Consider the following 55,415-nt stretch of genomic DNA (forward strand, 5'->3'; position numbering starts at 1 on the left):
ACAATCCCTGAAGTACAAAAACCAGCTAAGGTTGTGTCTCCCGTTGATGTTGTTGTCGTAGCCACGGTTGAGAAGATCGTTGACTTTATTGTTAACGAAATCATAGTCACGGTGGAACCAATGGCCAACAGTGCCGCATCGAAGGCAGACACAATCCCACAACAACAAGAAGCAAGTAAGGATATGTCGCCAGTTGATGTTGTCGTCGTGCCCGCATCGAAGGAAGATGTTGCTCATGCTAAACACCGACAACCGTCAACAACAGTGCCATATGATGATCCGAAAACATCTATTGACGATGGGGCAAGGGAACGCCACAGCAATGGCAACGAGAGATATGATCCTTGCCAATAAAAAATTAGACAAAATTCAGAAAGTCTTTATTCCGAAGAAGAAAAAATACGTTGGACAATCGCGCCTCAACAAATACAAATAGGAGTTGATAAGGATCTTCCTCAACTGCCCTATAGACAAGTAAGTTTGAAGTTTTTATGTTATTGTTTAAACTTATATGTTAACCTTTAATTTATATATATATACCGTTTAATTATTTGCAATATCATTTAAATATTTGTTATATCAGTTAAATAGGTACAATATAATTTAAATGTATCTGTTACCGTTAACCGCAGCACTGTCGTGTGGAAGAAGGACTCTCTCAACACCACACGATCCAAACTATTCACTCTGCTTGAAGGGAACGAGATGGTCTTAGATGATGTGATGGACGCTTTCTTATGCATAATACAAAAATTTGTTAAGCATAGTGCCATATCCTAATAAAAAGCGCACCTCTATCACACGACCACGAGCGTTGTTTATGTCAATGTAGGACGACGTACACGAAACCACTATGGCTATGATCGGAGATGCCTCGCGCAACTTACATGATGTTGAAATTGTCATCCTCCTGATAATCATGAATGGTCACTTCCATGTTGTGGTCCTTGACAATAACAAAGAAGAATACAGGCATTATTCTTCATGCCAAAGCGAGGAGTACAATAAAGATGCGTTAGAAATTGTAAGTTCTTTAATAAATTGTGCTTGATTAATAGTGTTTGGTAAATAATCAGTATTCTAATCTCAACTTGTATACCTCCACAGAGGAGGCTATTCGACATTTGTATCGATATGGAGTTCGGCGAGTCGGCGACCGCAAAGTACCCACTATTTCAAGATATTGAAACCCCACCACAGAAACAAGGAAATGTCGATTGCACCATCTATGTCATGCAGTTTATCGAGCAATTACTCGCCGATAAGAAGCTATGGCTACCGCAGACAGACATCCCTTATCTGAGATTAAAGTATGTTTCCCGCATACTTAAGTAGGGAGGGCAGCTGGCATCACTGACAAAGGGGTTTCTTCGAAAGCGGGTTGATAGAATTCCTTGTTTTTGTTTGTTTTCAAATGTAAACCAGTTTAAATTCAATTCATTATTTTCAAAGAATATGACAAATTTTGTCAATGTAAATTTACTAGTCTCTATACTTATATACTTGACTCTTTTTTTTTAACTTTCAGTTTCATTGTTTAACTTTCAATTTCATTGTTTAAATGTCAGTGTTTCCATTTAAAATAATGTAGTCACTTGTTAAAATAAGTATTGACTGTTTAAACTGACAATGTCTCTATTTAAATACATGTGTTAACTGTTAAGAATAAGAGTTTCTTTGTTTAAAAATCAGCTTATTTACAATGGCTAGTCGGCGATAATTTTATTGCAAGATTTGCTATTGTGACTGGAGCCATGGCAGCGGCTGCAATGTAACTCGTGGACCCCAAAGACTTGCGATTCGATCCTCTTTCGTCTAGGATGCCTAGGTTGCCTTCTCATTATAGGCGGTCACAGATGCAATTCACGATTTCCGTCTGTAGGCTTATCATCGTCGAGTATGGGAAATATAGCTTCCTTATACGCCAGTTTGTAATTGTCGACGCTGAAGTAGCCGCTAATAAATCGATGAACATTGGTGTATGTCTGCATTATTGCAGTACAAGCGTGTTTGCACGAGATGCCATAAACTTGCCACCTGCGACATGAGCATGTTCTGATGGCAAGATCTATAGAGTTGTTGCACTGGTTAATCACTTCATAACTATTATCGACACAACGACCAACACGAAGATTTCAGCTATCCTCAACAAGTATCTCTACTTTCGAATGTATGTTCGGGCATAACTAGGTCTCCCATTTGTTCTCTTGCTCACGGTGGTTGCATAACATGCGCATCATCAACTTGAACATGTACAACGTAGAAAACAAATCTCAAACAAGCTTAAGCAATGACATTGATAGTTAAATATAAACACATTTGGTTAAACAGTATTATAATAAGTTAAACAATGAGGTAGATAGTTAAACACAGACAATAATATTTGAACATTTCTAAAATGTTTTAAAGGATAAGACCAATTCTTAAGTGTAAATCAACATTCGAATACCTTATGGAGTCGACCATTTTTGTCACCGGTAAATGCCGAGCTTCTTTGATCCAAGCATTGAACAACTCTGTCACATTTGAACACATCTCACCCCAACGTTCACCTCTGAATAGATAATTCAACCAATGTGCCATATCCGATTTATTAATCAACCAGTGATGGGCTTCGGGTGATGTGGCTTGCAATTCATTTACAATATCATCGAATTCTTTAGCTATGGATGCCCACGCAATACGAAAGTATATAAACCAGCACTCCTCCCTCAATGCCTTTCCAAGTTTGACGTTGGCTTTCATAAAATTGGCCTCCAAGTGACGAAGATAGTTTGCATGTGGTGAAGAAAGGAAGACTCGCAATAGCGTTTACAAGGCCCTTGGACCTGTCCAACACGAATGTAATTATCTCATGGTAATCTCCTTCCTCGTATAAAGATCACCTAACTTGGATATGAACCAAGTCCAATTGGCATCGGTCTCGTTATGACAATACCGAAGGCGACGTGGAAGAAACCATTGTTTCCATCTTTGCCTGTGGCACCCAGTAGAGTACCCCGATACTTTCCAAGGAGGTGGGTACCATCAACAAACAGCAGAGGCCTGCAAGCCCTCTTGAATCCTACAATACACGCTCTGAAAGAAAAAAAATGCACTTTTAAAATGCTCACTGTCTCTTTCCACAATTGCAATGTTGCCGGGGTTTGTCTCAACCACCTTATCCACATACCAAAGCAACAAATCATAGCTAGAGATGTCGCTACCGTCGAGGACCACCCACCCAAGCATGCTCTTTTCCCAACCAAGCCTGCTTGTATGGAATGTGGACACCATATTCCCGCAACATGTCATTCTAAATGTCGATGACTTTGTACAAGGGCCGGTTTTTGAGTTTCTGAATCACTCGTGAGCTTACCCATTTTTTGGACGCTTTCGGATGTGAGGCCGATCCTAATCCACAACCGTAAGTGTGTGATGGGTTGATTGTCTTATTCTGAAAGTATTTTTATTATATTCTTTCGATGCATGAAGGCGCCATTCACAACCAACGGCAGCGCATTCCACAATCACCCGGTGTTTTTCGTTCTTTATGAATTTGAAGTCAAAATTCCGTTTGATTGCAAAATTTCGAAGTGCGTCTCTGAAATGTTCAACGCCTTCAAAACATTGTCCGATATCCAACGACAACACTTCAGAATGATCTGACGAGGAAGAAAGGCATCCCACACGGTCAGAGTCGCCATAGGGTTGACTGGGTGCGCTCACAAAATCTGAATTCCTGCCAACACTTCAATTTAAACGAAAAATATCAATATTTTAAGAAGAGACAAAATGTATTTAAATGATAAAATCAAAATTTAAACGTTAATGCAAATATTTACATAATGCCAAAAAAATTAAACGAAGAAGATAAAGTTTAAATGAAACCACAATATACTTAAACATAGATTGGAAAAGTTAAACACTAATGAACTTATACAACTAGATAAACATAACAGAGGAGAATCTTACAACGAGAAAAACTTGTTTTCAGTAGGAATTGACAATGGCACATCGTCTGTTTTGACAACAAGATCGACTACAGCGTATTTGAAGATGGAGTACACGTGACACATCCGCTGGAAGTCGATATCGTTTTCTATTGGACAAACTGTTTTATATCCATCAGGTGTGATAAACTTTACCCTCACACGGGAAACATCGAGACCCCATCGCTCACAAATCTCAGCTAACACCGACTCTCAAGAAGTCAACGTCGTGAACATTAGCACTCTTCCCCCCCGCGTTGTATCTAACAATATCACAAAAATCTCCATAATATAATGGCAGAACTCAAATCGAACAAACCAAATGAGGAGAAGAACAACAACAACAACAATAAGATGATATAAACAGCCTTCTAAACTTTGTTTCACAAAAAGTAAGCAAAAAGGCAAACAAAAAAAGTACACAATTATATGCATAAAAGTCAGACATAATGTGATTGGGCGGTATTTTTTCCCACCATTTTCAAGGGTAAAAAAGGTATTTCATAACATGGACCCACTTGAAGTGACCGAAAAGGGGTAATCCCTAGAGACAATCATTACTGCCGCCGGTTATACTTTTCTTCCTCTTTCCAACACTTCAGCTTTTCTTTTCTACCGGGCATCCTTAGTTCGAAGTTCTTCTTCGCTTTCCACCATTGTCTGGAAGAAGTAGTCAGCATTTCATCAGTTTGTAGTGTGAAGTCCTTGCAAGTGATGCACAAGTGGCTGATGGAGGGCGTCCCACAAGCGACCGCTCAAGTGCAAAGCGAGATGCGCTTGGAAGAAAACAAACAACGATAGAAGCCATATTGTCATCGCTCAAAGGAAAGTTCTCACCTTATCATGAGTCTCTGTTTAAATATTAAACTACTATGTTTAACAAATGTGATTTAGTGTTTAATCTATTGGTCCACTGTTTAAAACCTTTTTACATCGTTTAAACACATATGTAAAACCTTTAAATATTATCATTTAACTGTTTAAAAATATATGTTATCGTTTAAATTGCATGCTTTCACTAACATTGTGTTTAAGATGGATTCTTTTCCAAAACCTACGAGAGACACAGAGCCTCCATCAGCAGAGGGAGAAGAAAAAAATTTTTTTGTCATGCTCTTGATGGTGTACCTCATGGGTACAATCCTCTTTCCAAACACGTCTTTCTCAGTTCGGAACTAGATAGTTGACTATATTGATGACCTACCTACCATGGGACGATATGCATAGCGCAAGTAACACACAAGTGGCTGATGGAGGATGTCCCACAAGTCTTTGTTCAAGATTTTATATTTAACAAATATGATTTAGTGTTTGAAATATTGGTCCACTGTTTATGACCTTTTTATATCATTTAAACACATATGTAACCCGTTTAAATAGTATCATTTTACTGTTTAAAAAGATATGTTATTGTTTAAATTGAATACTTTTACTGACATTGTGTTCACTGACAGAGCCTCCATCAAGAGAACACTTTAGCAGCTTGTTCACTGTTTAACTAGTTTCGATATCGTTTAAACACATAAGTAATCCGTTAAATATTTTGCTTTAATTGTTTAATGTTATTGTTTAAATTGAATGCGCCCCCGACGTTGTTTAAATATCATTTTCATTATTTGATTTCTAAATTTATCTGTTGAAAAACATTGTCTCTGTTTAAACAAAATGTTTAAGTAAAACATTAAGAGAGAATGTCTCTGTTTAAATATCAAAAGTTGACACTCAAATAAGTTTGTTTCACTTAAAATAATTTACACATTTACAATGCTCTCTGTTTAAATATCAAAAGTTGACACTCAAATAAGCGTGTTTCATTTAAATATTTAAACATTTACAATGCCTAGTCGGAACTCGAACACTTGCGACTCGATCCTCTTTCGTCTATTAAGATCATCGACACCACGACCAGCATGAAGATTTTGGCTTTCCTCAACAAGTATCTCTACCTTCGAATGCTCACGGCGGTTACATAACATGCACATCAACTTGAACATGTACAACGAAGAATACAAACACTTAAAATATTAAACAAAGACCATGATAATTACATAGGAAAAATTATATTTAAACGAAGAGCGAGATATTTAAACGCAGACAATGATGTTTACACAGTATGGAAAAGATTTTAAAGGATAAGAACAATCCTCAAGTGTTAAATATCAACTCCGTCTTAAAGGATGTGTCACGGTCATCCTCCTCTGGAGAATCCTCCTCAATCAAGCAATAAGTGAAAACTTTCTTATCTTGCTCAAGTCGAAACGCCCGCTTAATTTCTTCCTCGTCATCCTCCGCTGGAGAATCCTCCACATTCAGGCAATTACGGGAGCATTTCGACCTGGGAAAGAAAAAATAGTTCAACTTGTTGATCTCAAAAATGTGGTCTGGCTGAAGCGAAAATCCTGGACACATGAGGAAGAAACTCATCCGAGAAGAAGCAAAGGAGGAGGAGGAGGGGGTGCATAGGGGAAGGGGTCCACAAGCCAGTTAACGCTTCAATTTGAGAAAAAAAAAGGGAAATGCACGGGGGACCGAGCTTTTCTCATTAACGAGGAAGGGGTCTTCCGATATTTATGTTAAATTTAAGAACATTTAATGGTGTCATTAATTCTTGTGCAGGGATACCATAAACTTGCTATCTGTCACCTGCCAAAACTTCAGTTTAAACAGAGAAGATAAATATTTTAAGCAGAGACATAAAGTTCTTAATTGGTAAATTATAAATTTAAACATTAATTCAAATAGTTACATACTGACAATTATATTAAACGAAGAAGACAATGTTTAAATATAAATGTAATATATTTAAACAGAGAAGGGCACAGTTAAACAGTAATGAACTTATACAACTAAATAAACATAAAAGAGAAGAATCTTACAATGAGGAAAACTCAGTTTTTCAGTAGGATTCGACAATGGCACATCGTCTATCTCGACAAGATTGACTACAGTGCATTTGAAGATGGAGTACACGTGACACATCCGCTGGAAGTCGACATCGTTTTCTGTTGAACAAACTGTTTTATATCCATCGGGTGTGATAAACTTCACCTTGACATGGGAAACATCGAGATCCCATCGCTCACATATCTCAGCTGAACTAACACTGATTTCCAAGAAATCAGCCCGTAAAAATTAGCACTTGAATCGAAGAAATTCTCACCTTATCAGGAAACCGGCAAAATTCAAATCGAACAAACCAAATGAGGAGAGGAAGAAGAAGAAGAAGATTTTACAAAAAGCAAACACATGATGTGATTGGGCGGTTTTTTCCCCACCATTTTCAAGGGCAAAAATGAAATTTCATAACATTGACCCATTTGAAGTGAATAGTAGGGGGTAAAAGGGAACTTAAACAATAACGGAAGGGGTGTCCGGGTTTTGGCAAAGTTGGAGGGGCTGTTTAGGAATATTTGAAATTCACGAGGGTAAACAGGAATTTCCCATTATTTATTTTTTAAAAAAATTGCATTTAATTATAAAATTAAAAAATTGATAACTTGATAATTTCAACAAGCTCTAATCAAGAGCAAACTCCATGAAACTTGACCAATGGGAATCTCATATGCTACCAAGTGAGGCAACAAGGTCCCGAACCTGAGTGTTCTAGTTGCCACTGGATAGAGGGGCCAATTAAACTTTTGATCTAGTTACGGAAACTCAACCTTTTTTTTTAAAAAAAAATTATATCCAAATAAATAGGATTTAAGAAAATTAGAAAAAATATGATTTAAAAATATGATAAATACATTTATATTTTTAATATTGATATATTTTTAAAATAAATATTTTATAAAAAATTTAATAAGTTTTAAAATAATAACTTATAAAAAAATTAAGGTTGAAAAAAAGAAAAAAAAACACTTTGATAATTATATAAAAGAAAGGATGAAAGTGAAAAAATGCAATGTTTTTTAGTTTATAAAAATTTCAAGTTAGCATTTAGGTGCTGACTATGGCCCTAGGACCATCTAGACAATTAAAAAAAAAACTATGGCCATTTTGGGAAAAAGCCTATTAAATTTGCTATAAGTTCGCCCCCTAACAATGTACGGAGTGGAAAACAGGATATTTTTAAAAATTTAACAAATTGTATGTATACCTTTTGATTAAAACTAAACTAACATGTACACCCCTTAAAAATTCAATTTCTTTTATTTATATACACCTTATGAGTTACAGTTATGTTAAAAATACATCATTCTATTTTGAATAGGAATAAAAAAGAGGGGTAGATAAATTAAAAAAGGGATAACTTAATTAAAAAAAAAAATACTTTCAATAAGAGTGAAAAAAAAAACAAGAAGTAATAAAGAAAAGCTATTATTCTATTCCAAATAAAAAAAATAAAAAATTTGAAATTCAGTCAAAATTTTTAAATTAAAAAACAGAAAAAGACAAATTAAAAAAAAATTGAATTTAACAAATTGAAATTTCAAGGAAAAAAAGAAGAGAAATAAGAAAATTGATTTTTTTAAAAGAGGAAATAAATTCAAAATAATAATAAAAAACAATCCTAACAGACAGGAATGGGGTAATGAGGGAACGAAGAAGTTAATAAAATTAAATCAAATAAAAATACATATCAATTTATTTATTATCACGTGACAAATTTTGAAGAAAGAAATCATCACATGGAGAATAATAAAGAAGATAGAGAGAGATTTTAAATTTTGAATTTAAAATTCAAAAAATAAAATAAAATAAAATAAAAAAATTTCTGGTAAAGGTGTGAAATAATAAAAAGCTGAGAAGAGGAGAGAAGAGAAGATTGGGAACTGAGGAGGACTAAGGAAAAAGAGACAGACCTTAGGACGTAGAAAGAGAAGAGAAAATTGAAACTGAGGAGAAGGACTAAGGGAAAAAAAGACAGCTTAGAGGTAGAAAGAGAAGAGAAGATTCGAATTGAAAAACAGAGAGAGCTTGGGAGGTAAGAGGGTTCGGAGAAAACGACAAAAAAGGGAGATCGGCAAAAGTGTGGCTGGGGTTTATAAAAAGCTAGTTAAAAAAAAAAAGAAAAAAAGAAAAAAAGAAAGAGGTACATCATTGTATAAAGGAAATATGCATGAGATTGTATAGATGAGTAACGTTGCATGGGCTTATGATGGTTCCATGCAAGGAATACTCTCCATGAATGGAGACACGAACACATGGACATGGACCCCATCCAATGCTTTCCAAGGGTCAGCATGCAACGTAGTTATATATTTCTCTTTAATACATTCATGTTCTCTCTTTTTACTTTTTAAACAATATAAGATTTGATGGTTTTTGATTTTTCTATACTTAATTTCATGTAAAATATAATATTTAGACATATTAAAGTGTTGTGTAGCGGTATACTTGAGTGGTTAGTGGGTTTATCCATAAAGTTTGAGATCTTTTGATCCACCCAAGTTCAAATCCCACTTGGTGCAATTTTTTTACATTTTATTTTTTAATTTAAAAATTACTATTATTTCAAAATTTTAATAAAATAAATCTTATATACAAATTTTGCATTTTTTCACATTTTATTTTTAAATTTAAAAATTACTATTATTTCAAAATCTTAATAAAATAAATCTTATATATAAATTTTAGTAATTTAAAAAAAGTTTGAATTGATCATGAGGCCCTAACATATATACATATATATTATAATGTACCATATATGCTAGAGTGAAACAACAAAAGTTTTTTTATAAACAATAGTTTGGTTGTTTTGTAGTGAGGAGGATCAATTTTACCATATTTTAAAAAAAATACAAACTTGAGATGTATTCTTATTAGTTGAATTATTGAAAATCTCATATATTTTCTATCGGTAATAACAAAATTTTAAATTATACTTTATATTTTTTTAATATGTGTATTCAAATTTTGGTTATATTAGCACATTATTCTTCATTTAAAATAATTATTTTGTTAGATTATTTTTTTACTTTTTATTTTTTTGTTTTGCCTTTAGGCTTCAGCCCCTTTATCATCATGTCCTGATTCCGTCTCTGCTTGGGGCTTTCTCTCCTATTGTTGGACTTGGGGGTGGGGGATTTTACCTTGAATTATTGAATTAATTCAAGAGGATCGATCTTGTGCTTGCTCTGTTAGTCCTTGGCCTTTGTCTTTTCTTTGTTCTTTAGTTTTGCTTCTTCTTCACATTTCTCTTGGTTGTGGCCAATTACAAGAGATGCTCACATGGAGTCGCACTACAAATCCCAAGCTTAAAGAGATGGTGGCTCTTGGAGAAGAAACAAAATGAGGGAGAGGTTAGATAGCTTTTGGGAGAAGACGTAGTTGTTTTTCTCATGAGATGAAGCAAGTCTGTCATTTCCTCTCTCAACAACTCATGCAGTTGAGGAATGAGAGATTCTCTCATTCAACATGTATCAAGAGAGATGACACTCACTACAAGAAAATTACTGTTTACAAATAGTATTTTTCGTTTCTAATCCGTTGCTAATTCACTTTAGCAATGGATTAGAAACGAAATTTATCTGTTTCGAATACCATTGTTTCTAATTTAAATAGAAACGGGAAAGCATTATGTTTCTAATTTTTGAAAAATTAAAACGGAATAAGATGTGTTACTAATCCGTTTCTAAATTACAAAAATAGAAACGGATTCCAAACGGAAAACATTATGTTTCTAATTTTTGAAAAATTAAAATGGAATAAGATGTGTTGCTAATCCGTTTCTAAATTACAAAAATAGAAACGGATTCCAAACGGAATATTTTCTGTTTTATTTTTATTCCCCTATTAGAAACAATAGCGTTTTTGTTCCTAATCCATTTCTAAAGTTTTTTTTTAAATTAAAAAACAATATTCAAACAAATAAATCTGTTTCTAATCCGTTTCTAACATTTAAGTCAATAAAATAAAATAAAAATTATATCCCTAATTTTTTTTAAAAGCCTGCTACATAACTTTTTAACCTAGAACACCAACAAATAAGATAAACTCGTCAATTTATACAAAAAGAAATATTTAAGTATATATGCTCAACACAAAATAATAAGTATACGACAAATACAACTATAAGTCAACATCATGATCATCAGTAAATGGTTGTGAGTCCTGTGTGGTAAACTGCGACTGCTGAAGAATCCTCCTCTCAAAACTCATCATCATGCCCTTCATTTGACCCATCATCTCCGCACGATATTGGTCCCTCTCCTCTTTCATTTCAAGCAAACTTTGTTGAAGCTCCTTGTTATTATCTTGTACTTGGCCAAGCGTCTGTTGAAGCACCTTGTTATTATCTTGTACTTGGTCAAGCGTCTGTTGAAGCCTCTCCTCATGATCTTGGACTTGACTAAGAGTTTGACGCAAATCTCTAACCTCAGCATGTAGTGCCTCAGATGATGAACCTGTGGACAAACTCGAAGATGAATGCGGATAAAAGATACACGCCTGGGACCCTATTCCATAAACCCGACTTTTCTCTCCTCCTCCAATAGCCTCATAGAACAAAGTTGTTTCATCCACAATAGGAAGCTCGTTATGGCCTTCTTGTGTTTGAGATGCTTTCTCCACAAGCTCTAGATAGTGATCCTACATCAATTAACTCAACTCATTAAATATTATTCTCAAAACAACCAAATATAAACTCACAATAACATTGTAGAGAAAGTTTATAATTAAAAACCGCACAAAAAATTGTTTCGCTTACCTTAACAGATTAAGCACGTGCATCAACAAGCCTCGATCGCTAGAATAATACAACAAATTGAATTTTGTTACAATTAGCACTAAACAAATTCTTTATAATTTAAAATCACATTTATATAAATATTAAACAAATTACCAATCTATCCACATGGGAAGCATGAGAAATGGAACCTCCTGTGTGTCGGGATATACCAGATCCAGGTCCTGCAATCTTAGTGAGTCGGTTTGCGGTAGCTTTCTCACACCGAGTTTTAAATTCCGGGGAATTCCATGCCTCGGTCCATGTCTTCCATGCAGAGTCAGATACATGCATTGATTTTTCTTTCCCTTTTCTCAAACTACACATCAATGCTCTATACCGTTCCACATACGTCGCCATGCCATCTTAATAGCAGATAACATTGATTCATCTCACACAAAGAATTTCTGTAGTTTAACATAAACAAACATACATATTATATATAATTATCGATTTAAAAATACTAACCAATGTTTTATATTAAACTACTAATGTTTTGCTAATTATAATTATAGTAAAATACTAAAAATAAGATCTTAATTATGGAAAACGACACTATATAATTAATAATTCAATAAAATTTACTTCCACAAGCAACATCAATTACGTGCTTTGCCAACATCCAAACAATCATGATAATGATTTTCAAATTCACTAACAATTACCAATTAAAGTACTAACTACGCAATAATATTTGAATGATGTAGATGACATAATACTTATGCACAAATAATCTCTAGGTTTCTGAGGATAAATTAACGTTACAATTTATTTATCCTCACAAACAACATAAATTATTTATTTTTACCAACATGTTAAGGATTTACAAATTCAATAAATATTACAAATATAAGCAAACAAATTTATTTTAAATATGATATAAATCTACATGAAATTCATGCCAATAGAAGTCCTTTGTCTCCTTAGAGACATTCTTCCAACTGTATCCATTCTTTCCTTAAAGATGAATGTAATTTTTCGAGCACAGACATATAAGGGATGCAACTTACAAATATACAAAGATAATGAATAAATTAAATACCTCATCATTACCAATTGTACATAAAAATATAGCAATTTTAATACTTACATTCCATTCACTACCTTTATGCGTGGTCTTCTTGACTCATCAATTGTAAGGGGCAAGCAATCCATGGATGATGTCGGGGTATCTCTAGCATGCATAGTAGGCTCGCCATTAGGGGTAACCCCTCCACTAGCATAAGGAGTAGAAGCAGAAGATGATGATGATCCCCCACAAGCATTAGCAATAGATGGAGGTAATGACCGCGACAATATATTAGGTGCAGAAGTAACTAGAGCTGGAGCATCACGTGCTATCAAATGTAAACTATCATAATGTTCACCATGCACAAGCCGGCTCCTCTGATCTTTAGGTGAACCCATATGCCTCAACTGATCGGATGAACCTCTGTAACTTGAACCTCCTTTACAACCCTTCCCTCTCATTTTGCTTGAACAAGTACTGTTATATAAGAAAATATACAAATACATATCAGAAGGAACTAAAAAGAAACTTATGCTATTATTATTATTATTATTCATTTCATATTATTCGTTTCATTACTTTTAGGAGTTTTATAAAATATATTACCTTAATTTATTCACTACCACTTTCAATTTCATCAAACTCATCATCTTCATCATTGCTTTCGGATTCAAGTATAGGATCATCTTCAACCTCAATGTCTTCATCATCAATTTCAATCAATTCTCCACTTGGATCATTTAGAGATTGTCCTTCATCATCAACATTGATTTGTATAGATGAAACTTCCATTTCATCTTGCTGAAAAGGTTCTTCACATGTTGTCGATGTCTTCAGTTGAACTTGTTTAGGAAGCTCTACAACATATCCAACTTTTACTTTGAACACTGCCCACCAGTCGGCCTTGTCACATTATAAACTAGGATATGTTGCATAATTAACTTGAATTGCTTGGGAGGCAAGAACAAATGGTTCATATTTGTTGAAGAACCACTTATGATTGGCATCCACAAGTTTATATTGTTGATGACATTTTGTACCCACTTTCGGTGTTGGATCAAACCAATTATATTTAAACAAGATTGTTCGCTTAATTGGTAATCCCGGGTACTCCAAGCATAAAACCTCAACTAATTGGCCATAGTAGTCATTTTCATCTGTAGTATAATTCGTGCCCTTTACACATACACCACTATTTATTGTTGCAGTATTTGAGCAATGAGTTTTTGTGTGAAATTTGTAGCCATTTACAATGCACCCATTATAAGACTTATAGCTCCTTAATGGACCTTTTGATAAGTCCTTCAAGAATTGGTTGGAAATGCTTTTGCAAGGATCATGAGCAAACCGGTGAAACCATGCTGCAAATTTATGTTCTATTTTTTCATCAACATGTCTATCATCAATGTGCTGATTCTCCGCAATTAACTCATCAACAAAGATCCTGATACATTGAAATAGAACCTTATATTAGTATATAGGCAGAGGTGAAGTACGTAATCTTCTAATCTTCTTAATAAAAAAAAGTAGTCATACTTGGTGAATGTTGCACTTTTGGACAATTTAATAAGATGTACATTTGTGTTGCTGCATATTCATTTTCATTAAGATATTTAATTTTTCTTTTTCCCAATGTTCTACCGGGACGTATGAAAATTGATAAGTTGCCAAAATGTTCTTTTGCATCTTCTCCACCATCATCATTATGGGGTATCTTTTGATGCCTTGTCCTTACATGTGGTTCAAAATAATGTGCACAAAATGATGTTGCTTCCTCAACTAAGTAGGCATTGCATATGGAGCCTTCAACTCTTGCTTTATTTCTCACATTCTTTTTCAGTTTTCTGAGATATCTACAAATTATATATATATTTAATGAGTCAATTGATATGATTCAAGTAGAGAGTGTACAACAACAATTTAAAGGTTTTACCTCTCAAATGGATACATCCATCAATACTGTACTGGGCCTGCAATCCATGCTTCATAAGCCAAATGCACCGGAAGATGCTCCATTGAATCAAAAAAGATTGGGGGAAATATACGCTCTAATTTGCAAATAATTGTAGGAATTTCTTCATTAAGCCTTAACATGTTTTCTTCTTGGAGTACAGTCGAAGCGAGCTCTCTAAAAAAATTACTCATTTCTATTAATGCCTGCCAAATATTTGATGGAAGCAATTCCCGAAATGCTACTGGGAGTAATCTCTGCATAAAGACATGGCAGGTCACTGGCTTTTCATGCAAAAACTTTAGCTTTTAGCATATCAACACATCAGCCTATATTCGAGCACATATCCATCCAGAATTTAAGATTGCAAAGCCATTCACAAAAAGCACAATTTTTGATTGCCCTATCAAGAATGTAGCATGCTTTTTGGATATTTTCACAGTAGCATCATCTTTTTCTAAGGCATGCTTGACACACAAAATTTCTTCAAATCTTCTCTAGATTTAGTATTATCTTTACTCCTCCCTTCCACATTCATAACAGTGTTGAATATATTATCAAATACATTTTTTTTCAATGTGCATCACATCAAGATTATGTCGAATGAGATTTGTCTGCCAATAAGGTAACTCCCAAAAAATGATCCGTTTTCTCCAACCACTGATCCTAGCAATGCGGCTATTAATCTCACGTGCACCAGAATCTACTACACTCCTCAAGCCAAATCTTCTATTTCTTTCAAGATCTCATCACCAGATGGAATAGTTGGAGCTGTCTTTGTTACTGTTCTATTTTTCCGGAAAGTTGTTTTGTTTTTTCTGAACGGATGATTATGAGGTAAGAGCTTATGGTGATTATCAAACCAAGATTGTTTCCCACCTTTTGTTAGAGTGAATGCATATGAATCTTGTTTGCAATACGGACAAGCAGTCCTACCCGTAGTGCTCCACCCGACGATATTGAATAATTTGACAAAAATCACTTATGGTCACATAAGAGCGTACTTGATCGAAAATTATTTTTCTTTGATGCATCATAAGTCTCAACACCAACTTCCCACAAATGCTTCAATTCTACAATTAGGGGTTGCAAATACACATCCAACATATCCTTTGGATTTCTAGGTCCAGGAACTATTATAGTCAAAAACATATACTCCTTTTTCATACATATAGAAGTAAATCTGTGGAGTGAGTATTATTGGCGAGAAGAATATTGTTGACCTGACGCCAAAAGGTTGAAATCCATCGATTACACAATCCCAATCTTTTGACATTTTCGACTTTCTACGATGCAAATGAAGGATGAGTACTACTGAAATGCTTCCACTGCGGGGACTATCGGAACAATGACGCATAACCCCTTCTTCTGGCTCATGTTCTGCATGCCATCTCATTTCTTTTGCTGTCACATTTGATGCATACAATCTTTGTAGCCTTGGGGTCAAAGGAAAGCAGTACATCTTCTTGTATGGGATATTTTTTTTATTTTTAGATGAACCAACTCTTCGCTACTTATATCTAGGAAACTCACAAAGTTTGCAACTCATTAATTCATTGTCTTCTCCCCAGTATATCATGCACCCATTAGGATAACAATGAATCTTCTCAACTGGTAGGCCCAATCCTTGAACTTACTTCTTTGTGTTGTAGAAGTTATTTGGCATTACATTATCATCGGTAATAATTCTTTCAAAAACTGGCAAAAGTCATCAAAACATCTCTCTGTCAAATGATGTTATGCTATTATGTTTAACATTCTTGCAATAGCCGATAATTGTGAATGATTTTCACAACCTAGCCACACCTCATGATTAGCAGCTCTTAGCATTTCAAACAATTTTTGAGCCATTGCATTTGGAGGTTCCTCTGTGTTAGTATGAGAGAAATCAAGACCTGCAATGTCCATAACCATTTGTTGGCATAGATTTTGCGATAGTGGTTCAACACCCAAAACTGATTCATTTCCCACATCTTGTCCATGAGTACTACTATCAGACATAAAAGGTTCTCCATGGAGAACCCACAAATAGTAGTACAGTACAAATCCATACTTCATAAGATGATATCTAACAGTGTCTTCCATGTGAAAAGCTCGATTTTGGCACTTGCGATGATTACATGGGCACTTAATTTTGATACCATCCATACATTCAAGATGCATTTTTGCGAAATCGATGAACTCATTTATTCCTCGCAAGAAATTAGGATTCAAAAGTCCATCCTTAAGCCTAGCATACATCCAACTCCTATTTGCAGACATGTTACTAATAGTTCTGTGTCAAAAATGTAAAATCAGTCAACACACTCATTATATCATTAGCCCTTAAATTCATTAAGTAAAAAACAAACAAAAAATGAGAATAAAATGGTCATATAAAAGCTAAGTTGTCAGCTAATATCAACTAAAAATGTACACTTGACCCATTAGAATAACTATTTCAAACATTAATAATTGGTTCATTTATATAGCTCACTTGTGCGATAGTTCGTTAACAAGATCCTTTTAAGAAATACATCATGCAACTTAGCAATTAAAAAAACAAAAAACAAATATGATTTTCACAGGAAAAAGGTGATACCTTCTCTTTACCAACAAACAATTGAGAACTCAACTACTTTCGCCCCATCAAATCGCACGAAATGCAAATAAAACTACAGCAACAAGGGAAATGGTTAGAATTTCATGTACAGCGAAAACAAGGCAGACTGAAAGCAATTGATAGAGAATTATGGCACATCAGAAAAGGATGGCTGCTTTAGTTTGATTTTTAATTTTATTCATGTAATTTTATTTTAAGAAAAAATAATCTAAATTATTTGATTGTCTCTGTTCAATCTTCTTTTAGCTCTAGCACATGTGGATATCAATCACTAACTTCTTTTAGGGACAAGAAAATTGTAACAATATGTTAAAAAATTTGTACTTTAAAAATGCGATGGCAACCCATATAAATTGCATGTGTAAGCAAGTTTTCCAAGTTTCTTTGGTTTGTATGACATCTTTTATATGGATATAAAACACAATGCAATAAGAAATGCATGAATCTATACAAAGGAGTTCAACTTCAAGCAACCATTTCCCATTTAACACTATGACGTTCCACTATTAATAAAAATATGTTGATTTTTAAAGAAAAAAAAAATTTCACTGAAGGGTCTCATGCAAAGGTTGGTTTTCACCGAAATTGGCGTGTTTAGGAGGAAAATATAAAGCCCTACAAAATGCTCAGCTTTTGTCATTGGCAATAATTTGCATTTTGGTGTTTAACTGGGTAAATTAATCATACTAATTAGCAGAGCGTGTTAACAGTGTGTTAACACACAGTCACTAACAGAGAGAGAGAGAGTTCTCCATTGTGAAATAAGCGACTTTTGATAGCAGTGATGAAAAATAATTTATAAAATACAAGAAAATTCGTATTTTCTATTTAAGGCAATGATTGGTAATTTTTTTTTTCTTAATTTTATTGTTAATAATATGTTAACAAAATAAGTTCAAAATTAAAGTTAAAAATTAAATTATTTCATCAAGATTTAATATTTATTTTTTAAAAATAAATATCTCATGTACCTTCTATGATTTTCAAACCAAAACAGGTATTTGCATGTAACTACACATTTACTTCCAAACATGCTAATTAGGGTTCAACTCCATTCCAATACACTTCCCATCCAATACATGTTTAGATATTTTGACAAGTCAATTATGAGTTTTAATGGCTAGATTTTAAACTTGATTAATATCCTCATTCCACACAATTATTCAATTGTAATGAAACATTTTCTCAATGTAGAGATATGTAAAAAATAAAATCCTTATTTTTTTAAATTAAAGCATTAATTTTTTTAATATATTTCAACTACCTCCTTTTGCCCTTCCTATAATTATTTGAGAGAAATAAATCATAAAAATCTATATCTATATAAAGAATGATATAAATTTTAATAAAAAAACAGATAAAAGTTTGTTGCAATTGTTGTGAGAAAAAATAATAAAGTTTAGTTTATTGAATGTAAACTCAGTCCAATTAATGCAAGAAATAATAAAATTTATTTTTAAAAATCTTTGAAAGATAAAGAAAAAATAAAAATATAAAATACTAATTTTTTACGGAAGAAAATTTGTTCAATATTTAGATTAGATTTTAGTACATGAAAAGAAAATATTAACAAAGTTTAAATCCTAAATATTAAAAACATAAATAACACATGTCAAACATCTAAATGTACATTAAAAAGTAATAGATGTGAACAATATAGGCACAAAAAAAATGCTGAAGGACCCATAAAAAATTTCCTGAAAAAACACATGTTTTTCCTTGGCAAAACTGACCTACGATCAAATAATTCGAGATAAGTTTGCGCTATTACATATGATAATCAAACATCTTACAAACACGTTATATTCAATTGCATTATTGTCCCTCTCTAACATATGTCAAAAATTTATAAGAAACACATTGGGTGCTCACTCAACATCGCATTTAAATATGAAGATTTTTGTTCCTATTATTGTTATTAGAACTACTATCACTCTTAGGGGCCGTTTAGTTCATAAAATCTTACATTAACATCGACAATAGGATTACCAAAAATATAATTCCCAAATTATATGTATAATTTTTATTTAATTGACAAGTAATATGGTTAAAATGGTTAAAATGTAACATTACTATATGTTTAGTTAGTTGAGAATCTTTTATTACAAATAGTTTTTTTTTAATAAAATGCTTTTATTGAATAAGTTATAAATATATTAAAGTCATAATATTTTGAAGTAATTATCAATATTCTTTAATAATAAATATTTATTATTACTAAAAAAATGTAATTTTCATTTTAATAAAATTAAATTTTATTAATATTATTAAGCTGAACTTACTTATTTTAAATAAATATAAAATTTTCCTCTAACATTATATTTGAAAAAAAATTAGAAGGTAAATTTTCTCTGGTTTTGAATGTTTTTTTTTTAGAAATTTGACATTGTTAATATTTATTGCATTTGAAGAAGATAAGAGGAAAAAAATTTACATTCCCCAGAAATATGAGATTACCACCTATTGAGTTGGAAATCACATTTTCGATAATATTAGCTAAGTTATTATATTCCAGAAAATATATTCCTATTTTAGAAAACCAAACAAAATGTAAAATTACCTAGTCTATATACCCCCAACCAAACGGACCTATTGATACTGATATAAAAAACACACTTATTTTTTGTTCTCAAATCGCTGAACAAATATTTCAGAAGATTATGCACCTGCATTTAATATGACCAATGCTAGTATATATAACTTTTTCAGCGCACAATTCCACTTCATAAACCTGGCATACGAATTGGCTTGAATTTTGAATTGAATTTCACCCTTTTCATGCCAAGTAACCTGTGCAACTTAAATGGTTCCTCAGTAATTACAATGTCACACTAAATTAGTGAACATATAAACTTCTTCCATGCAAGCATAATTGCTATACATCTGAATAAACTTTGAAAATGCAAGATCACACTGACCCATGGTGAATCAGGCATCACACTGACCCATGGTGAATCAGGCAATTGCTTTACACAAAACGAGAACAGATTATAATCCAAACTAAGGCAACCTGTAAAATCAGATGAAGATTTGGAGATAAAGGTAATCACATTTTCTTCCACATCGCAGAGTAAAATTCTTTTTTGGAGTCCTGACTCAAGAAAGCATCCAAGTATTTGGCTAATATGTAGGAGCTGCATAACAGGCAAAGTCAGTTGATCATGACGCGAGAAGAAACTCATAGATGATGAATTCACCATCTTAAATGAAGTTGATTATAAACAGATCTCCAAGTAAGAACTCTTGTGGTACATTTGAAAAACTAGACAAAATTAGATAGGGAGAAAATAAAACATATTTTTAAAGCACAATAAAAATATGAACATTACACCAGCATTTCAAGGAAACTATCTTCAGGATAATAATTTGGCCATTATTATAGCCACTGCATTGAAATTTTATCCCCAGAACACAATGCCTAAAAATAAACATAGATCAGTTACAATTCAATCAAGCTTTTTAATCAGAACCAATCTCATCATGTAAATCAAATATATACATATATAAGCAGTGAATAGATAGTATGAAAAAATTTTGAAATATGAGAACTTAACCAAAAGATACAACATTTCCAAATGACACATTTGTTTATTAAAAACATTATTATTATTTTATTATAACAAGAAACCTACCATTAAAGCTAAAACAAAACATGGATTTTCATAAAACATTAGGCAGATAGCTAAGATTAGCAATTAGTTCACAATGACTACAATTGCATCTAACTTCAGAATGAAGGGAAGAATCAATTACTAACTTCCTGCATTTATGATCATGTACAGAATCCACATGCATTGGAGAATTCAAAGTCGGAAGAAACATGTTTTAATTAATTTTTAAATGAGTGAATGAAAGCAAACACAAAGAAAAATAAGAAATAAAAAAAAATAAAGAACAGTTTACTAAAGTATGCAGGAATCCCATTCGAAACAATTTTATTTTATTCCTAAATCAGTGTCTAGAAGAGATTTGTTTAGAGGTGCGCTTAATCAAGTTCACTCGGAAATTCTATTTGTGCAATTCAAATTTGACATAATAATTTGCAGTTCTTCTCAAGGGTTCATTGAAATTATCAAAAAATACTTGCGTGGTAACATACATATCAAGTTGAAATGGCGAGGTGGTAATGTACATGAGCAAGTGAACTTAATATTAAATTCAAAAAATAAGCCAGAACATTTTATCTCATGACCGCATATAATCCAATCTTAAGATGGGATTTTAAGAAACAATTAGCCCTTGTTTTCCTACTGTGTTGTCATTAAAGTTCCAGCATAACATCTGTATCCATCTCTTTGTAATTAGAGTAATTTTTCTAAAGCAATCATAAAAAATTATTACTACAAAAGCAAATGGTATCTGTTAATTTTGACAAGTAGGCCTAGCAAATAAGCAAGCAACTCATAAGAAGCTTGAGTCACAGACAAACTAAGCTAACATTCTCGCAATCATTTTATAAACAGACCAAGCTTCAGATTAGTAATTGAGCCCAAATTTTATTTTACGCTAAGCTTGAGCACAAGTAAGTCTCTTCAAGTTCAACCCAATTAGGCTCCATCCACTCTTACCTCTGTTTTAAATCTGCTGTATACAATTTCTAATACAAATTAATCATGATCTGTAATTGGTTGGTGTGATCCAGGTTCATAGGCAACAATTCTAAGAAAGGCTCCTCTTTGTAAGTATCAAGAGATGGGCGATCATACCATACAAACTTCACTTTGAGATTAGTGAACTACAAGGTAATACAGGATGAATGCATAATTTAAATCAAAATTGGAAAGTTAGCTAATCATAAAGCAACCCATGTACATTATGATTGCTGTCCACTTAAATATTTTCTAAGAGGAACTCCTTTCCGAATTTCTGTCTGTGGCTCATGCTATTAAAATCTATTCCAATGCCAAATTTGTGTTCGAGAGCCATTATTTTTGTCAACTCCCAGAATAAGAGAGCTAGAAACAAGCTCAGCTTGGTTAGTAAACTAAACATTCATAATTAATCTGACAATTTGGTTGTTGTCACGGCCCTAGTTGACCACTCGACCAATTGGGTGGCATTTGACCCATGCCAAGCATCAAGTCAGCCTATAAAGGTTAGGGAAGTGACAAATTCCAACCAATTCATAGCACAAGCAAGCTATATCAAGTAAACAAGCAAGCATACAACATAGGAAGCCAAGAAGTAGACAGAAAAATCTAACTCTCCATTGAATGAGAAATTTTCATACAACCATGGCTAAGACCTCAACCAAGAGTTCTCCCATCTCCCCCCATCATAAGGGGTACACAAGACATTTTATAGTCTATCCCAATACAAGAGACAACCAAAGATGGACAGTTTTGTCAAAAGCAACACAACAGTCCCCTCACAACAGTGCAAAGCACTGTTCCAGCTCTTATCTCCGAGCTACAATTCCCACAGGCGCCACTGTTCACTCATCCGACAAATCTCGGTAGCATCCTGTCCATGCGGGCATCTAGCCTCGGTCACGCACATGCCAGGCTGGCCACGGCGAGTCCCTTGGTGATGACACAACCACGGCGAGTGCCTTCGTTTGGACACGCTCATCCGCTCGTTTTTCGGTTACGCTGGGCGTGCACCGCTAGGTCTTGGCTCACGGTCATGAGTGATGCCTCATCCACTCTCAGTCACATGCCCTCAGCCACGTGCCTATGTGCGTTGTCCGGTTCGTATGGCTATGCGTCTGTGCGCATCGACCTATCTCGACACCCCTCGATCAGACCACACCGGTTCGCCCCGGCACCTTCCCGCGCCTTAGGTTCAGGGTCGTTCATGATCATATGGACATAAATCTTGATTATGACTGAGTGCCTTTACAAACCACCCGCACTTGTTGAACTCGACGTCTTCGTCGGTCTTGAGGTGAAGAAGTCTTGAACTAAGACGTCGAACTGCCACAGAGTAGTATCGTGTTCCCAACTTGCCTCCGAACTCGGCAAGGCTTTCCATTGGATAAGAAAACTCACCAAATTTTCTTACTCTGGCCCTTAACTTTCCGGTCTAGAATCCGTTCAGCCATACGTCTAAACTCCTTGCAGACAGTCAGCGGTGCCCAACTTGTCTTCGCCGGTGACAGATCAGTGGGATCTTCATGGCATGGCTTCAAGAAATTCACATAAAAAGTAGGATAGAGTTTCAGCCAATTAGGGAGATCCAAATGATCAGCTACATTTCCCACCCGTTTGAACAATGGTGAAAGGCCCATCACAACAAGCAATCAAGCCCTTATGTACATCCCGGTGCTGAACTGGGGTACATCAAGCAAGTCCAGCAAATTTTTCTATGAGGCGGAGATTTAGCGTCTTAGGAACTCCAACAACGCATTGATCCTCTCCGTCTACCATCCGTTTGCGGATGATTAGCAGACAAGAACTTCAACTCCATGCCCAACAAGCCAAACAAAGCCATCCAAAGCCGCCTAGTGAAGCAAGCATCCCGATCGCTCATAATGTCTTCTAGCACCCCAACGTGCTTCACGACATGCCTTAGAAATAATTCAGCCGTCTTCTCGGTCAAGCATGTCACCGGTGTTGGAACAAACACTGCATACTTGGTGAACCTGTCCACCACCACCATAACAGAAGACATGTACTTTACTTTAGGAAACCTTGAAATGAAATCCATGGATATAGAAGCCCATGGCTTTCCAAGATCGAAAGCGATTGAAGAAGACCAACTTCTTGTCTTCTCTCCGCCTTATCTTGTTGGCACACAAAGCAAGTCTTCATATATGCTTGTATGTCGTCGCCCATATCCAGCCAATAAAAATATCAAGAGAGCAAGGCTTTCATTCGCTCGTGGCCACGATGTCCCGGCCATGGAACATCATGATGCTCCTTAAGGAGGTCTTACTGAAGCCGACCACCCTTCGGCACAAAAAGTCGAGCGCATTTGACATAGAAAATACCATCTTCAAGCCAATACTTGCGCCCAACTCCATCTTGGACATTTTTCATTAACTTGGGTGTAAAGAGAGTCCATCTTCACTACTTTCCGAATGCGGCTTTACAAGTCATTCTTCACTTGAGACAAAGCAGCCACAAATTCAACAACCTGTACATCGGCCACCTGGTTGTCTCCCTGGCTTGTGCTGCCAAATGAAATCATACTCCTGCAAAAACTCCAGCCATCTAGTTTGTCTCAATGATAGATTCTTTTAAGTAATAAAGAAAGTATTAGACACATTGTCAATTTTAACAAGAAACTCAGCGCCTAGGAGATAAACTCTCCATACCTGCAAGCAATAGACAACGGCAAGCATCTCATGCTTATGCGCGGAGTACCGTTGCTCTGTATTTTTGAGCTTCCAACTCTCAAAAGGCATGGGATGCCCATTCTGGACAAGAACACTAACGGCCTTGTCCGACGCATCCATGTGAACTTCAAATGGTTCATCAAAGTCATGCAATGTTAAGACCGGTTCACCTGTGATCGCAGCCTTTATCTTGTCAAAAGCTGCCTGTTGTCGTTCGGCCCAACCCTATGGTTGGTCCTTCCTTAACACGTCAGTAGGCGGTGCAACCTTTCTAGAATATCCTTTGATGAAATGACGATAATAGTTGGCTAAACTAAGAAAAGATCGCAATTCCGTGACCTTAACGGGTGCAAGCCAGTCCAAGATTGCCGCCATCTTAGCCCGGTCCATCCGGACTTCACCTCGAGAAATGACATGCCCTAGGAATTTGATCACCTCTTGAGCAAATTGACATTTCTCTAACTTTAAATACAATTGGTGCACCCGAAGTCTTGATAGAACCAGCATCAAATGAGAAATGTGATCTCTAAGGATTCACTAAAAATCACAACATCATCCATGTACACAACCACAAAATCATCAATATAGTCATAAACACTTGATATATTAAGTGACAAAACTTCGCTGGAGCATTGGACAAGCCAAAAGACATTTCAAGAAATTCATAAGAACCATAATGAGTAACACATGTCGTTTTGACATCAACTCTTTTCGCAATCTTGACTTGCTGATATCCCAAACGAAGATCTAACTTGGATAAGTACATGGCTTTGGCCAACCGATCGAACAGGTCCTAAATAAGGGGCATGGGGTACTTGTTCTTGACTACGGTCTTGTTCAAAGCCTGATAGTCCACGCATTATCATAAGAAAACGTCATGTTTCCTTTGGAACAAAACCAGCGCATCGAATGGAGCCTTAGAAGGCTGAATGAAGCCACTATCAAGAAGATCCGTGAGCTACCTCTGCAACTCAGCCTACTGTTGGAAATATAATACCACATCGGTAGTGTGATAGAAGTGTAATGGGTTTATATACAGGTATAGGGGTTGAGCCACTAAATTTTGAGATGTTTTGGTGTAAGACCCTTAAGCCCATATAGATCCCACTAGTAATAAAATATAAATCTAACATGGTAGCAGAGAAATATAGTGGAGCCTAATATATATTAAAAAAAAGGACTTTTGAGACACAAGTGGTGTACAAGTCCATGTGAGTAAGACCTCTGAGACACAAAGTAGTGTACAAGTCCTGGTAAAAACAGACCTCTGGTGTACAAGTCTGAGCAAGTTCAAACTGGGAAAAAAAATGACCTAATTGAACTTGAGGAAGGGTGTTGGAAATATAGTACCACTTCGGTTGTGTGATAGAAGTGTAATGGGTTCATATATAGGTAAAGGGGTTGAGCCAAGTCTTGAGATTTTTTGGTGTAAGACCCCTAAGCCTATATAGATCCTGTTGAGTAGAGAGAGAATATATGAAACTTAATTTTATTAATTACTTGAAATATTTTACAAGACTCTCTTTCTCTCACTCTAATTTTTTGCTCACTATGCACTACTTCTCTTTCTTGATACCTATGCTCTCACTCTCTTAACTTGCTCTCACTCATGTTGCTTGGATGCTCAAGCCTTCTCCTTAATTTATACTAGCATGAGGCGGTTGATGAAGATTCTAGGTTGCTTCATTAAGTCGGTGGATTAGATTAGTCTGGAAGCTTAGTGAAGCTTTGATACTTCTAGATACTTGAGGCAGTGCTGCCTTCATTATTCCCCCCCCTCAGCACCGGCTTACTGTTGATCGGCTGACTATTCTGAGTTGTGTACGCATGTCTTCAAACTTCTTTGTGCTGAGCCCCTTTGTAAATATATCAGCAATTTGGTCTTCTGTTGGTGTCAGCTTTATGTGGATTTCGCCTTGTAGCACCTTTTCTCTTAGAAAGTGGTAGTGCACCTCAATATGCTTAGTTCTAGCATGAAACATTGGATTTTCTGCTAGACACACTACTGACATGTTATCACAATGAAGTATTACTTGTTCAATCGGTTGATGAAGATCTCTCAGTAATTGCATCAACCACGTGCTTTCTTGTGCTGCCATAGCTGCTGCTTTATACTCAGCTTCAGTGGTAGAAAAAGAGACGGTAGGCTGCCTCTTACTACACCACGACACTTCTCCAGATCCTAGGCTGAAGATGTAACCTGTAGTCAATCGCCTTGTATCACAATCTCCAACGTAATCAGTGTCACAATATCCAGTTACTTGGCATCCTTCACCTTTATGATATAAAATGCCGTAATTTATAGTTCCTTTTAAATATCGAAGTATCCACCGTACTGCTTCCAAGTGTGGCTTCTTGGGATTTTGCATATAACGGCTTGCTACTACAACTGCATATGCCAAGTCAGGTCGAGTAAGAGTTAGATAGATAAGACTACCTACCAATTGTCGATACATCCTTGGATCTTCCAAATCTTTACCCTCTCCTGCACGAAGATTAATGTTTGGCTCCATTGGTGTAGATAGTGGCTTGCACTCCAGCATCTCGTATGTTTCTAGAAGATCCTTTGCATATTTTTGTTGACATAGGAATATACCTTCCTTTGTCTTCTTGACTTCGAGCACTAGGAAATGCTTCAATTCTCCAAGCTCCTTCATCTGGAACCGGATTGAAAGATTTTCTTTCGTGCACTAGAAGTGAAATCTCCCTTTTAAGATGATGTCATCAACGTATACCAGTACTATGGCCATCTTGCCTCCTGTGTGTTTGACGAATAGGCTCGAATTTGATGCTGTCAACTTGTAGCCACTTTGTACAAGAAACTTTGCAATTTTCCCGTACCACGCTCTTGGAGCCTGCTTCAAACCATATAATGCCTTCTTGAGCTTGCATATATACTCTGGATGAACCTTGCTTTCAAATCCTTGTGGTTGATCCATGTAGATGTCTCTATCAAGCTCTCCATGTAGGAAGGCATTCTTCACATCCATCTGCCAAAGCTTCCATCTTTTGCTTGCAGGTAGTGCCAATAGTACTCGCACCGTTGTTATCTTTGCTACTGTGCTGAATGTCTCATCATAGTCTATTCCATACTATTGCGAGAAACCTCGTGCCATAAGTCGAGCTTTGTACCTTTCGACTGTTCCATCTGCTCGAGTTTTCACCTTATACACCCACTTACACAAGATTGGTTTTGCTTCTTCAGGCCTTGGTACCAACTCCCACGTCTGATTTTGCTTGAGAGCAGCTATCTCTTCCTCCATAGCTTTCTTCCATTTATTACTTTTAATATCCTCTTGATAGGACGTTGGTTCTTCAACTTCCATGATTAGTGCAGCATTTGCATACTTAGGATTAGGGTGTCTTACCCTGGATGATCTTCTTAAGGGTGGAGGCATTTCTTCTGGTAAATATGTAGGGTCTTCTTCAGCTTCTCCATGAACTCCTGTCTTCCATGGGCTCTTAGTCTTTGATGATCTTGGACTTATGTCTTCTTTAGTTGTTGTTGGTACCTCTTGAGCCTGGTCTTGTAACTGTTCTACTATTGACTCAATCTCCTTCATATTTGGTTGAACTGAGTTTGTTGAAGGCCACCAAGCTGAAGCTTCATCAAAGACCACATTTCTGGATGTGTGGATGCGTCCAGACGTCGGGTCACAGCAACTCCATCCTTTTCTCTCATCATCATAGCCAACAAAGATGCATCATACCGCCTTCTTGTCGAACTTGGTACGAAGATGGTCTGGCACAAAAACATAACACACATCCAAAGACTTTGAAGTGACTTACTGTAGGTTTGATCTTCCATAGTCTTTGGAATGGAGAAAGAAAGCCCATCTCCTGCAGAAGCCGGTTGATGATGTAAGCTGCCGTTCTCACGCATTCAGCCCAAAATATCCCTGGCACATTCTTGGCATGTAGCATGCTTCTGCATATCTCTGCTATATGCCGGTTCTTCCTTTCAGCAACACCATTTTGCTGTGAAGTGTTGGGGCAGGTCAGTTGTCTTCGAATCCTATGCTCCTTCAGATATGCATTAAACTCTTGAGAGAGATTCACTTCCATTGTCAGAACAAAGACACCATACCTTCTTATTGAGCTCACTCTCTACATTCTCCTTGAACTCTTTAAACTTGAAAAATGTTTCAGATTTTTCTTTCATAAAGAATACCCATACGTACCTTGAAAAGTCGTCAATAAAGGTCACCATGTATTTGGCACTACTTATAGATGCTTGTTTGACTGGGCCAAATACGTCAGAGTGCACCAACTCCAAAGGCTCCTTAGCTCTTAATTTAGATTGCTGGAAGGGAAGTTGATGCGCCTTACCGAATTGACACCCAACGCATATTGTGTCAGTTCGTACTTCTATGTTGGACAGGCCTTTGACCATTGATTTCTCCAGCATAAACTTTAACTTGTGGTAGCTCACATGCCCCAGTCTTGCGTGCCAGAGATCAGACGTCTCGTTCTTCCGGGTCTTGTCCACATAGGCTGATTTCGCAGACATCACATAGATAGATTCCAGTTTGCGACCTTCCATTACTGGAGTGCCTGATGCCTGTAGATTGCAGTATACCTTAATTTCTTGTGGCCCGAAACCACATAGTTTCCTTGTGCTGTCAGTTGTGAGACTCACAACAGGTTCTTCTTCATCCCGGGAACATGATAGACGTCCTGCAGCTTAATTTGATTTGAATTGAAGCGTGGAGAGATGAGTGTCTTACCGATGTGGGTGATGGGCAACTTGGAGTTATTAGCTGTCACAATCACCTGCTTCCCCTTGTACTTTCTCAGACCCTCTAATTTCTTGATGTCACCTGTCATGTGGTTGGAGCAGCTAGAGTCGATGATCCAATCACTTTCATAATTGATCTTCTTCTGCTTTGTTATTGCTGTTAGAGCTACCTCTTCTTTCTCTTCTTGCTCCTCCACTTTGGTGGTGACCACTGCAAATGCTGCTTCAACATTCCACTCTTTTTCACTATCATACCTTCCATGATGTTTGGTATCTTGGAAGCTTCTTGATGTTGCTGCATTTCCTTGGCCTTTCTTCTTATCATGCCAACAGTCTCGTGCATAGTGCCCTTTCTTTCCACAGTTGTAGCAGCGATCATCTCAACTGTCGCCTTTTTGGACGGACGGTTGGTGCTATTTCTTTGACTGTGAGCTCCCCTGAAAAGTTGGTCATCTCCTTCAATCTTCTTTGCTGATTGGGTTTGTTCTCTGGTGTGGGCTTCTAGGCTTTTCTCTGGTTGCTAAACAACGCCTCTTCTTCCTGCTTTAGCGAGACACCAGCCATCTGCTTCGCTAAAGCTTCTTGATTAGCGAGCATATTTTCTAATTCCAACAAGGTTGGTTTAGTTGGCCAACCTCGAATGGCAGCCATAAACCCATTGTATGCAGGTTTAAGGCCATTGATAATTATCCTCCTCATTCGCTGCTCACTGATCTTTTCTTCAGGGGCAACCTGTGCAATCTTACTACATAGTGACTTTACCTTGGTGAAGTACTGACTGATTGTCATACTTCCTTGCGAGATTGTCATCAGCTCACTTTCAAGTAGTTGAAGACAGGCATCATTCTTTTTGGAGAATAATGTAGCGAGAGTGTCCCATGCAACTTTTGGTGTAGCAGCATCTTTGATATACTCCAACAGCTCATCTTCAATAGCTGTTCTCAGAACAAACATTGCCTTACCGGCCTTGATGCGCCACTTCCGCAGAGCTTCATCTTTTGACTTCTTTACCGCTAGAGCCTTCTTCTCCTTTGATTTAGAATCACCAGCAACATCTTCCACTTCTTCAAAAGTGACATCTGATGGAGTCGTTTCCGATCCACCTACGACCTCCCATAGGTCCTGTCCTTGTAGGTAGGACTCTATGCAGGCCTTCCAATTAATGTAATTATTATTGTTTAATTTCTTTAAACCACCAATCATACCTATGAACTCCATCGCTATGTCTGGGTCACCTGACGTCCAGCAAGCCTCCTCGATAGAATACTGGTACTTTACTTACTTCGATTGGCGAATGTCTTACAACACTGGTGAACTCCTGATACTATGCTCGAACACTCGTCTGCGATCTGACAGAGTTATCCCGGCAACTTGGCTCTGATACCAGAAATGTTGAGTAGAGAGAATATATGAAACTTAATTTTATTAATTACTTGAAACATTTTACAAGACTCTCTTTCTCTCACTCTAATTTTTCTCACTATGCACTACTTCTCTTTCTTGATACCTATACTCACTCTCACTCTCTTAACTTGCTCTCACTCATATTGCTTGGATGCTCAAGCCTTCTCCTTAATTTATACTAGCATGAGGTGGTTGATGAAGATTCTAGGTTGCTTCATTAAGTCGGTGGATTAGATTAGTCTGGAAGCTTAGTGAAGCTTTGATGTTTCTAGATACTTGAGGCGGTGCTGCCTTCAGAGCCCATATGGGGCCCACTAGTAGTAAAATATAAAATCTAACACCTACTCCATAGGAGCCATCTGATAGGGATCCTGGGCAAAGAGTTTGCAACCCGACATCAACTCGATTTGGTGATAGATCGCCCGCCGAGATGGGAGTTTGTGAGGTAATTCCGACGGCATAACGTCTTGGAATTCCTTCAAAACATCAGCTACAACAGAGGGAATTTCATACACCAAATCATCTTGCACTTCCAACAAAGAAGCAACAAAAGTAGGGTTACCATGCTTCAACCCTTGCACCACTTGATGAGCGAAGATCATCACATCTTGCCCTTCTTCTCTTTTGAGGCACCTGCCACAAAACAAGGATTTTTACTATCAATGATGAGTAAGCCACCTAAATGAGGAACGATAGCGACCTTGATGGATTTCAAGAATTCCATCACGAGAATCAACTCAAAGTCATCCAAAGTAACAAGCATATCCGTCTTCCCTTGCCATTCACCAAGCTGGATAGGCACATTCGATATCTTGCCAATCACAGGTTAAGCTTGGAAATTAATAGCTTTCACTCGGTTAGTGTGCGCGCCAATGCTAAATCCCAACCAAGCGGTTGTCCCTTCACTAATGAAACTATGTGTTGCTCCGATGTCCACCATCCCTTACATGGCCTTGCCATTCAAGGTTAGTAGAGAAGTGGTGGAAGCATTACCCTTAATGGATTTTAACGCCCCCAATAGTTGCAAAGGATTCACCCTTGTTGGGACCTCCAAATCACTTCCCGCTTCAGAAACAAGCGTGGCCAACTTCTCACACTTAGAGCAATCCCTAACCCTATGTGGCCCATCACAAATAAAGCATCCTGCCATCTTAATGCTAGGACCACTTGTTGCTTTTGCATCACTCTTGGGTTTGTCAAACTTAGCTTGGCCAGTATAAGGCTTCCGCTGAAACTCTCTTTAGGCCCGTTTCTTAACTGGCTTCTTCTCCTTTGGCCTTGACTTCAGCTTCTCACCCTGCATCTCAGGCGAAGCTCTCAAGTCTACTAATGCTTTGGCTGGAATGATCGCAGACGTAAGGTCCTTAGCTTCTTGTCTCCAAATCTCAATTTGTGCCTAATGGTGCAAGCTCGTGAAGTTGAATAACTTGGTACTCTGGTGACATATCATGGGAATCCAACATCAAAGATGAAAACTCTTTGACATAATCCCAAACCACGCCTATGTGTCTCAGCTTCTTCAAAGTTGTCGAGCCACCCACGTGGTGTTCCTGGGCAAGAATTGCTCCCGCAATTCCTTCTTTTCCTCATCCGATGAGCTAGAAAGGGTCCGACATGCTCGGACATCGTCTTCTTGCCGAGTGCGCCACCAAAGCTTGGCATCACCGGTAAAATACATGCTAACCAAAGGAATTTGCTCAATCTCCGGCACCTTCGCAGCCTTTTAAGTATTGATCCACATCCATTCTCAAGTGTCTTAGCACTTCAAGCCTGATCAAACAAAGATGGTTCCGATATCTTCACACGCGAGGATCCTTCCTGTATGGCCAAGGGTATCGGCCCAACCTCCTTGAGACAAGTGATCTCGAGCACTATCAATTGTACCTTTGCTATGAGGGCATCAACTGCAACTGCAAGCTGGTTCTCCCTCCAACCACCTGTAATGTCTTCCACCTTTTATGAGATAAAATTGAAAAGGTCATCAACACGCCCAATGACATGCTCTACCTGATCCAACCTCAATTGTACCTTTGCTATGAGGACATCAACTGCAAGCTGGCTCTTCCTCCAACTACCTGCAATGTCTTTCATTCTTTGTAAGATAAAACCAAGAAGATCATCAACACGCCCAATGACATACTCCACCCTATCCAACCTCTCCTTAATGCGATCAAGCCGATCCTTGGTGCTTCCGGTTATCTTCAAGGTGTGAAAAGCTCTCAGCCAACCAACTAGCTCTAATACCAACTGTCACGACCCTAGTCGATCACTCAACCAATCGTGCAACACTTGACCCATCCCGAGCGTCAAGTTACCCTAAAGAGGTCAAGGAAGAGACAATTCCTCACCAAATAGCAGCGCAAGCAAGCTATATCAAGTGAGCAAGCAAGCTAGCATACAACACAAGTCAAGTAGACAAAAAAATCCAATCTCCCCTTAATGCGATCAAGCCGATCCTTGGTGCTTCCAGTTATCTTCAAGGTGTGAAGAGCTCTCAGCTAACCGACTAGCTCTGATACAAACTGTCACGACCCTAGTCGATCACTCGACCAATCATGCGACACTTGACCCATACCGAGCGTCAAGTTAACCTATAGAAGTCAAGGAAGCGACAATTCCTCACCAAATAGCAGCGCAAGCAAGCTATATCAAGTGAACAAGCAAGCAAGCTAGCATACAACACAAGCCAAGTAGACAAAAAAATCTAACTCTCCATTGAATGAAAAATTTTCATACAACCATGGCCAAGACCTCAACCAAGAGTTCTCCCATCTCCCCACCCACCAACACAAGGGTTATAGGAGACCTTTTATAATCGATCCCAACACAAGAGAAGCCTAAAGATGGACACTGTTCAAGGGTCAGCAAGAAATCAACGGTCTTGTCAAAAGAAACATAATAATCCCCTTGTTATAGTGTCAATGACTGTTACAACCCTTATCTCTGAGCTAGAGTGCCCACAGGTGCCATTGTTCACCTACCCGGTAAGTCTCGGTGCATCTAGTCCATGTGCGCATCCAACCTCGGTCACGCATATGCCAGTTCAGCCACGCGCGAGTCCATCAGTCACGGCACAGCCACCAGCCTAGGTCTCTCGGTTACAACCGAACATCCTTTCGGTACTAGCATTTTGCCCTACCCATGCTAAAATCGGTTAGGCGTCAACCTCTGTCCGAACATGATCACTCACGCGTTTCTCGGTCATGTGCGCTCACTTATGGCCACACGCATGCGCCGCTAGGTCTTGGCACGCAGTCGTGTGGGTTACCTCGTCCGCTCTCGGTCACATGCCCTTAGCCACAGGCTGATGCGCGCTGCCTTATTCGTGCGGCTGTGCGCCCGCACACATTAGCCTATCTCGGCACCCCTCGATCAAACCACACCGGCTCTACTCAGCGTCCTCCTACGTCTCAAGAAAAGGGCCGTTCATGATCATATGGGCATAAATCTTAATGATGACCAAGTGTAAGGGTCTTAAACCTTACAATTATCTTGTATTACTTTCAATATCTAAAAAAAACGGTTGAGGCGTACGCCTCAAGGAGAGGTGGTAGAATTTCACCTTGAGGCATATGCCTCCCATGCAATGAATGGACCCTATGCCTCTTTTGGTGAGGAGTTGGAGGCGTGCGTCTCACCCAAGCCCAATTATTTCTCCCTTATTGTATACTTTATATATATGTATATATATATATATATATATTACATACACATTAATATATTAATATATATACTTATATACCAACTTATATACTAATATGTATATATAAAGTTTAGTTTGTTTTTAAGTTAGATAGAGTACAAATAAAAAAAAAACTAATTTATTTGATATTAATTTTTTAAATTTTATCAATGCTTAACAAACACAAAAGTTTATTGATATCCTTATTAATATATCTATAAATAACCAACTAATCATTTAAAATTGAAATCGATAATCTAACTAATTATTTAAAACTGAAATCAATAATCTAAAATAGAAAATTTGAAATCAATAATTCTTTAGATTTTTAAAATTAATTGGATAAATCACAAATACATTTAAATAATCTTGGGTATCTATATTTTTTTTGGGGCAAATGGGCAAGTACAAGACAATTTCTTAGAAATTAGAATGAACTATCAAGTATGAAGTAAGTTTAAATTAAAAACCACGAAAAACTAAAGACAACTAATCCTTTTATTATGAATTTTATGACTTTTGTTATTTACTATTTATTTTATTTGTTTTATTTTATCATATGTAATTTTTTTTAGTTTAAGGTGAGGCTTACACCTCGAACCGCCTTGAGTCTTACACCTTGCCTCACTTGAGCAAAACACCTCATAAACGCCTTTCGTCTTTTTAAACATTGATTACTTTAAGCTCGTAGCATTGTTCACAAAGTTATTTCTTGATGACCAATATGAGCCAAAATAGAATTGGACACTACAAATATAATGTAATGGTACTTGCATCCATTAGTGTGGTTGGACTTGAGAGTACTACATGAGAGTACAATTAATGTAGTTGGACTTATGTAAATCAAATACAATACTGTAATTCCATTATTAGACAATATTTCTAATCTTTGTAACAAATGTTCACAACTTCTGAAGCAGCCAATCTTCCCTGATTGAACATTAAAGGAAGGAATTTTTGAGATTTTCAAGATGAAAAAGAGACAAGCTCTGAATATTCTCCCACAATCTATGAAAATTGTTCTTTCTTAAATTAAAAAAAAAAAATGAAAAGGAAAGCAGAAATTTTATTCAATAAATTTTAGTATTCTTGAAATGGTGAACAAAACACATTAAACAGGCATAGATCTAATATTCCTAATCCAACAGAAACCCTTAGGTTTAAGGACTTTAATCCTATCCAGAAGGATAGATTTACACATTGCAACTCTACCGAAAATGATACACTTATCTTTAACTGTTCAAAAAATTTTAAAAACAACTTCAGAAAAGGATCAGAATCATCTGATTAATAACCTAATGCTGATTGCTTAAATTTCAGATCACTCCTCAATTATGCTTGCTTGTTCATCACTTCACCTAGATTTTTGGATAATTACAAGTTCTTACCAAATATACTCTCTCAATTAGACTAGCGTTCCTTCATGTCCCAATCCAATGAACCTCCAGACTCTGCTTAAATTTGATAGAAAAAAGAAAAAGGCGAATGAAAATGATGTCAGAGAAGAAAATAAACCCTTTATGACGGTTCCCTTTTGTTTCTTAAAAATCTCTCTCTCACACACTTTTCTGCATTCAACCAAATAGAAAACAGAGTTCCCCCTTTTTTTTTCATGTACTTTCCTTCACCCTGCACTTCCCCATGATCTGCAATTCTTTCAGAGTCAGATCCAACACCTCTAATATCTTGATAAACAATGGGAAAAGCATTGACTAGAATATCTATTTAATTCCCATATTTGCCTTGCTGCTTCACAACGGCTTATCTGATTACATAGTGCAAAGTTATATCCTCACTCAACCAATTAGGCTTATTCATATAATTGACCTATCAATCAGGCCTTAAGGTTGATTATTCATCAAACAAAATTACAATTTAAACTCCAACCACGTCAAAAGCTGAACACTGCAATGGTTCCAAGGGAAATGAGGAGATTATTTCTATCTAGTTCCTTATTTTCGTTTTCTATGGGGAAAACTATGATCACAAATAGGTGGTTGGAAGTTGTGCAACATGTGGACCCTTACTGGGTTGCCATTTTCCATCCATGGCAATCTGATCACAAAGACTCTTCATGCTGGCCACCTGAATAATAAGCTATCCATAAGAATAAACATCACACTTTCATAATGCCTGCCAACAGGAGTTAGTCTCCTTGATTGATTGAGACAACAAATGCTTGTCATCATGTTCATATTGAGTTTCAAAGGATGCAAAAGACGATGTCTGTTTTTCCACTTCTTGAAGATGAATAGTCTATGCCTGCACTGGTGAGCCCCTTGAGACATTTGGAAATTAGAAATACTTGCTTTCATTTTCTAAAAGAGCCATCAACATTGTGGAACATCAAATTGTATTGGCACGAGGGCTAATCATCTCATATATGCCGAATGATTATTTGAACTTAGCGGTAATATTTAACCTCAATTGTTGACCTTCAAAAAATGGTTTCTTGAAAAAGAAGTATTTCTAAATAATGCCATTACATAAATTTCCATTCATTATATTGACAGCAGTTGGCTTTAAAATGATTACAAATTTCTATTTCCAGAAATTGTCTAAGACGATTGTACTAACTCAAAATCATAATGTCACATGTCAGGTTTGCCACTTCATCAATTAAATTGTAAATTTATTGTGACTGTTAGTATACAGAACAAGAAAATTAATCAAGGGCAACATTTAGAACTCATCAAAAGGAACACAGTATTTTTCTGGAATAAATTCTTGTTTAATTTCATGCCAAACCTCATACAGCAAATAAAGAAATCGAGATATCATCTCCCTTGGGAAGAATTCCACACAATACACAAGTTTCAAAAGCAAATACCTCAGCTTGGAAGATGGAAACTCTGCTGCTGATCATAATATGTTCCATCTGAAACTTCATGAGGACCTAAAGGACCTTTTTTGTATCGCTCCAAGGAAGTTGCCTCATATATACCTATACAATAGACCAAATTTACTGATTCAATGAATGTACTACAAGTAAATTCTTGTGAAAGAAATTGTAAAAATGAAAATGAGTTTGAACAAAACAAAACTAGCATGGAAAACCATAAACCTTCTTAATTAAGAATAGTATGTTGTTTAGAACAAAGATTATAAATATAAAAGTGCTAACATTTATAAATCACAACAATACAGACAATATAGTAGATAAAAAAAAAACAAGATGAAATCTCGTTGCTGATAAAACTTTTGGATGAGAAGTTAAGATCAAATGTAGTTCACTGAATTGAGAAACATTCTCAAATGTTTACTATAGGATCTACGGATTGGTTTGAAATGTCACTTCACTAAAATCCTTCAGAATTCAAACTTATCTTTAGAAGTTATTTGCAAGATGGAATAAAATGGAAACTATAAGAAACCTTGAGAACATTAGCTGTAAGACTAGCTGTAATTATTCTATATAAGGTTAGTTTATGTTTGATTGGAGTTAGATTTAGACAATTGTATATTTTTTTGAGTTCTTTCCTTATCTCCTAGGATTTGACCTAGATGTTACATGGCTATATAAATCTTTAAAAACATAACAAACGATGACAAGTTTTCATAACCATTCTTCATACTAGTGTTCTCTATTGTCTCTTTCCTTCCATTATCTTTTATGGTATCAAAGAAATCAAGATTTTGGCAAGTAAAGAGAGGCATAATGTCAGGAACAAATGGGGATAACGTTTTGGAGATGACAGTTGTTTCCACTACCATGGTTGAAAATTCTTCTCCAACCCTCCAGATCACCACCCAAAAGTTGAATGGAAAAATTACCTTCAGGGGAAGAGTTTGAGTGATCCAAATTCCAGAAATCAATGAATGATGCGATGAAGAAACCATAATGGAAGACAACCATCATGGAAGAATTTCATGCCTTAGGAAAAAATGGAACCTAGGAGGTGGTTGAAAAGCCAAAAGATAAAGCTATAATTGGCTATAAATGGGTATTTACAGTCAAATACATTTATGATGAAACAGTAGAGCAGTATAAAGACAGACTAGTGGCAAAAGAATGTACTCAAACTTATGGAGTTGATTATCAGGAAACTTTTACTACGGTAGAGAAGATCAACACCGTATGAGTTTTATTGTCCTTGGCTGCCAATTTGGACTAGCCACTACAACAACTAGATGCCAAAAATGCTTTCTTGAATGGTGAACTTGAAGAAGAAATTTTCATGGATCTTCTCCAAGGATTCAATCAAGATGGACAAGGGAAGGTGTGTAAGTTGCGGAAGTCTTTATATGGGTTAAAGCAGTCTCCTCGTGCATGGTTTTTGACCGGCTCATGAAACCCATTAAAAAGCAAGGATATGTGCAAGCTCAAACTAATCACTCTTTATTTTACAAACACAAAGAAATGAAAGTAACTATTCTAATTGTGTAGGCGGATGATATTATTCTTACAGGAAATAATGTTGAAGAGATGACTCGAGTAAAAAAAAGTTTGGCTTCAGAATTTGAAATGGAGGATCTAGGGAAACATAGATATTTTTTGGGAATAGACGTCGCAAGAAAGCAAAACAAGGATTTCTGTCTAACAAAGTATATCCTGAACTTGTTAGAGGAGACCGGCATGTTAGGATGCAAACCAGCAGAAACTCCTATGGATCCTAATGTAAGATTGGGTGATCAAGAAATGAGCATCCCAATGGATCGAGGAAGATTCCAAAGATTGGTTGGTAAGTTGATTTATCTTTCACATACAAGGCCTGACATCATCAGCCAGTTTATGCATGTTTCTACGGAGGAACACATGGTAGCAGTAAACTGAGTGTTAAGGTACCTTAAAGGAACCCCAGGTTAAGGGCTGTTTTTTTAGAAAACTCTAACTGTGGAATTGAAATGTTTGCAAATGAAAATTGGGCAGTTCTATTGTGAATAGAAGATCAACTTCAATTTTATTGCTCTTTAGTTTGGGGAAATTTAGTTACTTGGCAGAGTAAGAAACAAACAATAGTGGCAAGAAACAGCGCGGAAGCAGAGTTAAGATCATTTGCTCATGGTGTATGTGAAATGTTGTGATTGAAGAATTTACTCAAGGAACTAAAAATTCCAACACAAAGCCACTGAAGGTGGATCGACACTTTATTAAAGAAAAAGTGGAAGATGGAACAATCTACATTGTATATGTTCCAACCTCAACTCAAGTAGATGATGTTCTAAATAAGAGGCTTTGGAAACCTGATTTTGAGAGTGATTGACAAGCATGGACTGTTTAATATGTACAGTTGAGCCTGAGGAGTGTAAGAAACCTTGAGAACATTAGCTGTAAAACTAGTTATAATAATTCTATATATGGTTAGTTTATATTTGACCGGAGTTATATTAAGACAATTGTATATTTTTTGTTTCTTTCCTTTCTCTTGGGATTTCACCTAGATGTTACATGGCTATATAAATCTTTGTAAACAGAACAAACAATGACAAGTTTTCAGAATCATTTTTCATAGTAGTGTTCTCTATCGTCTCTTTCCTTCCATTATCTTTTAGAAACAAAAGATTGAGATAGTGTTTCACATTCCAACATTTACAGGCAACATATGAAGTAAAAATGGGCATTCCATTCCGAGAGTAGAGCATGCACATTCTCACTTAAAGTGGAGTAACTTTTCACACAACTTTTGCTTTATTTTTTTTTTATTATTTAATTTTTATTTGATTGTTTGGTTTTCTAACAACTCAAACTATGTAACACCCTGAACTTCCAAGAACCTTTTTTAAAAATTATCCCACGGAAGGCTTATGGTGAAGTGGACATTTTAAAAAAAAAAAAACAGTAAAAGCTGTTGAAGATTTGGATGGGTCCTAGAAAAATTAAAGATAAGAATTAGCATAGTGTGTGGGGTTAAAGAAGATAGGAAGACAGGTGAGGCTGGAGAGGCAATTGGCACAGAAGAGGAGATTGAGAAAGAGAGAGGCAGTTGCCACAGAAGAGAAGATTGAGAGAAGGAGAGACAGAGGTGTCTAAAGTAGCCATTGAATTAAGTTAAAAGCCTAAGTTAAAAATAAGATGCTAGAAGCTGGGGGAGAGCTAAGGGGATAAGCACGCAGAACAATAGACAAAAATAGTTGGATAATAGAAGTGAAAAGAAGAAGAGAGTAAAGAGGAAAAACAAGAACCACCACCCCATTTCTTGACACTAGAGAAGGTGATTGTTGGTGATGCCATCACCGGGTAACAGCTTGAGCCTAGCCTCAGTTCTACATATGGATAGTTGTTACTTATCCAAACCTTTAGAGCTCCATGAAAGTCCAGAAAACTAGGGTTGCTCAACGAGGCAATGGATACCTTGCTCGGGCTAAAGTAACACCAGGGTAAAGTTGGGTGGTCAAGCATCTCTCATTCATGCGAGGATAAAAACGGCCGTGTAAACGTATTGAAGATGCATGGAATGTTGAAGGTGTAAGCTCATGTTTAGTGATATAATTAGCTTTCTTTTCAATTAATTATGGATAAGAGTGAAGTACCAAGTAGGATGGAGCATGATGATGCATGCAAGCAGGCATATTGCGAAGAAGAAGGGCTAGCTAAGAGCATATCTTCTCCAATTTTCGAGCCAGGAGAAATTGCGCAGCTTCAATAAATCGAGCATATCTCCAATTTTCATCAAGCTTGGCATGAAAGTACGCTTGTTGGACAGGGGCCTTCAAGCCTAGAAGCTAGAACTTTCCTATTCAACTTTTCCTCCTCAAATTGTGATCAGAAGCCAAAGAAAACAGAGGATGAATTGGAGCCATGCTGACAGACCAAACTGAGCCCAGGTAGGTGTTGAAAGGCTACTAAATTACAGCTGGCCAGCATGCAACTACTTAACCAATGGCTTACAATCTAATCTAGGTGGTTAAATTCGTGGAAAATTTGACTTTTAGAATTATTCTGGAATCAAACGGCTATAAATAAGTTTAGACTTAGATCTTGGGGATCCTTTTGGCTCTTGCTGAATTTTTGGAGGGTTTTAAAAGAAGAGAAGGCTTGGGCAAGGTTTCATTGATGAAATTAAGCTTGGAGAGAATAATCAAGATGACGATATTTCCCCAAATCCTATAAAGAACTTGTATTTTGAACCCATGATTTGCTTGTATTTTGTATATATGATGGGGTAAATATTCTCTATTTAGGATTTGAAACTTTGTGCTTAACTTTCTTTGGATTTTCATGTTTGAATGAATGAATTTTGAGTTTGTGCAATTGAATTTCATGTTTAAATGAATTTGAGATAATAGCTAAATCAATCTACTTTATTCTCTAGAATTTATATAATTCTAGAATGTGATTTGATCTAATAATTCATTACTCTATTTAATTTTAGCCCATGAATCCATAAGGATGCAATGATCTTTTTCTTGAGAATTTGATCATGATTTGGTTTGTGGGTATGCTAGATCATTAGGAATTAAAGATCTAGGCTTTCAATCTTGGATTCCAAATTAAATTTTGAATACATTCAAGGGACTTTCAAGATTCCTCCAATCATAATCTAAATTGCTCGAATATAAGTATGCTAGGGTTTCATAACACAAAAGGAGATGATGAATTAGGAATATAAAAAGGGAGACACCTGGAAATGAGAATTGCCCAATTATGGACTCCTAAGATTAGAATAATATTAGAATAAATGATTGAAGAACCATCACATCTAACTATTTTAGCCCACTTTACTAGTATATGAGGGTTTAAGTTTAGAATAGTTACATAAGGGAGTAGCATGGATATGGGAGTTTCCCAGTAATAGACATTGATATTCATGGAACAAGAATAAAGGGGAGTAAATTGGATAACTTCATGAAGAGAGTTGCTCTGATATAGGAGTGCCCTACAAAAGATTCCAAAGGTCAACTTAGCTTGACATCTCTGTGTTAATTCTCTAGTTAATGGAGTCGTTAGACCAAATAAGAGGGTTGCAAGGACATGGGAGTTGCTTGGTTGTGGGGAGCTCTTGGAACAAGTACAAGTTGATATCTTAGCTTATATGTGACTCGATTGGGCTGCTTTCAAGAAAATCATACTACCTCTAAACTTTACTTGTAAATCCAACATTCTTAAAGAACAAAGGAATCAAACCCTAACATTTTTCTCATATAGGAGTTATTCTTTAAAAAGCCTTTGCATAGTTATTTTCATTTCTTTTAATTTGAATTTTTTGAATTTTACTTTCTTTGTATAACACATCAATTCGATTTCTCAAATAACACTAGAAGTAGCTTTGTTTGGTCTTCATGGGATCTGACAACATGCTTATCCCTTTATTACTTGACATGGCTAATGCATTTGCTAGCATAATAAAATTTAAACTACGATTAAATTTACTAAATAAGTAGAAGATTTTATATAACACTTTATTAAAATAAAATTTACATCTTAGCCCTTTTTCAAATAAACCATAATTCTTTATTAAACCCTGGGTTTAAAAAATATTTATAATAATTTTTTAATCAAATGATTATTTACAGGTATAAAAGATGTTTTATACACTTAACATTATTCTAACCTCTGTGCATATATTTAAAATATTGAGCTTTATCAAGCCCATCGAATAAGCAAATTATCCATGTGACCTTGGCTCATTTTTCTCATCAAGCTTGAAATCTAACCTCAAGCTCGGCTCATTTATTAATCAAATGAGCTTGAGCAAGCCAAAATGTATGCCACATGATACATGAACAGCTTAGCTCATTTGACTGCTACCAAGGAAAAAAAATAAAATAAAATAAAAAATTCTGATGCGGAAGCTTAAGTGGGGCATTGCTGCCATGTCACTGCCACTCCAAGGTGAAAAGGCACAAATCAGCTAGGAAACGGGTTATTTTAAGGTTAGTTGATGGAATTGCTGCATGCCTAAAACAGAATTAAATAAAGGAACCAAATTGAACATAAGGGTGTAATTAAGGACCAAAATGCACCTATTCCAGATTTAATGACTACCGTACACTTTCGAGTATTATAAAGGACAATTGGTGGACTTTCACCTTACTTTGTTTTCTCTAGATTGTACCGCCATTTTCTCTAGGATATATTTATGATTATACATAAATATATCTAACATATAATTACTTACATGCATATAGAGTCAATTCAGAATTATATATTCAAAAAATAAACATTTCATTTTTCTATCTTATTAAACTGGAAAAACAAAAGCAAATGGGAATGACCTTTTATTCCATCTTTACATTTAAACAATGGAACGAGAAGCATCAAATTGCTGTTCCATTCCGTTCTACATCACATTTCCATCTTAATTCTTATTCCATCTAATTTTGGGTACCAAGATGCAAGGATGAACAAAGTGGACACGTATCGGTCTAGGAAGATCAAAAGGTAATGTTATCACTAGAAATTGCGGTTATAAATCACATTTATAGTGGGAAAATTACATTGCCAATAATTTACCAAAATCAGGTAGTTTGCAAGTTGAAAAAAGAAATAGCTAGCAGATTTAGAAGAATTTGCAACAACTGAAGACTTGATATTCTATCTGAGTCATAAAGTTCGGAAATAAAAATGTGTTGTTCTTTATATATATCTTTATCTACATGCAGAAACAAAACATATGCGTTTTTTTAACAGTCATAACCATGCATGATCCTAGAATTAGAAATATGCCTTCATAGAGTTCGTTTTTGATGTATGCCTTGCAAAGTTAAGGTTTTTTCATATAAATTCCTCCCATAAAAAAAATAAAAATAAAATAAATAAAAAAATCACTTGGTTGGTTCAACCATCACTTATATTTAATTAGTCAAACGAAATGAACTTTATACCCTGTAATAAGATATTACTTCCTACCCTTTAGATCTTTTTTCTCTCAAACATATTGAATAGGGATAAAATGCACTAATAACATGAATAAAAAAAATTTCAAAGTAATGGTGGTCAAGATTGAAACAAAATGTATGGCAGGTATATACCAGATTTAAAAGGTTTAGATGTTTATATACATAAAGGACACAGGTGAGATTTCACATATTTACATCTATTTAATAGTAGTGGGCAGTTGACTTGACACAAGGGTAAATATGTAAGAACCTCAAGAATTTATGTGCAGTCTCAAGATTTTACAAGGGTATATGTCTAAAAGTACAAAATATATACATGGTGGTCATGAAATAATATTTGCACAAATTGTCAATCATAGGATTTAAAAAAAAAAATGGACAAAATGATACACAAAATGTCTAAAATAAGAGGCAAATAACAGCAAAATATGCAAGGACAATACGTGAACAAGTCACAGTTCAAAAGCCTTAAACCTAAAAATAAGGAACCTAGGCACATGAACACAAAAAGAAAACCAGATTGTCAAATTTTGCCAGCCCAACCAACCACCTTAGGTAATGTTTAATTTCTAATGATGGGAATTTATTTTAGCTTCAAACTTGGAAATCAAGTATTTTCCAGAGAATTGCTTATCCAGCACAAGTGGGTAGATGATAATATATTCCTGAAAAATAAAATAAAATAAAATAAAAGGTATTGACACATGCACCCTCATATATCCTTTTTTTCTTTTTCTTTTTTTCTTTTAATTTTTTGCTGTTGATACACCCTTGCCATCACTCACCATCAGTGGTTGATGCCTATGGCCTTAAACATGATTGAAATCTATATATACAGCATAAAAGGCCAAACATATGCCCAGGGAAGAGAATAAATTCTCAGGGCTATATTAGCAAAACAAGATTTGCAGGGATATATATCAGCAAATCTATTTTGGTTATTTCATGTCTTCCTGTCCATTTATTCGACAGCATCAAAGGGCATCCTAGCCACGAGTATTTCAGTGCTGAAGTAGTGGGTATGTAGGAGCAAATACTTGTTTTACAGGGGTATATCAGCAATTACCAGTTTTGTTGTGGTACACAAATAAAAACCTTATATTGTTTCTTCTTCGGCTCATATATCACATTGTTATTATATCATAAGGGTCCAAAGAGAGTCCTTCAATGCCAATCATAACCAATTGAATAACAGCAGGTTCAAATACTTGACAAACAAACCAGGTTGGAGTTCACAATGGAATCTCAAAGAGAAAGTTAACCCCTAAAATCATATTCATATTGATTTTCATGGAATATAATTGAATTTCAAGATTATGATCATTATGTCCTAATCATTTTTGTGGACTGATGTGTCAATTATATCAACTCAATATTGTCTAATTTTGTAATTCAAGAGTATATGACATACTGATATGAATGACCAGAAAAACAAGTCATATAAGCTCCAAAAAGCAGAAATGAACAAAATGAAATGCTGGAAGGCATAACATACCAAATCCCAATATTGAAGAGCAAATAAGAAAACCTAGCAAAGAGAAATCCATTCCATATTTAATCTCCATCAGGATTATGCCACCTCCTGCAACCATTAAATGCCTCGGAGAAGAGAAAACTAAATGCAACCTACAGACAAGTAAAGGTTATATACCATTAAAAAACTTCCAGAAATAAAGAATACAAGACAAAATTAACGAGTAGCTCATCAACATATTACAACCAATGTATTAAAAAAAAATGGTTTAGACTTACCTTCAGGCTTGTCTGCATACTTGTAGGGGTGGCAAAACATGACAACTAATGCATAAATGCCTCTATTCATATTTATCATGGTCTATCATGGTTTATCCTATAAGGATAAATAGCAATCTTGAAACGTCATCTGCGTGCTATCATGTCAAATTACTGATCATGTTGATGATAACATTCATCTCAGGTAGATTTCAGTGATAGAGTAAGTTTAACATGACCCATTTACAACCAGATGACCCAAATTATCACCCCTAATATATTTTGTCACCTTAAAATAAGAGCATCACAGTTAATGGCAGGGGATCAACACTCCATCAATTATGAACTTGTTACTTTTCGATTGTACAACATCTGACATTCTACGTTAAGGCTTACTTCTGCATAAATCTCAAAATTTTGTTCTCTTGAATAAACTATGGATTCCGATGACTGCTGAACTCCACCATGTTCTCAATTATGTTTATAAATAACTAAGCAAATAGTCGGGCCATTTTTCACTCTACACATCTCAGCCTCTTATTCCAGCCACAATTATTAGGGGTATAGTTTTAGAAACATTGAACTCAATCAAAGCAACTTCATTATTACTGCCTGATTAAATCATAAACTTCTTCCTTCTGATCTTACAAAGTTCTTCTCTGTATTGACATTAACAATCAACTTAAAACATGACAAGCATGCATGCTTAGAATAAGTATAATATGCTTGCAAGAAGCCTCAAGTAAGCAAAATAAAATAATCATTCATGCTTTCTTATTGCCGCAGAGTGACAAGTGGCAAAATGATGTCAGCATGCACTATGTATCTTCTCAAATTTGATGGCATTTCTATGGATGCCTTCATCTTCAATTTGAACAAATATTCAAGTACTATTTTTATTTAAATACAATATACAATCAAAAGTTTAAAATCCAAATGGTGATTCTAAAAGGATGGAACCTTCACGGTTTGCTATTGAACAAAATCTAGGCTTGTGGTTGATGCTTAGTGCTTTGGTTTTAAAATCCAGAAGTGCACTTATTCTTAAGCTTCATGTTTTTAATAAGATCATTTCCTAAATGTTTAACTATCAAAAAACGCTACCAAGAAATCATTGAAAAAGAGAAACATAACCAAAACTAGAATAGGGTAGTATCAATATCCTACCTGATCCTGGGTTTCATGCGGCTCTTTTTCAGGCATTAACAACTTCTAGGTTTGATTTAAAATATTAATCATTTACAAAACAAAATCAATCATTTCTATAAACCCAGGCACTGGGTACATCACCTAAAGGTAGGGTTGTCAATTTGCCCCGGATTTGACAAAAGGGCTAAAATTCGAAAACAGAGTCAGGGCCTGAGCGGGGATGTAAAAATCCCCATTGGGGAAGGGGCATCCCTTCCCCTTCGCACCCTAGCCCCGAATATATAATTTTAATATTATATATATATATAATATTAGAAAATTATTTATATTAAATAAAAATATATATTATTAAAAGATAATATATTTGATCCATTTAATAGATATCAAAAAAAATAAAAATAAAAAAAAATCAGGGACGGGACGGGGAAAAATTTTCCCCGAACCCGGTTCGGGAATGGGTTTGACAAGTCAGGGTTAGACTGAGAAATACATCCTCCAGTGGATCCCCGCCCTATTGACATCAATACCTAAAGGACTCAATAATAACTTTGAGAGGCTACTTAGTGCCATGCTATTCCATCTTCACCCGTGCTGCTCACTAGTAGCATCACTGTCTGGTCTGCTACAATGTGGCAACAGCCCACAAGAAAAAGAGGGATATTTGAAAAACAAGGTTTACCATGCGAGAAGATTACCAAATACAACAACAATAACACACACCCAAAAAAAAATGTTGTGAGCATGGAGAACTGCAATAAAATTGCAGTCCATCAAAAGGACTGAACGCTCACTTGCTCATGCCTATGTGAATATAGCAAGCAAAACAATACTTGTAATGATTATTTACGGACAACATACAAGCGCAGCATGATAATCTTTGCTCAAAGCTCCTAGTTTGGTGGGAGAAGAAAAGACAGAGAGAAATTAATCAGGAAAGTACATACAATAATTTTTTAGGCAGCAATATGGATTCTATTTACACATGAAATGAACTTAAGGATAAACTATTCACCACATATACAACGTTTTGTAATGCAACAAAAATATTGAACAGTAATAAACTATGTCCGTTACATTTAAGAAGAAAAAAATTGCATCAGTAACAAAAAATAGCATAATAATCGAGCATATTCATATACCTTTCCTCAACAATATTTTCAATATAGAATAAGAAAATTATTCCAAAGAAAATAGTGCCCCAATATGCCCAGAATGACAACGGTAATGTAATAATTGTCTCTGAAGAAGCACCCTGCGGATGAAAAATCAAAGTTAACAAAAAAAACAGAAGCACTTCATCATTGAGAGTCAGAGTAACATAAGGAACAAAATGGAAAAGAAAACCTAGTAGGACATAGCAACATATACTGAGAAGAAGATGCTCAAGCTTACTGAAATAATGTTCCAGATAGCAACAGGTAAAAGAAAGCATGTAGCTGAAGCAACAGTTATGGCATGAAGCCTTCTTTTGAGCTGAGACTGTAAGAGCATGAAATAATGTATTAAACTCAGTGCTGAATATTAAAAACCAACATTCTTGAAAAAGGTCAGAATACCTTCAGTGAGACACGTCGTGCAATCACCCTCCTCAAAGCTGACAAAATACCAGCAGAGATGGGTACTAACATATCTTTAAGCCCTAAACTTTGTTTTGCTTGAGGCAATGGTTCTTCACTAAAGTTATCTATGAATAGCATTGTCAAGGCAATTATACACATTCACAACCTCCAACCAATATAAGACGTAGGATCAAGGCAAAAAAAAAACAAGTTTACATATAAAAAATTCATACTAATGCAAAACCATCCAATATTTCACATAATCTTGTCCACTGGATACAGAAAGGTGAATATGTTTTTGTAGCCCACCCAATGGATAAGAAATAATATGCTGCCAACATTGCCACAAATCCACCAACCTGCATATACAGATTCATTCTGACAAATCTCAAAACTATACCAGTGAAAATATACGATTTAAGTCTTCATATGATCACCCATCAATAAACATTGCCTATTAAAATAGATATAATATATTTAAATAATAATCATGCATAAATATGATAAATTTCCCAATAAAGCCCAGAAGTGTATAAATACAAACTGCTGCATTTCAATTCATATCACTTAAAGGGAAAAGTTTAAAATCTAACAATATATTTTCCAAAAACTTAATTAACCATCAGCATTATAGACTAGTTTAAGTTTGAAAATTATATTGGACAATCTGCACCATTCAAGATACACACCAACCAAAACAAAAATATAAATGGTAAATTCACTTCCACCAAAAACATAAGGCAAGTTACCTTTTTCCAGACATGCACCTTCTGTCCGTATAACACCGCAGATAAAACTCCAAGTGCGGCACCAGCATACTCTGAGAGCAGAGCTCTGAGATCTCAATAATGAAGAAAGAAAATTAGATCTCAGTTGAAGGATATAACCACAATAAACAAGAAGATTATAGTCTATTTGTTAACAACAGTTAAAACAGCAACAGATGCATCAGATCTTCTCTCATCAAAATCAGGAAATATGGCATTCCACGTGCTGTTGAAACAAGAAAAGAACAGGAAAATACACACGTCTAATAAAAATTATATCTCCAAGAAAAGGGTTATACCTATTATAGTTAATAAAACTTTCTAATGTCAAATTTAAGCATGACTAGCCATGACCCCCAGTTTTTGTGAATCTGAGTTGGGCATGGTAATCAAATTGTCTACTCTTCTAAGATATCAGATTACTTTTCTACTTCAGGTTACAAGTTCAAACTTTTAAATTTGTGATCAAGAAGTTTTTATCACCACTGAGCAAGGCAGTATTGGAAGTGAAATGATGATAAATTCTCATCACTATGCAGCACAATCAACTTCTAACAGCAAATGTAATTTGAGCACAGAAAACAAGTTTAGAGCAATACACTTCCCTCAAAGAACTTCACTTGTTGCCTTGTATATTTGTTCCAACATAAGGCCCAACATAAGTTACCTCATTTCAGTTAGTCATGTGACCCTACTGAGCCTTTAGTCATCGAAACTAAGTAATTTACTTGCACAGGTATTGGTTTCCAAGAAAAACAATATAATTCTCTGGGTTTTGTAATTGCCTCTTCATATTTTCATGTTCCTTGCTTGTCTTAAATTATTTATTATACGAAACTACACTAAAAATTGATTCTCAAACTACAATACAAATTATGAGGGCAGGGCACCATGCACTACTGTTTCTTGGTGATCTGGTTGCCACATGCTCAAGGCACAGAACCTCTTCAAATGAAGTAATAAGGCACTGTCTACTTGGTCCATCCTAACTTCTGTTGGCAAGGGTGCTATAAATATGTATTTAACATGCAAGGCATCCAAAACAAATTGAATCAATGGAGATGAATATATAGATAAGGAGAGTCTATCTGATTCTCATTCTACTAACCCTAGTCTAGCCAAAATTTGGGCACTAATGAACAAAAACACTACCCCTTACTCAGCTTGAGATATTCACAACAATATAATTCTCTGGGTTTTGTAATTGCCTCTTCATAGTTTTTCATGTTCCTTGCTTGTCTTAAAATTATTTATTATGCAGAAACTACACTAAAATTGATTCTCAAACTACAATACAAATTATGAGGGCGGGGCACCTGCACTCTGCATTTCTTGGTGATCTGGTTGCCACATGCTCAAGGCACAGAACCTCTTCAAATGAAGTAATAAGGCACTGTCTACTTGGTCCATCCTAACTTCTGTTGGCAAGGGTGCTATAAATATGTATTTAACATGCAAGGCATCCAAAACAAATTGAATCAATGGAGATGAATATATAGATAAGGAGAGTCTATCTGATTCTCATTCTACTAACCTAGTCTAGCCAAAATTTGGGCACTAATGAACAAAACACTACCCTTACTCAGCTTAGATATTCACAACAATATAATTCTCTGGGTTTTGTAATTGCCTCTTCATATTTTCATGTTCCTTGCTTGTCTTAAATTATTTATTATACGAAACTACACTAAAAATTGATTCTCAAACTACAATACAAATTATGAGGGCAGGGCACCATGCACTACTGTTTCTTGGTGATCTGGTTGCCACATGCTCAAGGCACAGAACCTCTTCAAATGAAGTAATAAGGCACTGTCTACTTGGTCCATCCTAACTTCTGTTGGCAAGGGTGCTATAAATATGTATTTAACATGCAAGGCATCCAAAACAAATTGAATCAATGGAGATGAATATATAGATAAGGAGAGTCTATCGATTCTCATTCTACTAACCTAGTCTAGCCAAAATTTGGGCACTAATGAACAAAAACACTACCCTTACTCAAACTTAGATATTCACAACAATATAATTCTCTGGGTTTTGTAATTGCCTCTTCATATTTTCATGTTCCTTGCTTGTCTTAAATTATTTATTATACGAAACTACACTAAAAATTGATTCTCAAACTACAATACAAATTATGAGGCAGGGGGCACCATGCACTACTGTTTTCTTGGTGATCTGGTTTGCTCACATGCTCAAGGCCTGTAGAACCTCTTCAAATGAAGTAATAAGGCACTGCTCTACTTGGTCCATCCTAACTACGTTGGCAAGGGTGCTATAAATATGTGTATCTTTAACATGCAAGGCATCCAAAACAAATTGAATCAATGGAGATGAATATATAGATAAGGAGAGTCTATCTGATTCTCATTCTACTAACCTAGTCTAGCCAAAATTTGGGCACTAATGAACAAAACACTACCCTTACTCAGCTTAGATATTCACAACAATATAACCATGCATGGCATTAATGTTTCATGATGCACACATACATGAAATACAGAAGTCGAAAGTGTGATTTAACATCTTCCAAAACCTATCATCCTTAAAAAAAGAGCACAAATATCTACCATGTGAAACTCGGATAACGTAACACCTGCTAGTTTATCATAATCAAGAGCATTAGTCATTGAATCAGCTAATTGTGAATTATTTTGTTTATGTAGCATATGATCTAATGATTTATATTATTTTGCTTCCGATATTATTTTGTTTCAAAAAGGCTGACAAAATCTTTAGTCAACAACATGATCAAAGCAATAAACATCTTTCTTTTAAATTATATCCAATGCCTTAAACAAAACCCTAATCCTTCAATGAGGTGACATACCATCTTTCTGCTTGCCTTTGTCAAATGCTAGACACAGTAGAATGGCTGTTTATGTGCATAGAGGTTCAAACAATAGCCTGCTGGATAAGCTATAACTTGGATGTAACTTGTAAGAGGTAGAGCAAAAGATTATCAATAAAATGAAATTTAACAAGATTGTATAAGCACCAAAGTGACCTTAGTTGAGTAGAAATTGCCAAATTGAACAAATAATACAAAGTGTAGTAAAATATCCTCAGTGTCAAACAGTACAACTGCCATGTAAAATGAGAAAGCTTAATTTGAAGTTCCTAGGTGCTACTCACAGGGGGCGAACTCAAGTTCATCAATCTATGTGATTTAGATAACACTAACTCCATAGAAAAATCAGCTTTCACGGTATTAATCTACATTAAGAAATTCTATAAGCATAACCAATTTATAGCGGAATATTGTTATTAGGTGCTAATGTACTTACATCAATGGCCCACATGATAAAAGACCTTTTCCCCAACAGATGAAGTACAAAGCCATTATTCCACCATTAATAACAGTAGGTACAACCTGAAACTTTGCCTTTCAGTAAAAAACCAAGCAGGAATTACAGGGCATTTTGAGAAAATACCTCCCAACAGAACCAAAGATTCGCCTCACAAAATATGATATAGTTAAGAAAGAACAAAGCTGACCTGTGAATTGGGCAGAGACCTTCCCTTCCAAGGTTTTTGCAGTACCAAGAAAATAATAGAAGCAGGCAATAAACAACAGAACATGAACACTAAAACTGAATTTCCTTGCTGAGATAGATATTGATGCAAGGAGTATACAGACCATATCCTCAAGAAGTTGCAAGTTACATGTAATATCTGCAAAGGTGTACGCCTGCATGAGAAAAACCTATACTTAATCAATCCCAGTGGAATTCATTAGCAAGGGAGGATGCTGTAATACCTAAGATAAAAAATTAGTTCACTGAGCTGTGTCTATAACAGGAATCATCAGAAAGGTAGACTCTACATATAACTGAGCCAATTCAACATGTTTAACAGAGGAAAGAAAGATGTTTATCATAAGACTCAGATGATGAATTGCAAATAGTTTGCAGGTGCAGCTTCCCTTATTCAGCATTTTAATGAAGATATAATGAACACTATTAGAAGTTAGATTTATATATGATATCAAATTAGCAAAAAAATTATTCGTTATGAATAGTTATTCATTATGAATAACTAGTGCATGTAATACGCCCTATAGAAGATAAAAATTATATAATAATTCTATAACTTAAAAAAAATAAAAATAAAAAAAATAAAAAAAAAACCTTTACTATCTCCAATAAAACCACTAAAAGATAAGGAAAATGTTAGAGTTTAGATTGGTTAATGGGCCATATTGGGCCCATACCACAAAACCCTAATATTTATCCATATATATCCTTGTACTCTTTTCCTGATTAATATCCAAATTATTTTTCCTATTCTCACAGAAAACAATTCAAAAGAAGCTAAGGTTAGTTATTCATGACAAATTTAAATAAAATATATTAATTAATTAAAATAAAACAAGTATTGACTATTCGAATGGTATTCAGATGGTTGAAGACTCCAAAAGGATTTTTTGCTATAAATTTAACTAAAATCTAAACAACTCAACTATTTAAACTTTTAAATTCTATTGGCATCAAATCGTCATGGTGTCACCAACATTTTGCTGGCCGATAAAGTTTTTTATTATTTGTTCAAATACAAGAAATTATTTTATCATGTAAGTTTTATATTTATTCTTTAATTTGTATTTGTATCTGAAAGCATGTGATATTTATATATATATATATATATATATATATTGTTATAAACTCTTTTTATCTTGTATTCAAACATTACGATTAATGTCTAAGAAATCAACTACTAATGCATATTTAAAAAAAAAAACTACCAAAAATGAAGCATCATCTGCCCCTGATATTGAAACTCCTTTTTCTGTCCCTAATCTTGAAACCTCAGCATCTATCCTTAATGTCAAAACTTGAAGTTCTGAAGTTCATCCTAGAAAGATTTGAAGAACTAACTCCAGAGAGATTGATATTGCTTCACTAAAAAGAGATCTATGATTACACCCTCCTGTTAGAAAATATCCTGTTAATCAGCAAGATGAGATTTGTCGGGCCTATCTTAACCCTGGAGCTCTTCGAGGTGTCATCTGAGGAAATTGACCACCACGCCTAGTTCAAAAGAAGCATACTGCCGACCTGTTCTTCTTGGTTTGATAAAGTTTTGGACCATGGTTTGAATATTCTCAAACTAAGGATGCTACATTTGCTAACGCATTGTTATCTTTTAGCAAAGTGATCTTGCTTCTAACAAAGTTTGTTATGGGGAGGTTTTCAGATTGGAGGTTAGTGTGGAGAGAATTGTGCTTTCTTGCGTTATATAGGGAAAGATCCTAATTCATCACATAAAGTTGCAATTATATTGAAAAGCTTATTAAAAACATACCATTGAACAGATTATCGCTATTGGTTGAGATTAAAAATATCAATTGATGTTATCCGATGCCTTACATTTCAGGGATATGCTTTTAGATGTGATGATGAAAGTGTGGATTCAATTAACCATGGCAATTTTATTGAGATGATAAAATTTTTAACAATTTATTAAGGATATACGAGCATTTGTGATGGGAAGCTCCTCAGTGCCTCACATACCTCTCACTAGAATTCAAAAGAAATTTACTTAATATCTCTAAAGGTTAAACGTACTGTGCGATGAGAAATTGGGGATATAAAATTGTCTCATTATGTAGTAGAGCTACGTTGGATCGAAAGAAAAGGGAACAAATGCCTATGTAGATTTATTGGATAAGGAGTGATATTCTCATACGTGAACAATGATTGTTGTTCATGTACAAAGATACTCTACTTTCGAACTTTAAAAGATGCAATATCCAATGTGCTTTCTACACCATGATTTAAATATTCAAAATATTTGAGGTCTACGATATTGATGGGGCTAGTAATATAGAAAGTGAATGGAGCAGGTTTGCAAGCTTTTGATTTATGAGTGATATGCTTATTATGTCCCATTGCTGGACATCATCTCCAACTTTTAACTCTTGTTGCATCATCTTGTAAGACAGCTTGCTCGTCAAGATGAGAAGCTGCGTTTCATTATCAATGTTGTCCATTTCTTCTGCGGTAAAGCATAATGATGAATTAAGGGATGCTTAAGTTGGTCCAAATTTCAAAGATGCATGCCATGGATAAGTTAAGTCTGGGAAGCAACCTCAACCAAACTTGCACAGCAATACATGGCC

General features: G+C 35.6%; 1 protein-coding gene across 5 annotated transcripts; it reads right to left on the reverse strand.

Moving 5' to 3' along the window:
- Positions 1-19,957: 19,957 nt before the first annotated feature.
- Positions 19,958-52,982, reverse strand: LOC120251216. 5 transcript variants are annotated; one of them, XM_039259752.1, is made up of 11 exons: positions 52,935-52,978; positions 52,793-52,816; positions 52,582-52,667; positions 49,274-49,358; positions 48,805-48,883; positions 48,522-48,649; positions 48,358-48,444; positions 48,105-48,217; positions 45,581-45,711; positions 37,136-37,249; positions 19,958-20,336 (listed from the first exon to the last, which is right to left on the reverse strand). In XM_039259752.1, the coding sequence occupies exons 1-10, from the start codon at positions 52,935-52,937 to the stop codon at positions 37,137-37,139; spliced, it is 849 nt and encodes a 282-aa protein (XP_039115686.1). In that variant the 5' UTR covers positions 52,938-52,978; the 3' UTR covers positions 19,958-20,336; position 37,136. The 5 variants fall into 5 exon arrangements, with proteins under 5 accessions (XP_039115686.1, XP_039115685.1, XP_039115682.1 ...); XM_039259751.1 differs by having other exon boundaries at positions 52,793-52,982; XM_039259748.1 differs by having other exon boundaries at positions 52,582-52,679; positions 52,793-52,982.
- Positions 52,983-55,415: the final 2,433 nt, after the last annotated feature.

Source organism: Dioscorea cayenensis, chromosome 20 (genome assembly GCF_009730915.1).
Source record: "Dioscorea cayenensis subsp. rotundata cultivar TDr96_F1 chromosome 20, TDr96_F1_v2_PseudoChromosome.rev07_lg8_w22 25.fasta, whole genome shotgun sequence".
Lineage (NCBI taxonomy): Eukaryota > Viridiplantae > Streptophyta > Magnoliopsida > Dioscoreales > Dioscoreaceae > Dioscorea > Dioscorea cayenensis.

Bases quoted from the DNA above. Each gene is read 5' to 3' on its own strand.
- LOC120251216 (XM_039259748.1), bottom strand. From the start codon at position 52,876: ATGTTCTGTTGTTTATTGCCTGCTTCTATTATTTTCTTGGTACTGCAA. The intron at 48,445-48,521 runs GTATTCTGACCT...ATGCTCTTACAG, and splicing joins CACGACGTGTCTCACTGAAG to TCTCAGCTCAAAAGAAGGCT. The intron at 37,250-45,580 runs GTATGTTATGCC...TCTATTGTATAG, and splicing joins CTCTTCAATATTGGGATTTG to GTATATATGAGGCAACTTCC.